We start from the raw sequence: 72,089 nt of genomic DNA, 5'->3' as shown, positions 1-72,089 counted from the left end.
CGCAGGCTTGCTTGCGCTGCTCAGCGTCTCTCTGTGACGACATCCAGATGAGCCGAGTTCATGTCCAATGAACTCGGCTCACCTCATGCACGTCACTGACAGCGTGGGAGAATTCTCACGCTGAAGCGCTGATTGCAGGAGAATTTTCCCACGCTGTCAGTGACGTGCAGGAGGTGAGCTGAGTTCATTGGACATGAGTTCACCTCCTGCACATCACTGACAGCGTGGGAGAATTCTCCTGCACTCAGCACTTCAGCGTGAGAATTTTCCCACGCTGTCAGTGACGTGCATGAGGTGAGCCGAGTTCATTGGACATGACCTCGGCTCATCTGGATGCCGTCACAGCGAGACAGTGAGGAGCGCAAGCATGCCTGCGCTTCTCAGTGTCTGCGGGATGAGAGGCTGAATGGCAGCGTTCTGCTGCGGTCCAGCCAGTCATCTCGATGTGGCAGAGCTGAAGCTGTCGTGGGAACCATGGAAAGGTAAGGATGAGGTTGGTTTATTATTTTTCTTTTATTGCAGGAGATCGTTGGCTTCAGCTGGAATGGGTGTGATGGTAAGTATGGTTTAATTTAGAACAATAAAGAATTGTGTCTTTATTTCAATTAAAGGACTTTATTCTGGGTGTTGTGTTTTTTTTAAATACTTTACTAGAAATTCATGGCGGTCATGTCTAATACTGGCGTGACCCCATGAATTTTGGGCTTGGGGCCAGCTGATAATACCAAGCTGGCCCTAACCCCTTTATTACCCAGTGAGCCACCGCACCAGGGCCCTGGATGAGTTGGGTACAGCGCCAGAAGATGGCGCTTCTATGAACGCGCCATTTTCTGGGGCGGCTGCGGACTGCAATTTGCAGCGGGGGTGGCCCAGAAAGCTTGGGCCTCCCTGCGCTGCAGATTCCAGCCCCCAGCTGCCTAGTTGTACCTGGCTGGACACAAAACTAGGGCGAAGCCCCACGTACTTTTTTTTTAATTATTTCATGAAATTCATGAAATAATTAAAAAAAAAAGGGCTTCCCTATATTGTTGTGTCCGGCCAGGTACAAATAGGCAGCTGGTGGTTGGGGGCAGCCCGTTCCTGCCTGCTGTACCTGGCTGGACACAAATATAGTGCGAAGCCCCACTTCAATTTTTTTTAATTATTTCATGAAATTCATGAAATAATTAAGAAAAAAAGGGCTTCCCTATATTGTTGTGTCCGGCCAGGTACAAATAGGCAGCTGGTGGATGGGGGCAGCCCGTTCCTGCCTGCTGTACCTGGCTGGACACAAATATAGTGCGAAGCCCCACTTCAATTTTTTTTAATTATTTCATGAATTTCATGAAATAATTAAGAAAAAAAGGGCTTCCCTATATTGTTGTGTCCGGCCAGGTACAAATAGGCAGCTGGTGGATGGGGGCAGCCCGTTCCTGCCTGCTGTACCTGGCTGGACACAAATATAGTGCGAAGCCCCACTTCAATTTTTTTAAATTATTTCAGGAAATTCATGAAATAATTTAAAAAAAATTGACGTGGGGCTTCGCACTATATTTGTGTCCAGCCAGGTACAGCAAGCAGGAACGGGCTGCCCCCAACCACCAGCTGCCTATTTGTACCTGGCCGGACACAACAATATAGGGAAGCCCTTTTTTTCTTAATTATTTCATGAAATAATTTAAAGAAAATTGACGTGGGGCTTCGCCCTGTTTTTGTGTCCAGCCAGGTACAACTAGGCAGCTGGGGGCTGGAATCCGCAGCGCAGGGAGGCCCAAGCTTTCTGGGCCACCCCCGCTGCAAATTGCAGTCCGCAGCCACCCCGGAAAATGGCGCGTTCATAGAAGCGCCATCTTCTGGCGCTGTACCCAACTCATCCAGGGCCCTGATGCGGTGGCTCACTGGGTAATAAAGGGGTTAGGGCCAGCTTGGCATTATCAGCTGGCCCTAAGCCCGAAATTCATGGGGTCACGCCAATATTAGACATGACCACCATGAATTTCTAGTAAAGTATTTAAAAAAAACACAACACCCAGAAAAAAGTCCTTTAATTGAAATAAACACACAATTCTTTATTGTTCTAAATTAAACCATACTTACCATCACGCCCATTCCAGCTGAAGCCAACGATTTCCTGAAATAAAAGAAAAATAATAAAGCAACATCATCCTTACCTTTCCATGGTTCCCATGACAGCTTCAGCTCTGCTACATCGAGATGACAGGCTGGACCGCAGCAGAACGCTGCCATCCAGCCTGTCATCCCGCAGACACTGAGAAGCGCAGGCTTGCTTGCGCTCCACAGTGTCTCTCTGTGAGGGCATCCAGATGAGCCGAGTTAATGTCCAATGAACTCGGCTCACCTCATGCACGTCACTGACAGCGTGGGAAAATTCTCCTGCACTCAGCGCTTCAGCGTGGGAGAATTATCACACTGAAGCGCTGAGTGCAGGAGAATTCTCCCACGCTGTCAGTGACGTGCAGGAGGTGAGCTGAGTTCATTGGACATGAGCTCACCTTATGCACGTCACTGACAGCGTGGGAAAATTCTCCTGCACTCAGCGCTTCAGCGTGGGAGAATTCTCACGCTGAAGCGCTGAGTGCAGGAGAATTCTCCCACGCTGTCAGTGACGTGCAGGAGGTGAGCTGAGTTCATTGGACATGAGCTCACCTTATGCACGTCACTGACAGCGTGGGAGAATTCTCCTGCACTCACCGCTTCAGCGTGAGAATTTTCCCACGCTGTCAGTGACGTGCATGAGGTGAGCCGAGTTCATTGGACATGAACTCGGCTCATCTGGATGTCGTCACAGAGAGACGCTGAGCAGCGCAAGCAAGCCTGCGCTTCTCAGTGTCTGCGGGATGAGAGGCTGGATGGCAGCGTTCTGCTGCGGTCCAGCCTGTCATCTCGATGTAGCAGAGCTGAAGCTGTCGTGGGAACCATGGAAAGGTAAGGATGAGGTTGCTTTATTATTTTTCTTTTATTGCAGGAGATCGTTGGCTTCAGCTGAAATGGGCGTGACGGTAAGTATGGTTTAATTTAGAACAATAAAGGATTGTGTCTTTATTTCAATTAAAGGACTTTATTCTGGGTGTTTGTGTTTTTTTTAACTTTGACTATGGGGTTAGTAATGGGGGTGTCTTATAGACGCCTCTCCATTACTAACCTGGGCTTGATGTCAGCTGGCATTATAAGCTGACATCAACCCCAACCCTATTACCCCCTGCCACCACACCAGGGCAGCGTGGAAGAGCGAGGCTAAGTGCCAGAATTGGCGCATCCTATGAATGCGCCATTTCTGGGGCGGCTGACGGCTGGTGTTTCTAGCCTGGGAGGGGGCCAATATTCATGGCTCCCTTCCTGGGCTATTAATATCAGCCCCCAGCTGTCTGCCTAGCCTTTGCTAGCTATTAAATTAGGGGGGACCCCACGTCATTTTTTTGGGGGGGTCCCCCATTTTAATAGCTAGTAAAGGCTATGTATTCAGCTGGGGGCTGATATTAGTAGCCTGGGAAGCTCCGTGGGTATTACCCCCTTCCCAGGCTTCAAACATCTGCCCCAGCCGTCTGCTTAACCTCCGCTAGAGCCTAAAATTAAGGGGAACCCCACGCCAATTTTTTTAATAATAAATCCTTTATTTTAATACTAAATGACAAGTACAGTAACCAACACTATCACTGTACTTATTATATATGTGACTGACATGTTTCTATCTATCTAATCTATGTGTGAAGCTCTATTCTGTCTGTTATAAATTGTCGGGTACCGCTGCTGAATTGCCGGCCGGCTTTTTTAAAGAGACGGTGCATGAAAACACTATTATTTTTTTTGATAAATCCTTTACGCTAAATGACAAGTACAGTAAGCAACACTGTCACTGTACTTCGTATATATGTGGCTGACATGTTTCTATCTATCTAATCTATGTGTGAAGCTCTCTTCTGTCTGTTATAAATTGTCGGGTACAGATGCTGAATTGCCGGCCGGCTTTTTTAAAGAGACGGTGCATGAAAACACTATTATTTTTTTTGATAAATCCTTTACGCTAAATGACAAGTACAGTAAGCAGCACTTTCACTGTACTTCGTATATATGTGGCTGACATGTTTATATCTATCTAATCTATGTGTGAAGCTCTATTCTTTCGGTTCTAAATTGTCGGGTACAGGTGTATGCCGCTGCTGAATTGCCGGCTTTTCATGTTTCACTGTTGGCACTGTTCCCATCGATTTGGGCAATCACTGTAATGCCACAACCACCATGGCTGTGGCATTACAGTGAGTGGCATACAATCCCTGCATGATTGGTGCTCTAAATAGCGCCAGACATGCAGGACACGCTTTTGGTGCACGAACAGTTATCGAACATAACCTCGAACAGCCGAATTTTTTGCAAATCGTTCGGGTTCGTCGAACAACTCGAACACCGCCCAAAACAGCTCGAATTTGAGATTGGCGAACAGTTCTAGTCGAACACCGCTCATCTCTAGTCACCAACAGCCATAGGGTGGAAATGAACATGTACTAGTTGCTATTTTTCCTACATCCTTTTTTGCATTTTTGTGATAAATATGATGGTGATGACACTGTTGATGCCACAGTTGTCCCTACTAATAAATTTTGTCAAAATCTTTCAAGGCCTTCAATAGGCGACACATGTCTATCATCAACTACGAGTAATGGATCTCAAAGTAACCCAAGCTGCAGCTTGACTGTTGCATGATATATGCTGCATGAAATTCCAGCCGGTTGCCATGTTGCAAATCAGGTGGCACTCTAGCAGATCGCTCTGCTTTTCTAAAGCAACTGTGTGTTTCACACATAAGAACATGTGAATTTACCAGACAGATTCCTGACTGTAGCATACACTTTCTTCAAATAGACATATTTTTTAACCCTTTCGCAACCTTGGGTTTTGTCGTTTTTGCTTTTTCGTTTTTTGCTCCCCTTGTTCCCAGAGCCATAGCGTTTTTATTTTTTGGACAATATGGCCGTGTGAGGGCTTATTTTTTGCGGGACAAGTTGTACTTTTGAACGCCATTACTAGTTTTACCATATCATGTACGGGAAAACGTGAAAAAAATTCCAAGTGCGTAAAATTGCAAAAAAAGTGCAATACCACAGTTGTTTTTTATTTATTTTTTTTACCACGTTCACTGAATGCTAAAACTGACCTGCCATTCTTATTATCCAGGTCATTACAAGTTCGTAGACACCAAACATGTATAGGTTATTTTATATTTAAGTGGTGAAAAAAAATTCCAAAATTTGGTAAAAAAAAATAGCGCCATTTTCTGAGACCTGTAGCGTCTCCATTTTTCATGATCTGGGGCTGGGTGAGGGCTTATTTTTTGCGCGACGGGCTGACGTTTTTATTGATACCATTTTGGGGTAGATCCGATGTTTTGATCGCCCGTTATTGCATTTTATTGCAATTTTGCGGCGACCAAAAGACGTAATTCTGGCGTTTAGAATTTTTTCTCGTTACACCGTTTACCGATCGGATTAATTCTTTTTTTATATTGATAGATGGGGCGATTCTGAACGCGGCGATACCAAATATGTCTATGTAGTTTTTTTTTTTTATATATATATATTTTATTTTGAATGGGGCGAAAGGTGGGTGATTTAAACTTTTATATATTTTTTTTTTTTTTTTAGATTTTTAAAAACTTTTTTTTTTCACTTACTGCATGCTTCAATAGTCTCCATAGGAGACTAGAAGCAGCAGTTGTCTGATCGGCTCTGCTACATAGAGGGGACCAGCAGATCCCCTGCATGCAGCAGAAATGGTCCTGTGCTATGAGCGCCGACCACTAGGTGGCGCTCATAGCGACCAGATCATGACAACCACAGGCGTCTGCTGCAGACCCTGGGTTGTCATGCCCACCCATCGGTGACCCGCGATCACGTGACGGGGTCGCCGATGGGCGGGGCTTATGACGCGCAACCCGGAAGCGTGCGTTAAATGCCGCTGTCGGAGATTGACAGTGGCATTTAACATGTTAACAGCCGCGGGTGGATCGCGATTCCACCCGCGGCTGTTGCGGGCACATGTCAGCTGTAAGAATCAGCTGACATGTGCTCGGTTTAGTGAGGGCTCAGCGCAGCAGCCCTCACTGAACGGGGGTACGCAAATGTTTGTACTAATACGGCATGGGCTGTAAAGGGGTAAAAGAAATGTTGCACAATTAAATTGGTACTCTCCTTAAGGGGAACCTTGAGTCTTTAGACACCCTGTCAGAGGCCTCTTACCCAGCTAAAACAGTTGTTTCCTGCATTGCACTGATGAGGGGGAAACACCTGGAAATATGTCTGCAAATTAAATTTCTGGTTTAGGCTTTTTATTCTAACTCAGGTGGCAAGGCCTAATAAGGAGTCAATATTGACTTTTAGGATTACTACTTCCAATAAGTGTTGCTAGAATTCCAGTCCTCTTTCTCTCAGTAAAGCATTGCATGGCCTAAAAGTCTTTCTAACCCGTCTTGGCACTTTCAACTCATAGAAACACAAATTAATTCAGAACATGTGGCATGTAGGGAGCGTGAGCTATTTTGAATAACTCAAAAGTATCCAGAATGTTCCATGCGCTGTAACTCACAATTCCCAACAGCAGTTAACGAGGAGCCATCATGCTGGATGCACAGCAGCAACTAATCCGCTGTATGGCTTTTTTTCCCAAATAATTTCAAGCGGTAAAATTATAGCAGTAATCAGAGATGTACCATCTTGCAGTTGAGGATGGGGCATGTCTGTTCAATAGGATGTGGAGGAGTAGTAGGAAAAGGAAAATATCAGCCTGGTAGTGGTAACAGACATAGTTCCCAGTCACCGAGTCTTCATCACTTGTCCTGGTTGAGATGGTGCAACACTGCTGCTTAAAACATTCACTTAGTGGGCCATGAAATTCATGTAAAGTACATCAGAAAAGTGAATACACCCCCCACATTTTTGTAAATATTTTACTATATCTTTTCATGGGACAACACTGAAGATATGACACTTTGATACAATGTAAAGTAGTTAGTGTACAGCTTGTGTAACAGTGTAAATTTTGTGTGACCTCTAAAATAACTCAACACACAGCCAATAATGTCTAAACCTCTGGCAACAAAAGTGAGTAGACCCCTAAGTGAAAATGGACAAATTGTGCTAAATTTGCCATTTTCCCTCACCGATGTCATGTGACTCGTTAGTTTTAGAAGGTCTCAAATGTGAATGGAGAGCAGGTGTGTTAAATTTGGTGTTATCGCACTCACACTCTCTCATGCTGGTCACTGGAAGTTCAACATGGCACCTCATGGCAAAGAATTCTTTGAGGATCTGAAAAAAAGAATTGCTGTTCTACATAAAGATGGCCTAGGCTATAAGAAGATTGCAACACCCTAAAACTGAGCTCCAGCATGGTGGCCAGAACCATACCATGGTTTAACAAAGCAGGTTCCACTCAGAACTGGCCTCGCCATGGTTGACCAAAAAAGCTGAGTGCACGTGCTCAGCGTCATATCCAGAGATTGTATTTTCAAAATAGATGGAAGAATGCTGCCAGCATTGCTGCAGAGGTTAAAGGAGTGGGGGGGGGGTCAGCCTGTTAGTGCTCAGACCATACGTCGCACATTGCATGGCTTTCATCCCAGAAGGAAGCCTCTTCTAAAGATAATGCACAAGAAAGCCCGCAAACACTTTGCAGAAGAAAAACAGACTAAGGGCATGGATTACTGGAACCATGTCTTGTGGTCTTATGAGACCAAGATAAATTAATTTGGTTCAGATCGTGTCAAGCGTGTGCAGCAGCAACTAGCTGAGGAGTACAAAGACAAGTGTGTCTTGCCTACAGTCAAGCATGGTGGTGGGAGCATCATGGTTTGAGGTTGCATGAGTGCTGCCGTGTGTGGGGTGCTACAGTTCATTGAAGGAACCATCAATGCCAATGTGCACTCTGACATACTGAAGCAGAGCATAATCCCCTCCCTTCAGAACTGGGCCACAAGGCGGTATTCCAACATGATAGCGACCCCAAACACACCTCCAAGACGACAACTGGCTTGCTAAAGAAACGAAAGGTAAAGGTGCTGGACTGGCCAAGCATGTCTACAGACCGAAAACCTATTGAGCACCTGTGGTGCATCCTCAAACGGAAGGTGGAGGGGTGCAAGGTCTCTAACATTCACCAGCTCTGTGATGTTATCATGGAGGAGTGTAAAAGGATTCCAGTGGCAATCTGTGATGCTCTAGTAAACTCCATGCCCGAGACAGTGAAGGCTGGGCTTGAAAATAATGGAGGCCACACAAAATATTGACACTTTGGCCATTTTCACTTAGGGGTCTTCTCACTTTTGTTGCCAGCGGTTTAGACATTAATGATTATGTGTTGTTATTTACAGGGCACACCAAAGTTACACTGTTACAGAAGCTGTACACTGACTACTTTACATTGTATCAAAGTGTCATATCTTCAGTGCTGTCCCATGAAAAAATATGGTCAAATATTTCTAAAAATGTGAGGGGTGTACTGACTTTTGTGATATTCTGTTTTGTTCCTGCCCATAGTTGGTGCTCCAGGTATCTATGGTGAACTTGAAAGTACAGAATGGTAACCTCTTTTTTCAAGAAATAATGGCAGCTAAGTAATGGCTGTAACCGTGCCCTCGGCCTTGACTGACACTAACTCTGTATGGGAGCCAGCTGTCAGTCAGGGCTGGGGGTGCGGTTACAGAACAGTGACTGAACTGGTGCCACCCCCTTTACCGAAACTCGAGCGCTGTCGGAGAGAATAAAGTTCATTTTCTCCTGCAGCGTTGGGCTACGTGCAGGCGCATAATAACGCTATTAACCTGTAGATTAACCCCATATCTGCAGGTTAATAGCGTTTTTTTCTGGTGACAGGTTCCCTTTAACCCATTCACCCCCAAGCCTGTTTTCACTTTCATGACCGGGCCAAATTTTACAATTCTGACCACTGTCACTTTATAAGGGAATAACTCTGGAATGCTTCAACAATTCCCACTGATTCTGAGAAGGTTTTTTCGTGACATATTGTAATTCATATTAGTGGTAATATTTCTTTGATATGACTTGCGTTTTTTTGTGAAAAAATGGAAATTTGGCAAAGATTTTTAATATGTTTTTAATTTTTATGCCCTTAAATCAGAGAGTTATGTCACACAAAATAGTTACATTTTACTTTAGACCCAAATTTTTAATTTTTCACATGGGTAACAGGAGAAAATAGACCACAAAATTTGTCGTGCAATTTCTGCTGAGCACGCCGATACCCCATTTGTGAAGGAAAACCACTGTTTGGTCGCACAGTAAGGCTTGGAAGGGAAGGAGTGCCATTTCACTTTTTGAACGCAAAATTTGCTGGAATAATTAGCGGACACCATGTCGTGTTTGGAGAACCTCTGATGTGTCTTAACAGTGGAAAACCCTCACAAGTGACATCATTTTGGAAACTAGACCCCTCAAGGAACTTATCTAGATGTGTGGTGAGCACCTTGAACCCCCAACTGCTTCACAAAAGTTTATAACGTAGAGCCATGAAAATAAAAAAAACATTTTTTTCCCGCAAAAATGTTTTTTAGCCCCAAATTTTGCATTTTCACAAGGGTAACAGGTGTGTGCCTTTCTCAATCAAGTACTATGAGTTTAATGAAAAACAGCTGGACTCCAATGAATGGTGTAGAACCTTCTCAAGGAGGATCACAAGGAAAATGGACAGCATGTGACTTAAATATAAGTGTCTGAGCAAAGGGTCTGAATACTTATGACCATGTGATATTTCAGTTTTTCTTTTTTAATAATTTTTTTTCAGTCAAGATGGGGTGCAGAGTGTACTTTAATGAGAAAAAAATTAACTTTTTAGAATTTACCAAATGGCAACAATGAAACAAAGATTGAAAAATTTAAAGGGGTCTGAATACTTTCCGTACCCACTGTATATACCCATATTAATGTGACTAAGTACCCACCGGCCACACACATGAGGTCCGGAAACCAGGAAGTAGGTGTGGTCATGTGATCCAGGTCACATGAGAATGGAAGCGGAACTAGGAAGCCACAACAAGGAGGGAGTAGGTGTGGTCATGTGATCCAGGTCACGTGAGAAAGGGGGCAGAGCTAGGGAGCCATAACAAGGAGGTAGTAGGTGTAGTCATGTGATCTGGGTCACGTGAGAATGGGGGCGGAACTTGAGAGCCATAACAAGGAGACAGCTTGGACAGAATAGAAAGCACAAGGCCGCAGGTGTGCATGCACAGTCCACAGGTATGTGGTGTTATTCTCATAGCGGACAGCGCATGCGTGGGGGCCAACATGAATGTAGGCTGAGAAAATAAAATAAAAAAAACACCATATGGGATTGCATACACGGTGTAAGGTGCAGAGGGAACCCCCCTCTAGTGGTCAGACCCTTCCATAAGAAAAAGTACATGATAAAATAAGATAAAATAAGATAAGATAAAAACCCACAGCAAGGGCGACAATGACCCAAGATCAAAATATAAGGGGAATAAATGACTAAAACCCCACACATATATAAATATATATATATATATATATATATATATATCATGATAGTGTGTGCTATGCAGATGATTAATAGCACTACGCATCAATAACATAAATAGCACACTATTGTGGTGAGAACAGAAGCACCAAAGGTGACATGGGGTAGGATAATTCTATACCTCAAGAATCAACTTTATTCCATTTCTCCAGTTCAAGGGTCTATTAATAAAAAAAAAAAAAAAAAGAAAAGAGAAGTCACATCGAATGCCCCTTGATATGGCGCAAATGCATAGTTTGTATTGTAATGCATTTCCTAATGCATCAAGGGGCTACAATGGGGAAGTGTCTATGACGCCGGTCTTTATGCAAAGTCGAGTACCACTAGACACATTGTAGGCATCAAGAGCAAAAGATGAATTGAAACAAGTTTTCTTGTGAGGACCACATGCATAATCCTCTAATGGTGCCATATAGGGCCCCATAGAGGAAGTAAAGTATATGTGTAATGTGGTTAGTGGACATACAAATATCCAGTCCCGTGCCAGTGATATCAGCGACCTACTGATAGCCCTAAGTGGAGCAAAGAAGGGCATGTAGATTATGAATTTAGTTTAGTCCATACAGTAATAGAACGTCCTCAATTATGCTGATGCCAAGATGTAAGCAGGTGCGTGAGAAGCCGTAGATGATCTATGGAATATGCCATACGACCGCTCGCATAGAGATGGTCCAGGAGTGTCCCTCTTCTTCATTGCAAAGAAATAATTCTGGAGGCAATATCTGAGGACATAGGACCCCTTTTTGTGGACAGTCCAGATCTTCAGTATTAAAGATGAAGCCAAATAGGAGATGTTATGTGTCCCAACCATCTATGCAGAATGAAGTAAAGGAAATGCATAAGTCGGGTAATAGGGACAATCGAGCAGATGTTACCCCAAGAATCCTATAAAAAGCAATTCCTTGTTTAAGCGAAAAGGTGCCACTGAGTTGAGTTCAAAGATCCACCAGGATTTGGTTTTGGAACGCAGACTTTGATGAAATGGTCTGTGGGTGTCATGTCGCATTTCGAGTGGCCTTGATGTGCCTAAACAGTGGAAAACCCCCACAAGTGACCCCATTTTGGAAACTATACCCCTCAAGGAATTTATTTAGATATGCGGTGAGCCCCTTGAATCTACAGGGGCTTCACAGAATTTTACAACGTGGATCTGTAAAAATGAAAAAAATATATTTTTCTCACAAAAATGTTGTTTTAGCCCCAAATTTTTTCATTTTCACAAGGACAGCAGGAGAAAATGGACACCAAAATTCGCAATTTCTCCTGTGTATGCCGATACTCCATATGTGGGCTAAAGCTGTAGCATCCAGTAGTCCAGTATGTCGCCAGGAGTCAGGTATGGTAACAAAGGCACATGATGTAAACAGCAAATTTCCATTCAATGTACTGGCTAGAAAGGATTGTTACACGCACGCCGCTAGGTTCAGATAGGGTGAGACGGGTTTCATGAATTCTTTGGAATCCTGGGGGAACTGGTTTAATCAAGTACGCCCAGTACCATTTAACTCTTTGAAGCAACAGGCTTCACCACAGTACAGTCTATTAAAGCAGGCACAGTAACGTCAGTCTCTTCAGTAGCATAATTCAGCACAGATTAGATCTCTTTGCAGCACACTTCTATGCATACACAACCACAGGTTATTCCTTCACAAAGACACAATAGTGCAGAGCATTCTTTACCCTGCTTGGAGATGGAGGAGGGGAGGGTTTGATGGGGGAGATGATTCCGGTGACACGATTCCTTCCAGTCCTTATTTTTCTGCCCGATAATACTCTGCATTGTTAGTTCAGGGAGTCTATCTGACCTGTGTTTAGCTTCCCTCCTGACCTGAATTCTGTTCACTTGCCTTCTGTGAGATACAGATCATACACCACCTTTCTCTTCAGCTCCAGCCAAACTAATAAATAAGTTCCCCACAATCCCCCTGGGGCTCTGCTAAACCCGCCCTCTTTCCTGTGACTGTGTTAACCCCTCTACTTGCTGGATGCTTCTGAAGTACAACACTTCCTGTCTCTTGTGACTGTGTTAACTCTTATAGCTGCTGGATGCTTTTGAAGCAACAGCACTACTTCTGCATGTAACAGGATGATTAGGAAGCATCCCCTGAAACCAATATTTCTGACCTGGAGGAGTCCCAGGACAACTTTGTGATTGCCCAGCTCAGAGACTTAACAGTAAAAGCTACTAAGGAAAATGTAAATGGGGTTCCCCAGGAGACGGAAGGGGCCAGGCATAATGATTTATTGGGGACAAAGTGAAGGGAGAGGTAAAAAATTGCCTCCTCGAGGCCCAAGATAAAAAATCCAAGGGGTATAATTGGTCAACTCGAGTGGGACAATTTAAGCCTGGGCATTGGGTATTTGTGTTAGTGCCCACAGGACAGAGCAAGTTCCTTACCCAGTATCAGGGACTTTATAGGGTGGTGGAAAAAGTGGGAGAGGTGAACTATAAAGTACACGGACAAGGGAAAAGGAAGGCCTTTCCCATATATTATGATAATCTACTAAAATTCTGGAAAGGTAGGGACCCACTTGATACCCCTTGCTGGTTGTCCCAGTCAGAAGCCAATCTTGTGGGTGTCAAAGTGGCAGGAACTTTGCCGCCGTCCAAAAATCAGCAAAGCCAAAAATCGGTACTCAAATATAGTGCCAGATTCTTGGAGTTAATAAATCACCCAAGTGACCCCATTTTGGAAATTACACCCCTCTGGGAATTTATCTACAGGTGTAGTGACGATTTTGACTCCATGGTTGCTTTCCAGAAACAAGCAGCAATGGATGTTTCTGGAAATTGCATATCTGCCATTGTAGTGCCCAGTACGTTGTTGTGCCTATACATTGTAGTGACCGTACATTATGCTGCGCTCATACATCTGGAGACATGCACCCCGTAAATTAAGCAGACTCTCTTTGCCACAGTACTGACAAAGATGTGGATGCTAAATATGGTTTAGGCACATTATGGAGCTCAGACAGAAGGCTGAAGGCGTGGGAAAACTGTCATCAGAGTGAAAAGAAAATACTTTGAGGAATCTATTATTTAACATATTGCTCCAGCAATATGCTCTTCATTCTGCCATGGCCATGCTGGATATGGCCAGTGCTCTAGATGATGATGGCCTGGCAACCTTTTTAGAGGACATTCAGAGGTATCCACTTCTCTTGTAGATGGAGATGTACACCTATTTCTGGCTTCTGAGCTTTTTCAACCTAATATTGTCTCTCGATAGAGTTTGATCTTGAGCTTGGCCTTGTTTCTGAATTTCACTTCTGTTTCAGCCTTTGGGTTTTTCACCTGGGTGGCCAAAACACCACAATGGGTGCCCTTTGTTCTATAAATGAGCATGTTATACACTGCTCAAAAAAATAAAGGGAACACTCAAATAACACATCCTAGATCTGAATGAATTAAATATTCTCATTGAATACTTTGTTCTGTACAAAGTTGAATGTGCTGACAACAAAATCACACAAAAATCTTCAATGGAAATAAAATTTATTAACCAATGGAGGCCTGGTTTTGGAGTAACCCCCAAACTTAAAGTGGAAAAACAGACTACATGCTGATCCAACTTTGATGTAATGTCCTTAAAACAAGTCAAAATGAGGCTCAGTAGTGTGTGTGGCCTCCACGTGCCTGTATGACCTCCCTACAATGCCTGGGCATGCTCCTGATGAGGTTGTGGATGGTCTCCTGTGGGATCTCCTCCCAGACCTGGACTAAACCATCCGCCAACTCCTGGACAGTCTGTGGTGCAACGTGACATTGGTGGATGGAGCGAGACATGATGTCCCAGATGTGCTCAATCGGATTCAGGTCTGGGGAACCGGTGGGCCAGTCCATAGCTTCAATGCCTTCATCTTGCAGGAACTGCTGACACACTCCAGCCACATGAGGTCTGGCATTGTCCTGCATTAGGTGGAACCCAGGGCCAACCGCACCAGCATATGGCCTCACAAGGGGTCTGAGGATCTCATCTCATTACCTAATGGCAGTCAGGCTACCTTTGGTGAGCACATTGAGGACTGAGCGGCCCTCCAAAGAAATGCCACCCCACATCATTACTGACCCACTGCCAAACCGGTCATGGTGAAGTATGTTGCAGGCAGCAGCTCGCTCTCCACGGCGTCTCCAGACTCTGTCACGTCTGTCACATGTGCTCAGTGTTAACCTGCTTTCATCTGTGAAGAGCACAGGGCGCCAGTGGCGACTTTGCCAATCCTGGTGTTCTCTGGCAAATGCCAAGCGTCCTGCACCGTGTTGGGCTGTGAGCACAACCCCCATCTGTGGACGTCGGGCCCTCATATCACCCTCATGGAGTCGGTTTCTAACCGTTTGTGCAGACACATGAACATTTGTGGCCTGCTGGAGGTCATTTTGTAGGGCTCTGGCAGTGCTCCTCCTGTTCCTTCTTGCACAAAGGCGGAGGTAGCGGTCCTGCTGCTGGGTTGTTGCCCTCCTACGGCCCCTTCCATGTCTCCTGGCGTACTGGCCTGTCTCCTGGTAGCACCTCCAGCCTCTGGACACTACGCTGACAGACACAGCAAACCTTCTTGCCACAGCTCGCATTGATGTGCCATCCTGGATGAGCTGCACTACCTGAGCAACTTCTGTGGGTTGTAGAGTCCGTCTCATGCTACCACGAGTGTGAAAGCACAACCAACATTCAAAAGTGACCAAAACATCAGCCAGAAAGAATTGGTACTGAGATGTGGTCTGTGGTCTCTATCTGCAGAACCACTCCTTTATTGAGGGTGTCTTGATAATTGCCAATAATTTCCATCTATTCTCTATTCCATTTGCACAACAGCATGTGAAATTGATTATCAATCCGTGTTGGTTCCTAAGTGGACAGTTTGATTTCACAGAAGTTTGATTTACTTGGAGTTATAGTCTGCTGTTTAAGTGTTCCCTTTATTGTTTTTTGAGCAGTGTATATAGTATAAGGTTTATTATGTTGTTTTTCACTTTATAACTTTATGCTTAACATTTTGTAGCATTCTCCAGGGTGAAGCTTGTCCTCCCAAAGGCTTTCGCCAAAGCTTAAATACAGATAAAAAGATGGGAGTCATTGTAATGATAGGTGGGGTAGGGGTCATTTCTTCCTTTTAGATTAGACAAATAGAGGACTTTTCCACTTTTTATGTATCGGGTGATAGATGAATAACAGATCATTGCTGCTTCCCCTGAGCGAGGTGAGAATCCAGATATCACATGAGATATACGTGTGTTTTATTGTTAGTAATATTTCAGGTTTATAATCAAAATTTGTATAAACAACATATTGTGACCTCAGACCCTAATTATTATACGAAGAGGAGCCACAATAATTAGCGACTGCTGATCTCTTCTCACTGTTGAAGTCTGTCGCTGATCAGTTTTGCAGTTTTCCTTCTAAAATGCCAACGACTGAATGATGGAATTGCAATGCCCCCTGTCTTTTTACAATTATAATGTTCAGCTACTGCATGTTATATCATACAGTATGGTGTCCAATAATAGACACTACAGCTGCTGCTGAACAATATAGTGTGTATAATGATATTCTGCAGCATCTAAGGTTCAGCAGCAGTTGAGATGTTCTTCATGAGGTTCTGCAGCATCTGAGGTGTGGATACTGATACTCTACAGCAACTCATATCTGAGGTGTTTGAAATAATGTTGTATGGCAGAGCAAAGTGTATATTATGAGGTTCTGCAGCAGCTGAAGTGTATAATGATGCTCTGCAACATCAGAAGTCTATTATTTTAATGTTCTCTAGCTGCTGAAATGAGTACAATAGTGCCATGTAGCATCTAAATTGTGCATTATGAGGTTCTCCAGCAGCTAAGGTGTGCAATAATGCTCAGAAGCAACTGATGTCTGTATTATCAGGTTCTGCAGCATTTGAGGTAAGAACAATAATGTCATCTGCCATTTAAAGTATGCATTATGAGGTTCTGCAGCAGCTAAAGTGCAGATAGGGCTGCTTTGCAGCATATGAATTCTATAATCAGGCTTTATAGTAGCTGAATTGTGCCCAGTCATGCTATCTACTATATAAACTGTGTATTATTATATTATGAGGTTCTGCAGCATCTGATCTGTAGATTATGGGGTCTGGGCAGCATTTAGTGCATGCATTGAGAATCTGCAGAAACTAGTCTCTGCATTAGATTCTGCATCTGTGTATTATGTGGTTTTGCAGCAGCTAAGGCATGTACAGTTGAAACCAGAAGTTTCCATACACTATATAAAAAGACACATCTGCACGTTTTTCTCAATATCTGACATGAAATCAGAATAAACCTTTCCTATTTTAGGTCAATTAGGATTACCATCATTTTTAATAATTGCCAAATGCCAGAATAATGAGAGAGAGAGAATGTTTTAAGGCATTTTTATTACTTACTGCCAAGTCGAAAGATTCCATACATTTCATTAGTTTTTTGTACCATTGCCCTTAAACTGAATGACTTGGGTCAAACGTTTGGGATATCCTTCCACAAGCTTCTCACAATAGTTGGTTGGAATTTGGGCCCATTCCTCCTGAAAAAACTGGTGTAACTGATCCAGGTTTGTAGCTCGTCTTGCTCGCAGCCTTTTCAGCTTTCCCCATAAATTTTCAATAGGATTGAGATCAGGGTTTTGTGATGTCCACTCCAAAACATTGACTTTGTTATCCTTAAGCCACTTTGTTACCATTTTGGCAGTATGCTTCAGGTCGTTGTCCATTTGGAAGACCCATTTCCACCCAAGCTTTAACTTTCTGGCTGATGTCTTGAGATGTTGCTTCAGTATTGCCACATAATCTTCTTTTCTCATGCTGCAATCTATTTTGTGAAGTGCACCAGTCCCTCCTGCAGCAAAACAACCCCACAACATGATGCTGCCCCCCGTGTTTCACAATTGGGATGGTGTTCTTAGGCTTCCAAGCTTCTCGCTTTTTCCTCCAAATGTAACGATGGTCATTATACCAAAAAGAGTTCAATTTTAGTTTCATCAGACCACAGGACATGTCTCCAAAAATTAAGGTCTTTCTTCCTGTGTGCATTTGCAAACATTAATCTGGCTTTTTAATGTTTATTTTGGAGTAATGGCTTCTTCCTGGCAGAGTGACCTTTCAGCTCATGTTGATACAGTAGTCGTTTCACTGTGGACATTGACACAATCTTACCAGCTTCCGCCATCATCTTCACAAGGTCTTTTGCTTTTGTCCTTGGGTTGATATGCACATGTCGGACCAAAGCACGTTCATCTTTGAGACACAGAACCCGTCTCCTTCCTGAGCGGTATGGTGGCTGGACATTTCCATCTTGTTTGTACTTGCATATAATTGTTTGTACAGATGAATGAGGCACCTTCAGGTATCTTGAAATTGTACCCAAGGATGAGTCAAACTTGTACAAGTCCACAATTCTCTTCCTGATATCTTGTCTGATTTCTTTACACTTTCCCATGATGCTACACAATGAAGCAGTGTGTTTCAGGTGTGCATTGAAATACATCCACAGGTGTGTCTGTAATTAACTCAGATGTTGCCAAAAAACGTATCAGAAGATTCAAAACACATGACATCATCATATGGGCAGTCCAGAATTGTTTAAAGGTATAGTAATCTTAGTTTATGTGAACTTTTGACTTTGCAGTAAGTAACAAAACTGCTTTAAAACATTCTCTTTCTCTCATTATTCTGGCATTTGGAAAATATTAAAAATGATGGTAATCCTAATTGACCTAAAATCAGAAGGTTTATTCTGATTTGATATGAGATATTGAGAAAAACATGCATATGTGTCTTTTTATATAGCGGATGGAAACTTCTGGTTCAACTGTATATGTATGTTCTATTTCTTTTGAGGAGTGTATAAAGAGATTTTACAGAGATGGAGATGTTGATTATGGGGTTCTGCATTAGAGATGAGCGAACTTGTTCGGAAAACGTTCACCAACCTCAAAGTCGGCACGAACATTACACATTCGGATTCGTGTTCGGATCCTTGAGCATTTTCCTCCAAATCAGCAAAATTCAGCCAAAGTGCAGTAAATGATTGAGTTTCCACTAATGCTTTTGTTAGGACTTTGGCTAGGATAGTGGTGCTGTATGATGAGCGTGGGGGGCACGTTTTTGATGAGGGGAGGGGTAGGGAGAGGTTTGCAGTAAGTAATAAAAATGCCTTAAAACATTCTCTCTCTCTCATTATTCTGGCATTTGGCAAATATTAAAAATGATGGTAATCCTAATTGACCTAAAACAGGAAAGGTTTATTCTGATTTCATGTCAGATATTGAGAAAAACATGCAGATGTGTCTTTTTATATAGTGTATGTAAACTTCTGGTTTCAACTGTGTCTTACATATAAAACATTTAAGGGGGAGGAGAGGAAGAAAAGGAAAGGGAAAGACAAGAAAAGAAAAGGGAAAGCAAGAACACCTGTTAAAACAGGTGGAGAGACAAGCATACAGAGAAATAGTAACTTCTAAATAATGTAAAATACTGTTTGTTGAATTCTAGTAGCGGGCGCAGTTCTCATGAAATCACATCCACTTTGCTTGGACAGTTAAACTCAGCAGAATTTTTGAGCAAAAAAAAGCAGCAGAAAATATGCAGCATTTACACTACATGTGAACACAGTCTAAATATCAAAGCAAAATGGACTTCATTCCATGAAATCTCCGCCCTCTGTGGTCTGAAGATGCTGCTGAACTCTGCAGTTTTAGTGCATTTTCTCTCTATAGGCTTCTTATGAAAAAAAGCATGAAAAAAAAACTCTTGAATTTTTAAGCACTGAATCAAAGCTTTTCTGCACTATTTTTTTAATAACTCTGCTTCATATCTGACCCAAAAATGCATCAAATAAGAGGGAAAATGCATAAAAGATACGCAGCAAACACACATTAATCAGAGAAGATTGTTACTGTGTCATCTGTTGCGGACACCTGCAGAAAAAAGCAGCAGAAAGAATGCATCATTTACGCTATGTGTGAACACGGCCTCAGCGTTACAGCTTTATTACATTTTTTATGGGTTTAATAGAGAAACAATATAAATCACGCCATTTTTTTTACGTAATTTACCGATCTCTGTAAATAATCTGATCGCTGTGTTGTGCAGGTCGTTACAATTACAGGCACACCAAATATGTCTGTGTTGTTTGCTGATATGTGATTATTATTTTTTAAAAAACGCATCAAAAATTACAATATTTTTTCATTATCAAGTGTTTTTCATTATTATATTTTAGTAATTTTATAGAATGAAAAAATCTCGTATTCTTCCTCTAGAATAAAAATACAGGGTGGGCCATTTATATGGACACACCTAAATTAAATGGGAATGGTTGGTGAATGGTGATATCAACTTCCTGTTTGTGGCATATTAGTATATGGGAGGGGGAAAACTTTTCCAGATGGGTGGTGACCATGGCGGCCATTTTGAAGTTGGCCATTTTGGATCCAACTTTATTTTTTTCAATGGGAATAGGATCATGTGACACATCAAACTTATTGATAATTTCATAAGAAAAACAACGGTGTGCTTGGTTTTAACGTAACTTCATTGTTTCATGCGTTTTTTACAAGTTTATGACCACTTATAAAATGTGTTCAAAGTGCTGCCCATTGTGTTGGATTGTCAATGCAACCCTCTTCTCCCACTCTTGACACACTGATAGCAACATCGCAGAAGAAATGCTAGCACAGGCTTCCAGTATCCATTGTTTCAGATGCTGCACATCTCGTATCTTGATGGTATGGTGTGGTATATGGGGTAAAAAGATAGTGGGGACATTCTTCATCAATGAAAACCTCAATGCCACTGGATATCTGAAATTGCTACATGATGATGTGTTGCCCTCTTTATGCTCTGAAGATGGCACGTTCCCTGAGTTTTTCCAACAAGATGGTGCACCACCACATTATGGATGTCAGGTCTGAGCATTCCTACATGAACAGTTTCCTGGAAAGTGGATTGGTCATCGTGGGCAAGTTGAATGTCCACCAAGGTCTCCTGATCTGACCCCCTTAGACTTTTAGCTTTGGGGTCATCTGAAGGGAATTGTCTATGCTGTGAAGATACGAGATGTGCAGCATCTGAAACAACGCATACTGGAAGCCTGTGCTAGCATTTCTTCTGCAGTGTTGCTATCAGTGTGTCAAGAGTGGGAGAAGAGGGTTGCATTGACAATCCAACACAATGGGCAGCACTTTGAACACATTTTATAAGTGGTCATAAACTTGTAAAAAACTCATGAAAGAGTAAAGTTACATTAAAACCAATCACATCATTGTTTTTCTTATGAAATTCTCAATAAGTTTGATGTGTCACATGACCCTCTTCCCATTGAAAAAAATTAAGTTGGATCCAAAATGGCCAACTTCAAAATGGCCGCCATGGTCACCACCCATCTGGAAAAGTTTCACCCCTCCCATATACTAATGTGCCACAAGCAGGAAGTTGATATCACCAACCATTCCCATTTAATTTAGGTGTATCCATATAAATGGCCCACCCTGTACATACATTTTACATAGCAGTGTTTCTATCAGTATAATCTGCCTGCTGAACAGATCAAGTACATAAAATGCTCCTCATTACATCATCAATGTTTGTGGCTCAGCAGCTTAAGAGCCTTATCTGAAATATAAAGGTTGTGGGTTCAAGACCAGAAGACTCAAAAAGGCATGTAATTGATTCTTTTTAATACTTTTATAGAAACAAAAATATATTTTTCTTCACCTCAGTATACAGGCACCATAAAAATACATTGTTATACACAATGTATCTCTATGAACATATATAACCTGCTTCTGGGTTCATTGCCTGCAAGGTCAAGATTACTAAATTCTCCTTTCTCCAGCATGGGGGCAGTAGCTCAATGGTAGAGCAACAGCCAGCAAACACTGAGATGTGAGTTTGATTCCTGACCTGATCACAGGAGGGAGAAGCATAATTTAATTTATGCACTCAGCAGAGAAAAACGCCCCCCCCCCCAAGAAGGAGGCACTACTGGAGTAATGAAAATGTCTGAGAGGTGAGTAAAGAAGCCGGGAGAACAGCTGAGACGTGATGGGACGGTTGGGAGCTATGAGTTCAGACAGATAGGATCCTGAGTGAAATCGACCTTCCAGCATATGAATCCTTTGTACTAATTGTGTGGTCGAGCCAGGAGTCCACATTTCAGCATATATATCTTTTGTGCTAATAGTGTGGTCCTCCAGACACCAGGCCACATTTCAGCATATAAATCTTTTGTGCTAATAGTGTGGTCCTCCAGACACCAGGCCACATTTCAGTATATAAATCTTTTGTACTAATAGTGTGGTCCTTCAGACACCAGGCCACATTTCAGCATATAAATCTTTTGTACTAATAGTGTGATCCACCAGACACCAGGCCACATTTCAGCATATAAATCTTTTGTGCTAATAATGTTGTCCTCCAGACACCAGGTCACATTTCAGCATATAAATCTTTTAAACTTATAGTGTGGTCCTCCAGACACCAGGCCACATTTCAGCATATAAATATTTAGTGCTAATATTGTGGTCCTCCAGACACCAGACAACATTTCAGTATATAAATCTTTTGTGCTAATAGTGTGGTCCTCCAGACACCAGGCCACATTTCAGTATATAAAACTTTTGTACTGATAGTGTGGTCCTACAGACACCAGACAACATTTCAGCATATAAATCTTTTGCACTAATAGTGTGGTCCTCCAGACATCAGGCCACATTTCAGTATATAAAACTTTTGTACTGATAGTGTGGTCCTCCAGACACCAGGCCACATTTCAGCATTTAAATCTCTTGTGCTAATATTGTGGTCCAGACACCAGGCCACTTTTCGGCATATAAATCTTTTGCACTAATAGTGCGGTCCTCCAGACATCAAGCCACATTTCAGCATATAAATCTTTTTTGCTAAAAGTGTGGTCCAGACACCAGGCCATATTTCAGCATATAAATCTTTTAAACTAATAGTGTGGTTCTCCAGACACCAGGCCACATTTCAGCATATAAATCTTTAGTGCTAATATTGTGGTCCTCCAGACACCAGACAACATTTCTGTATATAAATCTTTTGTGCTAATAGTGTGGTCCTCCAGACACCAGGCCACATTTCAGTATATAAAACTTTTGTACTGATAGTGTGGTCCTCCAGACACCAGACAACATTTCAGCATATAAATCTTTTGCACTAATAGTGTGGTCCTCCAGAAACCAGGCCACATTTCAGTATATAAAACTTTTGTACTGATAGTGTCGTCCTCCAGACATCAGGCCACATTTCAGCACATAAATCTTTTTTGCTAATAGTGTGGTCCAGACACCAGGCCATATTTCACCATATAAATCTTTTGTGCTAATAGTGTGGTCCTCCAGACACCAGGCCACATTTCAGCATATAAATCCTTTGTGCTAATAGGGTGGCCTAGCCACACTATCTCAGCAAATAAATACTGATTGTTAATTTAGTGACAGGTGACTGACCATGCCTGACTGCTGCTGTGCCATTATAACATTTCTACTGTGCGTCAATTGATCAGTCAACTACCTGTGTTATTATCCTTACATTTTTCTAGCAATAGCAGTCTACAAAACTGATATTTGTGCCACCTGAGCGTAGCTGAGCAGAAAAGCAGTTTGTGCTGTTGCATGAGGTATCAGGGCTCCCAGCACAGCAGACGTACACCGATCCCTCACCCACCTTGTCTTAATTTGAAGATAAATTCAAAGCTGTAAATGCTGGCCCAGTCCCTGATACCTCATGCATGGCCCATGGCTGATTGCTGCTGTGCCATTATAAAATTTCTACTATGGGTGAATTGATGCCACTTTTCCTGTTGTCTGCCTCTAATTTTTGGAAATGTTTGGACTCCAAGTTGGGTCTCCTTCATGTGTGTTGCCTGAATTTGGAAGGGCTCTCAGAGCACCAGGCTTACACCAGTCACTCATCCACCTGTTACTGATCAATCTTTAAGTTAGAAATTCTGGTCCAAGCCCTGTCCCAACCCTGTCCCATGCATCCATGCTGAACAATTATACTATTTGTACTCTGGGTCAATTCATGCCAATTTTCCTGGTGTCTGTCCCTAATTTGAGCTGTTTGGGCAGCTTTTGGGTTCCCCTAAAGGTGTTGTCTATGTGTTTGGTTTTGCCTCCCATTGAATTCAATGGAGTTCGAATATGCTGCGCGAACTGTTCGGCGAACATCGGGATGTTCGCCAAATCAAACCTTGAAAGGTTCGCTCATCTCTATTCTGCATCAGCTGAGATTTGTATCATGTGATTCTGCAGAAGTGTGTATGATAAGGTTCTGGAGCATCAAGGACATAGAATTGAGTCACAAGGAATTGTGATGGGATGCACATCGCACTCTATCACAATTCGTCAGTCTGCAGTCACATAGAGTGACTGCAGACTTTTCATTTCCGACCAGACAACCCCTTTAAATAGATGTTGTGGACCTGATGAGGCTAGTGTACTTATTTTGAACATTTATAGAAGCTCTGGCTGGACTCAAATGTTGGTCATATATTAGAATTATACAGCTATTCTGACATGGATTTTCAAACTAAGTACAGTGATTCTTAACTCAATCCTGTTTTATTTCACAGGAGAAAAAAAATCTATGAATTTTCTTGGGGTGATCCCAGAATGCTGTTGGGTTGGCAACTAGAGGCCTTACAATAGCCCCCAAATCTGCTATGTTCAAAGGTCAAAAAATATTGCTGCTGGCGGGATCTATTAAGCCTCCTCTCAATTTAACCCTGACAGGCTTGTATAATACACTGCACTACATGGGTAGTACAAAGTATTATCTATGCAATCAAAGGATCACATGTTCAAGTTCCTATCTGGAAAAATAGATGCCACCCCTCCCCCCCCAAAAGAAAAGACAAATAATTGGTATGCATAGCAAACCATAATAATAGCAATGTAAAAAAAAGCATATAATTGCTGTTTTCTTTTTGTTTATTCCACTAGTAAAATTGTGGTTTGTTACCCTCAAACTGCTCTATAGAAGAAAAAATCTAAAAACTTGTGGCTTTCAGTATGTTGTGACACAAACATAGATGAAAATGTAATAATAAGTAATAATGTATAAATAAAACAATATTAATTTGGTATAGCCTTAATCATATGAAACCACAAAATAAAGTCAACACTTTTATTTTGCGGGATGATAGGCATAAAATTTAAAATGTAAAAAAAAATGGCAGATTTGTTGCTGTCTTCTTCTATTTCTTCCTATGAAGAGTTATTAAAAGTTAAGTAATAAGTTATACTTTACTGCAAAATGATACCACTGAAAAATACAACTCACTCTGCAAAAAATAAGCACCATACAGCTATGTGGAAGGAAACATTTAAAAAAATGTGGCCTACAGGGAATAATACTTTCAACCTTTCAAGTAACTTTTTAGAATATGAATTGATGATACATTTAGAAAAACACAATTTCAGGCCTTTATATGACGTGTACTTTGCATTTTATCCATTTTACCTTTCTTCAAGCATGATCACTTAATTTGCTATTGAATCTGATGTAAGATTAGCTCCTATGATGTGTCCCATTTAGAGTACAACACATAGAGAGGGAGTTATACTCTTCATTCCTTAGATAACACACAGGCAAACATAGCAGCAACATGGAACATTACTGAGAAGGGTAGATGTGAATCCAGATTTGAGATGAGCTAATCAAAAAACTTGATAGAAAGCTCAGCATGATCTGCCTGTTTCAGCCTCTGCCTGATTTCTCACTTTGCTTCTCATACCTCGTTCCCTCTCCATAGGGTATTATAGGCTGTGTAAACTGACATCTCAATGTGCTGGTAATCTGTCTTGTCTTGAGCAAGACGAAGTTGAATTTTTTTTCGGAGTAGATGATGAGTTCAGGAATCAGGGGGCAGGGGAAGAAGTTTGTACTTTTGATTTATGCAAAGCTTGCAAAAATACAGTTGCCATTTGTTTTGTGAACTGTGGTGATAGATCTGATATAAAACGTTAGGTAAAATTACAGTAGCAATATCAGAATAGTCACAAAACGACTCTATTCTGGAATCCAATCACTGCTACAAATTATTATTATTCTATTGATATGTAGCTTCAACCTCAGATGGCAGATTTGCAGAATAATGAAATATAACTTCAGTTTTATGTGTTTTTTTTTTACTAACGTCACTAACGTCAGTCAAATATTAATCAAATCAAATAATTTTTACATTTGTGCTAATAATCGTTTTTTTTTCTCTAGAATCTGATTCAGTTTTGGATGCCTCTCATAAACCAGACTTATTTTTGTGATTTTGTCCTGCTAGGATTTTCAGATGGACAGGTGTTGCTGTCATTTCTTATACTCACTATCTATTCAATGATTCTGCTGGGAAACCTGATAATATTTAGTGTTATAAGGATTGACAACCATCTCCAGACGCCCATGTACTTCTTCTTGAGTTATTTATCCATTTTAGACATCTGTTACTCTACCGTCACCCTACCGTCTATGCTGGTCAATGCCATCACTGGTAATAGAAGGATATCCTTTAACAGATGCTTCACCCAGCTCTACTTCTTTGTCTCTCTTGGAGGGTCAGAATGTCTTCTTCTGGCCGCAATGGCTTATGACCGATATGTAGCCATATGTAACCCCCTCTATTACCCGGTCGTTATGAATAAGAGGTTCTGCTCATATTTGGTAGGAGCATCCTGGTTTAGTGGTTTCTTAAACTCAGTCCTTCATACCTTGATGACCTCTAAACTGACCTTTTGTGGAACCAGGCATGTCAATCATTTCTTCTGTGACGTGCCCCCCATGTTAAATGCGGCCTGCACCGACACACACACTAGTCAGTTGCTACTGTATATAGTCAGTGTCTTTCTAGGGATGACGCCATTTGTATTCGTTACCACTTCCTATGTACAAATCATCTCTACTATCTTGAAGATACGGTCATCTATTGGAAGGAAGAAGGCCTTCTCCACCTGCTCGTCCCACCTCATTGTCGTTACCGTGTTTTATGTGACTGCTAACTTCAACTATATTGGACCGGCACCGGGAGATTCATTTGACATTGTAAAGCTCTCCTCCATTCTGTACAGTGTTTTAACCCCTTTGTTTAATCCAATTATTTACTGTCTAAGAAACCAAGAGGTCAGGAAGGCACTGGTAAAGACCTTTTGCTGGAAAGATTATTTGAAATAAAATTGAGGCAATAATCAACAAAATTATGTAATTGTTTATATTTTTGGTATAGAAAAGAAAAGTACTAAGGTGGGTTTTGTCACGATGCACAGAACATTACTTCCATGACCATTTGGTAATGTCTCTATTTGCAAAAATGTAAATTCTCTTGAGATGGGGGCCCAACACCCAACAAACAGTAACAAAGGTAATGGGACCAGTTGAGGTTCTCCACTTTATGGGCCTGAATGTTTTTGTGCTCTTATAACATGTAATTGTATTTGCTACACAATGTCTCTCTGTAATGCACACGCCCGGACTGAATGGCGTGTGCGTGATTAGTGATTCCACTGTGCCATGAACCGGAGAGTGCCTCGAGGGGCGTAACTAAGTATCTGCCCTATCCGACCAAGGTCGCACGATGGTATACGACGCCAGTGCACCAGGGAGGAACCGAGCAGAGGGACAAGGTGCCACTAGAGGTCAGACCCCGGACACGGCTGTTGACCCACACCGGGGAATACAGGAACAGGCAGGCTAGAGTGCTGGCTGGGTAAGGTCCAGTACAGACTGGGAGACGGGTTCAGAGCCGCAGATGCGGTAATCAAGCAGAGCAAAGCGAAACAGCAGGTGCGGTAGACAAGGCCGAGCAGAGCAAAACCGCAGATGCGGTGGACAAGGCCGAGCAGAGCAAAACCGCAGATGCGGTGGACAAGGCCGAGCCGAGCAAAACCGCAGACGCAGTGGACAGGGCTGAGCAGAGCGAAACCGCAGACGCGGTAGACAAGGCTGAGCAGAGAGAAACCGCAGACGCGGTAGACAAGGCTGAGCAGAGCGAAACCGCAGATGCGGTAAACAAGGCTGAGCAGAGCGAAACCGCAGACGCGGTACACAAGGCTGAGCAGAGCGAAACCGCAGACGAGGTAGACAAAGCTGAGCAGAGCGAAACCGCAGACGCGGTAGACAAGGCTGAGCAGAGCGAAACCGCAGATGCGGTAGACAAGGCTGAGCAGAGCAAAACCGCAGACGCGGTGGACAAGGCTGAGCGGGCAGGAACCGCCGAAGCGGTAAGTAAGACAGGACAGAGATAAATCGCCGAAGCGGTAAATAAAGACAAAGCAAAGGGGACAGGGCTCTGTTCACACAGAACAGACTGGAAAAGAAAGGCAGAACCAGATACACACAAGGTACTTGCAAAGAAGAAGTGAAAGAACTCCAACTCACAAACGGAAGTACAATGACAACGAGTAGAAGTTAGGTGCAGGTTCAGATTCTACAGAAAAAGGGAGCAAACGGATATAAAGACAAAACAGGTAAGAAGCTAGGAGACAGTTCAGACAAGAACAGTTACTGCAACAAAATGCAGGAGCGAGTCTGGGTATGCGGCCCCCAAAGGGCGAGACGAACAGGCAAAGAGCGTGTTCACACGGGCCTGGAAATACAGCCTCCAGGAAAGGCAGAAAGACAGCTGTCTAGAGTACACAGACAGGACACAGTTCAGACATGGGAACTGATACCGCAAGGCAGGAAACATAGGCAGGGCCTGGCACATCAGTGACAAGAAGCCAACTGGCACAACAAGATGCTCAGGCATGGATTCCAAGGAGGAGCTGGTTTAAATACCAGGTGACAGACAGCAATAGGCTGAGGACGCATTAGGGGTGTGTCTGCAGCAGCCACAAGAAGCAGGAAGTTCGGCGGGCGTCGCCCTAAGCAGCCAGAGCAGAGCAAAGCAGACAGTATGGAAAGAAGCCAGAGTGGCAGTCTGGACTGGAAATCAAGTGCGCACTCTTGCACAGTAGGAGATGGACCACTATGCAAGGACGCCGCCAGGTATGTTACAGTACCCCCCCCCCTTACGCCCCCTCTTCTTCAGGCCTGCCAGAATCTTCCACAGGGAATTTGAGGGCCAATCCTTCTCTTCAAGGAGATTACTTCTACTGTCCACAGGAAGAGACAAAACTGGTCTCATCTGGGTAGCTAGGATGCTACCTCCTATCCAGCCATCCTCAGCACCAGACGAAACGGGTGGAGTACCAGGAACAGCACACAAGGAAGTCTCTCTCCACCTATTATCAGGTAGCACCCCAGAGGGTTCAGGAGACAACTGGAAGTCCTCCGCCGGGTTGGAGGGGTGCAAAGACTCGGGGGTAACATCTGCTTCGGGGTACATCTTGTCAAGCTCACAGGATGAAATGGGCGAGGTATCAGGTACAAGGTGTAGAAAAGTTACTGTCCCTTTGTTTTCTGCTGGTACCCCGGAGAATTCAGGAAACAACTGGAGGTCCTCGGCCATGTCAGAGGAGTGCAGAGACTCGGGGGTAACCTCTGCTTCGGAGTACACTAGGTCGGACTCACTGGACGAAGCGGGCGAGGTATCAGGTGCAGAGTATAGGAAAGTCTCTGTCCATTCGCTACCAGGTAGCACCCCGAAGGGTTCAGGAGACAACTGGAGGTCCTCCGCCTGGTCGGAGGGGTGTAGAGACTCGGGGGTAACCTCTGCTTCGGAGTACACTAGGTCGGACTCACTGGACGAAGCGGGCGAGGTATCAGGTGCAGAGTATAGGAAAGTCTCTGTCCATTTGCTACCAGGTAGCACCCCGAAGGGTTCAGGAGACAACTGGAGGTCCTCCGCCTGGTCAGAGGGGTGTAGAGACTCGGGGGTAACCTCTGCTTTGGAGTACACTAGGTCGGACTCACTGGACGAAGCGGGCGAGGTATCAGGTGCAGAGTATAGGAAAGTCTCTGTCCATTCGCTACCAGGTAGCACCCCGAAGGGTTCAGGAGACAACTGGAGGTCCTCCGCCTGGTCAGAGGGGTGTAGAGACTCGGGGGTAACCTCTGCTTCGGAGTACACTAGGTCGGACTCACTGGACGAAGCGGGCGAGGTATCAGGTACCGGGTGTAGGGAAGTCTCTCTCCATTTGTCATCAGGTGGTATCCCGGAGGATTCAGGAGGCAACAGGGGGTCCTCCGCCAGGTTGTAGAGGTGCAGACGCGGTAGACAAGGCTGAGCAGAGCGAAACCGCAGATGCGGTAGACAAGGCTGAGCAGAGCGAAACCGCAGACATGGTAGACAAGGCTGAGCAGAGCAAAACCGCAGACGCGGTAGACAAGGCTGAGCAGAGCGAAACCGCAGACGCGGTAGACAAGGCTGAGCAGAGCGAAACCGCAGTCGCGGTGGACAAGGCTTAGCAGGCAGGAACCGCTGAAGCGGTAAGTAAGACAGGACAGAGATAAATCGCCGAAGCGGTAAATAAAGACAAAGCAAAGGGGACAGGGCTCTGTTTACACAGAACAGACTGGAAATGAAAGGCAGAACCAGATACACACAAGGTACTTGCAAAGAAGTAGCGAAAGGACTCCAACTCACAAACGGAAGTACAATGACAACGAGTAGAAGTTAGGTGCAGGTTCAGATTCTACAGAAAAAGGGAGCAAACAGACATAAAGACAAAACAGGTAAGAAGCTAGGAGACAGTTCAGACAAGAACAGTTACTGCAACAAAATGCAGGAGCGAGTCTGGGTATGCGGCCCCCAAAGGGCGAGACGAACAGGCAAAGAGGGTGTTCACACGGGCCTGGAAATACAACCTCCAGGAAAGGCAGAAAGACAGCTGGCTAGAGTACACAGACTGGACACAGTTCAGACACGGGAACTGATTCCGCAAGGCAGAAAACATAGACAGGACCTGGCACATCACTGACAAGAAGCCAACTGACAGAACAAGATGCTCAGGCATGGATTCCAAGGAGGAGCTGGTTTAAATACCAGGTGACAGACAGCAATAGGCTGAAGACGCATTAGGGGTGTGTCTGCAGCAGCTACAAGAAACAGGAAGTTTGGCGGGCGTCGCCCTAAGCAGCCAGAGCAGAGCAAAGCAGACAGTATGGAAAGAAGCCAGAGTGGCAGTCTGGACTGGAAATCAAGTACGCGCTCTAGCACAGTGGGAGATGAACTACTATGCAAGGATGCCGCCAGGTATTTTACACTCTCCCAGTAAACACATGCTCTTTCTTTCTTTTTTCTCTCTTTACCTCACAAACTGTATGACTTCTTATGCAGTCTTCTAATGTGGTAGGACCTTAAACCAATCTAATGTAGGGATTTCATTGCACTACCTGATGTTCCCTGCATAGACGCCGCCTGCGGCCTGCCTGAGTAGGTTTTGAGTAAATTAATGATGGCTCTCTGCTCTACTACAGCTGTTCACAGTAATGTGCTGAGGACATGGATACTGGAAAAAGTGTAGCAGGCCATGTGAACCAATACAAGACCGGCCCGTCTGGCACCTGTTAAAGTTACCAGATGGACAGTACGGCCTCGCCCAACAACAAGTTAGAGACTATCTGCCAAAAGATGTTTGGTAGGCTAGCAAATGTGCACCACAGGGACTTGAGAGCATAGGCTAAGGTCCTTTCATCAACTTCCCATCCCCTTCGATCTGTGATCTGTTAGGCTGCTCCCAGTAGCACAAGCAACATGTGGTATAGCATTATCCTGTTGAAAACCAGCTCTTGGGATACATTGGGGAAATGGCCCAATTGGTTCCATGACCAAATCAATGTAAGCTGTTAGTGTACCTGAAATGAAGACTAGTTTACCGTACATTATGCCACTCTACACCATAATCCCGGACGTAGGATCAGTGTAGAATTATATATTTGTTAGTTATTGGTAGGTGGTGTGAGGCAGTGACCGGGATAATATACGAGGGACATTATATCTCCCCCAGAATGTGTACAGAGACCTATTAAATCCATTGGAGTGCATTGCAGTCACAGACACAGCTGCGGCTGCAATGCAGGAATGAAGGTGAGCATTGACCTGGTCAGGCTATCTGGCTAAGGCAGATTAGTAAAACCCGGCAGGGCCTTCATTTCTTGGAGGAGGTCACAGGAGGCAGTGGGGCGGCCTCCTCCCTCCAACCCGGGTTTTCCAGTGGCTCTTACCACAGGTCCTTTAAAAATCCTGCACTAAGGATTAGTGGTGTTCTATGTTGCAACCTGCACGGAGCACAGCAGGGAAGCTCAGCAGGATTGAGGGTGGCTGAACCTATGCCTGGGAAGCCTCTGCACCTGCCAGGTTCTGAGCGGCCCGGCGCGGCCAATGCCCACGGCAACCTTTGTTTAAAGACTCATGTTAACCCGGCTGCGAACCGGAGGACTGTCCTGTTTACCCGTGAGTTGTTGAATAAAGCTGTTTATGTTGGACTTGCTTGGGTCACTGCCTCAGTTACTGCACAGTGTGAACACCACCGCCTTACAGTGGGCTCACACTCAAAATATGGGTAAAGCGCACCATGCTTGTGCTTGTGTGGCAATAGTGGATTTCATGTAGATAATGTTGGCAGAGTGCTGTTGCATAGTGCTTGTGTACACGGTATATGTTTTCATTTGAGGTACAGTGTACTTGCTCCAGTGGAATAATTTGATACTATCAGCAGTGATAGCCAATTTCTATATTTTTTGCATTGTGAATTATAGAAGAGAGAAGCTACCTCCAATGCCATGCATCCCCCCCAATCATTTTTGTGTAACAATAGTGGCATTGTTGTATATAATGCTTGCAGAAGGCTTTTGTGTAGTGTTTGTATATATATATATATATATATATATATATATATAAGCTAACAAAGCCTAGCGCTGGAGTGGCAGGGAATTTATAGCTAGAGCCCCACCTGCCCAGATCTTCATGGTCTCTTCCTCCCAGCTATATACTCACTTATAGGGCTTCCCCTTCTGCTCAAAAGTTACCATATTGATCTCTGCTGCACCTCCAACAACAGGTATATGGACATCTAGCGCTGTTTTTTGGCAGTGGGTCTTCCACCAGACGTATGTCTCATGCCCACACATCTGATAAAAGATAGAATGGGTTTTTTTTGTAAGGGGCAGCAGGGTGGCGGAGCTAGTCACAAATAACGGTGATGTTGGTCAAAAAAGGCAAATGTGAGAGCCGAATTAACAATCTATGTGTCTTTATATGCCTTGTGGGCATTTACAATAGTTTATTGATCTCCAGGCATGTGGAAATGACCTTTGGCATTTGGCATTGCATTGAAAATAACCAGTTTGTCTACAGTACCTCATATTTTAGTCAGATTGTATGTCAGGATTATTTCCCAATTTATACCTCCAACAGAATGCTCCGAGTGCTACTATATAGGCACAGCAGAAAAGATTGTGCTCCCCAGACCTGAGAGAGTCCTCAGTATAGAGCAAAAAATACCCATATACCAAATCCTGGATGGTTATGTCCCAGGGCCCTGCAAGGTCCATCACATCTTACAATGTTTCTGAATATTTTATAATATAGTAGATTACTAATGACCACGGAAAAACAAGTTATACCCTAAAATATATAGTAGATTAATCTGGTGTATTTTTGAAAAACTATGTAAACTTAAACCACATAAAGTTTTAGTTTTTGTTGTTCAATGTTTTTAGACATCAAAAAGACCACCATCATTTTATTTATTTTATTCACACTATATAGCTCACATGGTTCTTCCTTATATATAACGCTTATCAGGCCGAGGATGCCCAATTTTTTGGGATAAAGTATCACATTTTATAACAAACTGGTAATTGAGTAATGGGCTCATAAACATCTCTACAGCAAAAACTGTTCACTATAATTTGCTAAGCGCTTGTAGTCCATTGTAGTGCTCAAAATTTAGCACTTCAGTAAAGACTAATATATTATATACAGTCATGGCCAAAAGTGTTGGCATCTTTGAAATTGTTCCAGAAAATGAAGTATTTCTCCCAGGAAATTATTGCAGTTACACATGTTTTGTTATACACATTTCTTTTCTTTGTGTGTATTATAACAACACAAAAAAAACAGAGGAAATAAAAGACAATTGGATATAATTTAACACAAAACCCCAAAAATGGGCTGGACAAAATTGTTCACACCCTCAACTTAATACTTGGCTGCACTCTCATTTGGAAAAACACAACAATCAATCGTTTCCCATAATCATAAACAAGCTTCTTACACCTCTCAAATGGAATTTTGGACCACTCTTCTTTCACAAACTGCTCCAGGTCTCTCATATTTGAAGGCACCTTTTCCTCCCAGCAATTTTAAGATCTCTCCACAAGTGTTCAACTGAATTTAGATCCAGACTTATTGCTGGCCATATTAGAATGCTCCAGCACTTTGTTTCCATCCATTTGTGCTTCTTGAAGTAAGTTTGGGGCCATTGTCCTGCTGGAAGACCCATGACCTAGGTCACAAACCCAGCCTTCTGACACTGGGCACTATATTGCGACCCAAAATCCTTTGGTAATCTTCAGTGCCAGAGGCAGCAAAGCAACCCCAAAACATCTTTCAACCTCCACCATATTTGAATGTAGGTACTGTGTTCTTTTCTTCATAGGTCTCATTTTGTTTGCGGTAAACAGTAGAATGATGTGCGTTACCAAAAAGCTCTATCTTGGTCTCATCTCTCCACAAAACACTTTCCCACAAGGATTTTGGCTTACTCACGTACATTTTGGCATACTGCAGTCTAGCCTTTTTTTTCACTCTGTGTCAGCTGCGAGTTCCTACTCGTTCTCCTGCCATAGCGTTTCATTCAAATGTCGATGGATAGTTTGCACTGAAACTGATGTACACTAAGCCTGCAAAACAGTTTGAGTTTCTTTGGAACTTGATTGTGGCTGTTTATCCACCATCTTGACTATCCTGCGTTGCAACGTTTCATCAATTTTTCTCTGCCTTCCACGTACAGGGAGATTAGTTACAGTGCCATGGGTTGTAAACGTCTTGATTATGTTGTGCACCATGTACAAAGGAACATCTAAATCTCTGGATATGGACTTATAACCTTGAGATTGTTGATATTTTTCAACAATTTTGGTTCTCAAGTCCTCAAAATCTGATTTCAGGTGTGATTTTCATATTGCCCACACCTGTTACTTGCCACAGGTGAGTTTGAACGAGCATCACATGCTTGAAACAAAAATTTTTACCCAGCATTTTGGAAAATTGCCAACAATTTTGTCTGGCCCATTTTTGGGGATTTGTGTGAACTTATGTCCAATTTGCCTTTTCTTCTTAGTTTTATTTTGTGTTCTAATACACACAAAGGAAATAAACACGTGTATAACAAAACATGCGTAATTGCAATAATTTTCTAGGAGAAATACTTTGTTTTCTGGAACAATTTCAAGGGTACCAACACTTTCGGCCATGAGTGAAGCTTATACCCATTTATATTTTGGAGCATATTAATCTAAACAATGTCACTTGGAAATAAAATATGTGCCAACTTTTCAAAACTAAGCAACCCATGAGTATACATAGAAACTATGGGACCTCATAGTAAAAGTCCCAATAGGCCCCACCCATTCCTACAACTAAAATTAAAAATACTCAGCAGAGTAGGAGGGGTACAGTGCATAGGTGTAGGAGAGGGACATGTATTGCTACACTTACACTGTGATTTGGCACCTCTTGAAGCCTCTTAGTGTTCTCGTCTATGATACCCCTTTCATGGCCCCTATACAGTGCTTACAAGTAGTATTCAACCCCCTGCAGATTTAGCTGGTTTGATAAGATGCAAATAAGTTAGAGCCTTCAAAATGCAAACGAGAGTAGGTTTTATGAACAGAAGCATAAATCTTACAAACCAAAAAGTTATGTTGCTCAGTTGAATTTTATTAAATTTTAAACATAAAAGTGTGGGTCAATTATTATACAACCCCTATGTTTAATATTTTGTGGAATAACCCTTGTTTGCAATTACAGCTAATAATCGTCTTTTATAAGACCTGATCAGGCCGGCACAGGTCTGTGGAGTTATCTTGGCCCACTCCTCCATGCAGATCTGCTCCAAGTTATCTAGGTTCTTTGGGTGTCTCATGTGGACATTATTCTTGAGCTCCTTCCACAAATTTTCAATTGGGTTAAGGTCAGGAGACTGACTAGGCCACTTCAACACCTTGACTTTTTCCCTCTTGAACCAGGCCTTGGTTTTCTTGGCTGTGTGCTTTGGGTCGTTGTCTTGTTGGAAGATGAAATTACGACCCATCTTAAGATCCTTGATGGAGGAGCGGAGGTTCTTGGCCAAAATCTCCAGGTAGGCCGTGCTATCCATCTTCCCATGGATGCGGACCAGATGGCCAGGCCCCTTGGCAGAGAAACAGCCCCACAGCATGATGCTGCCACCACCATGCTTGACTGTAGGGATGGTATTCTTGGGGTCGTATGCAGTGCCATCCAGTCTCCAAACGTCACGTGTGTGGTTGGCACCAAAGATCTCGATCTTGGTCTCATCAGACCATAGAACCTTGAACCAGTCTGTCTCAGAGTCCTCCAAGTGATCATGAGCAAACTGTAGATGAGCCTTGACATGACGCTTTGAAAGTAAAGGTACCTTACGGGCTCGTCTGGAACGGAGACCATTGCGGTGGAGTACGTTACTTATGGTATTGACTGAAACCAATGTCCCCACTGCCATGAGATCTTCCCGGAGCTCCTTCCTTGTTGTCCTTGGGTTAGCCTTGACTCTTCGGACAAGCCTGGCCTCGGCACGGGAGGACACTTTCAAAGGCTGTCCTGGCCGTGGAAGGCTAACAGTAGTTCCATAAGCCTTCCACTTACGGATGATGCTCCCAACAGTGGAGACAGGTAGGCCCAACTCCTTGGAAAGGGTTTTGTACCCCTTGCCAGCCTTGTGACCCTCCACGATCTTGTCTCTGATGGCCTTGGAATGCTCCTTTGTCTTTCCCATGTTGACCATGTCTGAGTGCTGTTCATAAGTTTGGGGAGGGTCTTAAATAGTCAGAAAAGGCTGGCAAAAGAGATCTTTAATCCACACATGTGAAGCTCATTATTCTTGGTGCCTGAACTACTTCTTAATACTTTTGGGGGACCAAACAGAATTCTTGTGGTTTGAGGGGTTGAATAATAAATGACACTCTGAATTAACTTTTAACGTTTTTAAAAAAAAAAAAAAAATTTGCTGCAGTGCATTTCCCACTTCCAGGCTGATCTACAGTACAAATGTCACAATGCCAAGTTAATTCCGCATGTGTCAATAAGCTAAATCTGCAGGGGGTTGAATACTACTTGTAGGCACTGTAAATCTCCACAAAAAAGAGAGAAAGGTAGACAGAGAGCGCACCAATCTAAGTGTAGTATATAGCGGTAATATGAATATTTATAATGGTCTTTTGCACTCACCTTTATTTGGTCTTTCAATTCAGCTTTCCGATCTCTAAGGATCACAAAGAAAGGGATTTTCTCCTTTCAGTTGGTTTGCCGCATACACCTGGTGGCTGTGGGTATATATTCTCCAAACGATCTTTATTCCTCAAGTGAATACAACGCGTTTCGACAAGATTATGTCTTCCTGAGGATGAACATTATTGTCAAAATGGCCCCTATTAAGTATGATGCTCCCAAAAATGCACCCTACAGTATAATCCCCCCACTGTAAATTCCCCCACCGTACCCACTAAATGCATAATTTTATGACCCCACAGAGGCTGCAGCAAAATATAATGCTCCATCAGTACCCCCAATATAGTATGATGTCCGTACAGTTCCCTCACACACATTATGAGGCCCACCATGAACTTCAACATTGTATGAGGCCCCCACAGTGAACTTTTCTGCAGTGTGGTGTCCCTACAGTCCCTCCACACACTGTATGATGTCCTCACAGTACTTTGCCTTCACAATATGATGCCCTAAAGTTGCCAACACATTATAATGGCCCCCACAGCAACTTACAAGTACTGACTAATAAAGAACAAAATAAATATAACTACTGACTTCTCTCCATTCCCCATGATGCACTACTCTGATCAGTGTGCTGTGTGAACTGAGGCTCCATGCAGCAGGCGCAATGTAGTGATGTAATTGAGCCTTCATCACTGAGTCTCAGGCATGGAGGATGAATGGTGGAGCAGCGAGCTCCACACCATTGAGTTCTTACACCATTGAATTTTACAGTTTCTGCATCCTAATGATACAAATAACATTGAAATTGTGACACCAAATGGGGGTAGATGGGACGGTGCCAAACAGGAAAAGGCCCCCCTGACTCGTGAGCCCCATAGTCTCTGTGTGGTCTGCCACTATGGGCAGTATGCCCCTAGAGCTAACGATTAGAGATGTAATACCACATTTTAGATGATAAAATGAAATGCATAAACCTAACCTATTGTACACTTACAATTTTTATTCACAAGACAATCCCTTTAAGATTGGAAGTGTTGTCAACTAAACAATACATGTCAAGGTTTTAACATTACTTGTATCTCAGATTGTCAATAGCAACGCCCTGAACCCAAGCCATACAACAGTTACTACAATTTCAACCCCATTATTTTTCTAAATGCTTTTTTAAATTCCTTATTCCTTAATGTATATATTATGGGATTGAGTGTGGGAGTAATAACAGCATAAAACACAGGAACCAACTTCCCTTCTTCCGAAGAATATTTGGATGTAGGCTTCAGATATGCAGAAAAAGATGTCCCGAAGAATAAGGTTACAACAGTAAGATGGGATGTACATGTGGAGAAGGCCTTCTTACGACCTTCTGTAGATTTGATTTTTAAAATTGTGGAGATAATATGGATATAAGATATTGCGGTTGATAGGAATGAACCAAAACCATAAGCTCCTCCAACCGTAAAGAGAACAACCTCACTGGGCAACGTGTTGCCACAAGCCACCTTCAGTAATGGTGGGATGTCACAGAAGAACTGGTTTATCCTGTTGGAGGAGCAGAAGGGTAAGTGAAAAGTAGAGATGGTGTGGACCATGGAATTGAGGAAACCACTGATCCAGGAGCCACAGACTAATGCTATACATGTTGTAGAGTTCATGACCAGGATATATTGAAATGGATTACATATGGCCACATATCGGTCGTAAGCCATTACAGCCAGTAGTGTGCACTCAATACTGCCGAGTGCAATGAAAAAATACACTTGTGCCACACAAGCACTGAATGTAATGGAGGTGGTCTTCAGTATGAAGTTAAGAAGCATTTTTGGAATGGTGACGGATGTGTAGAAGATCTCGAGAAGAGACAAATTCCAGATGAAAAAATACATTGGGGTGTGAAGAGCCTTACTGGCCGAAGTTATGAGGATGATGAGGAAATTTCCACTAAGAGTTAACATATAAAACACAAGAAATACATTAAATAATAGAATTTGCACAGAGATGAGAGCCAGAAACCCAAGAAGAATGAATTCTGTTACTGTACTGTTACCAACCATCATTCACTTCTCCTAATAAGGAGACAATGATAATTTAAAATTACTAAAATACTATTATTAATATCAATGAATAACAAGAATAGAAATAAATAAGTAAAGATGATAATGAAAAATTATGTGTTAAGACTGTTACAATTTACCTTACAATTCCTGCACACAGACGCAGCAGATTTTTCAACTGGATTTTTCAGACAGAAAATGAAAATCCATTGCATATTACAATTCAATGTGGCGGATAAAATTTTAAGAAATACCTATGTTGTAGATTTTCACCACAGATTTCAGCCTTTACAATGCAAGGAGAGTGCGGGAGTGGGTGAAATATTTGGCAGAACTGCATCATTTTGCCATTTCTGGATTTTGATGTTATGAATTCTCTGAATTGTGGACCAGCCCTTCAAGAACATGTTATGGCTCAGCTATTATTATATCGACTCATTGCAACTCAAAGTGCCGCTGATTTTACACAGTTTTTTTTATTTCACAGATTTTATTAGAATCCCATCCCGAGAGAAAATATATCATTATTGTTACATCAATAAAATAGACTCATGCTGGTTTCACATAGATTTTAAGACATCACTTAAAACTAGAGATGAGCGTTGTTCTACTCGAACTGTTCGCCAATCTCAAATTCGAGCTGTTTTGGGCGGTGTTCGAGCTGTTCGGCGAACACGAACAATTTGAGAAAAATTCGGCTGTTCGAGGTTATGTTCGATAACTGTTCGTGCACCAAAATCATAACTGGATTTTTTCTCAGTAATGATGAAAATTAATGTTAATACGCAGTTTGAGTGTACAGCGGGGTGGGGGGAGGGGCAGGGGATGGATCTCTGCAGGAACAATGAAGATCTCCATTTTTTTTTCTCTTTCCCGCATTTACAGTGGGGAGGTGCAATCTGTCAGCCTATCAGCAGCGCACACACGGAGCGAAGTGCTTTTTTTCACACAAGCAAGGGCATGTGTCATTGGCAGTGTATGTCACATGTCCTTGCCCTATAAGACCAAGCCATTTTCCCCGTCGCCACCATTTTCTCACTGCTGCAGCTGCGTGTTAGACGGCACCGCTGTTGCTGTGTGCGCTATACCTTGTTAATTTCAAGCCAATTTTCGCACAAATCTACAGATAGCTTGGGAGTAGGGAATAGTTGTGATTGCAGTCCTTTTAAGGACTAGGTTACAGCATTTCCTACGACTTTTATCAGGCAGGTCTGTGCTCTTAAATAGATAGGTTGTGGGAGTAAAGACTAATTGTAATTGCAGTCCTTTTCAGGACTAGGTTACATCAGTTCCTATCAGTTTTTGCCAGGCAGGTCTGTGCCAGTGCTGTGCAAGTTTTTTTTCACAGCATTTGGCTGAATCTAGCAAAGCTAATCCTTTTTGGCCTATTGCAGAGTGTGTTAGTCAGTGGAGTAGCCTATCTGTGTTGCAAGATATACCACCTGTGTATAGAATACCAATTTTTTTACTGCACCTAGTGAAGTAAAATCTTTTGGGCATAGCATCATTCTATTAGTCCATCTATACTGACCTCCATCAGGTTGCAAACTGAATATAATTTTTTTCTGCATCTAGCTCTGAAAAAATATTGGGCTTCTAGCTGTGTGTGGGACTTGTTCTATTAATCCATCTATACAGACCTCCATCAGGTTGCAAACTGAATATATTTTTTTCTGCATCTACCTCTGAAAAAATATTGGGCTTCTAGCTGTGTGTGGGACTTGTTCTATTAATCCATCTATACAGACCTCCATCAGGTTGCAAACTGAATATATTTTTTTCTGCATCTACCTCTGAAAAAATATTGGGCTTCTAGCTGTGTGTGGGACTTGTTCTATTAATCCATCTATACAGACCTCCATCAGGTTGCAAACTGAATATATTTTTTTCTGCATCTACCTCTGAAAAAATATTGGGCTTCTAGCTGTGTGTGGGACTTGTTCTATTAATCCATCTATACAGACCTCCATCAGGTTGCAAACTGAATATATTTTTTTCTGCATCTACCTCTGAAAAAATATTGGGCTTCTAGCTGTGTGTGGGACTTGTTGTATTAGTCCATCTATACTGACCTCCATCAGGTTGCAAACTGAATATATTTTTTTCTGCATCTACCTCTGAAAAAATATTGGGCTTCTAGCTGTGTGTGGGACTTGTTGTATTAGTCCATCTATACTGACCTCCATCAGGTTGCAAACTGAATATATTTTTTTCTGCATCTACCTCTGAAAAAATATTGGGCATCTAGCTGTGTGTGGGACTTGTTCTATTAATCCATCTATACAGACCTCCATCAGGTTGCAAACTGAATATATTTTTTTCTGCATCTAGCTCTGAAAAAATATTGGGCTTCTAGCTGTGTGTGGGACTTGTTCTATTAATCCATCTATACAGACCTCCATCAGGTTGCAAACTGAATATATTTTTTTCTGCATCTGCCTCTGAAAAAACATTGGGCTTCTAGCTGTGTGTGGGACTTGTTCTATTAATCCATCTATACAGACCTCCATCAGGTTGCAAACTGAATATATTTTTTTCTGCATCTAGCTCTGAAAAAATATTGGGCTTCTAGCTGTGTGTGGGACTTGTTCTATTAATCCATCTATACAGACCTCCATCAGGTTGCAAACTGAATATATTTTTTTTCTGCATCTACCTCTGAAAAAATATTGGGATTCTAGCTGTGTGTGGGACTTGTTGTATTAGTCCATCTATACTGACCTCCATCAGGTTCCAAACTGAATATATTTTTTTCTGCATCTACCTCTGAAAAAATATTGGGCTTCTAGCTGTGTGTGGGACTTGTTCTATTAATCCATCTATACAGACCTCCATCAGGTTGCAAACTGAATATATTTTTTTCTGCATCTACCTCTGAAAAAATATTGGGCTTCTAGCTGTGTGTGGGACTTGTTTTATTAATCCATCTATACAGACCTCCAGCAGGTTGCAAACTGAATATATTTTTTTCTGCATCTACCTCTGAAAAAATATTGGGCTTCTAGCTGTGTGTGGGACTTGTTCTATTAATCCATCTATACAGACCTCCATCAGGTTGCAAACTGAATATATTTTTTTCTGCATCTACCTCTGAAAAAATATTGGGCTTCTAGCTGTGTGTGGGACTTGTTCTATTAATCCATCTATACAGACCTCCATCAGGTTGCAAACTGAATATATTTTTTTCTGCATCTACCTCTGAAAAAATATTGGGCTTCTAGCTGTGTGTGGGACTTGTTCTATTAATCCATCTATACAGACCTCCATCAGGTTGCAAACTGAATATATTTTTTTCTGCATCTACCTCTGAAAAAATATTGGGCTTCTAGCTGTGTGTGGGACTTGTTCTATTAATCCATCTATACAGACCTCCATCAGGTTGCAAACTGAATATATTTTTTTCTGCATCTACCTCTGAAAAAATATTGGGCTTTTAGCTGTGTGTGGGACTTGTTCTATTAATCCATCTATACAGACCTCCATCAGGTTGCAAACTGAATATATTTTTTTCTGCATCTAGCTCTGAAAAAATATTGGGCTTCTAGCTGTGTGTGGGACTTGTTCTATTAATCCATCTATACAGACCTCCATCAGGTTGCAAACTGAATATATATTTTTTCTGCATCTACCTCTGAAAAAATATTGGGCTTCTAGCTGTGTGTGGGACTTGTTGTATTAGTCCATCTATACTGACCTCCATCAGGTTGCAAACTGAATATATTTTTTTCTGCATCTACCTCTGAAAAAATATTGGGCTTCTAGCTGTGTGTGGGACTTGTTCTATTAATCCATCTATACAGACCTCCATCAGGTTGCAAACTGAATATATTTTTTTCTGCATCTACCTCTGAAATAATATTGGGCTTCTAGCTGTGTGTGGGACTTGTTCTATTAATCCATCTATACAGACCTCCATCAGGTTGCAAACTGAATATATTTTTTTCTGCATATACCTCTGAAAAAATATTGGGCTTCTAGCTGTGTGTGGGACTTGTTCTATTAATCCATCTATACAGACCTCCATCAGGTTGCAAACTGAATATATTTTTTTCTGCATCTACCTCTGAAAAAATATTGGGCTTCTAGCTGTGTGTGGGACTTGTTCTATTAATCCATCTATACAGACCTCCATCAGGTTGCAAACTGAATATATTTTTTTCTGCATCTACCTCTGAAAAAATATTGGGCTTCTAGCTGTGTGTGGGACTTGTTCTATTAATCCATCTATACAGACCTCCATCAGGTTGCAAACTGAATATATTTTTTTCTGCATCTACCTCTGAAAAAATATTGGGCTTCTAGCTGTGTGTGGAACTTGTTCTATTAATCCATCTATACAGACCTCCATCAGGTTGCAAACTGAATATATTTTTTTCTGCATCTAGCTCTGAAAAAATATTGGGCTTCTAGCTGTGTGTGGGACTTGTTCTATTAATCCATCTATACAGACCTCCATCAGGTTGCAAACTGAATATATTTTTTTTCTGCATCTACCTCTGAAAAAATATTGGGCTTCTAGCTGTGTGTGGGACTTGTTGTATTAGTCCATCTATACTGACCTCCATCAGGTTGCAAACTGAATATATTTTTTTCTGCATCTACCTCTGAAAAAATATTGGGCTTCTAGCTGTGTGTGGGACTTGTTCTATCAATCCATCTATACAGACCTCCATCAGGTTGCAAACTGAATATATTTTTTTCTGCATCTACCTCTGAAAAAATATTGGGCTTCTAGGTGTGTGTGGGACTTGTTCTATTAATCCATCTATACAGACCTCCATCAGGTTGCAAACTGAATATATTTTTTTCTGCATCTACCTCTGAAAAAATATTGGGCTTCTAGCTGTGTGTGGGACTTGTTCTATTAATCCATCTATACAGACCTCCATCAGGTTGCAAACTGAATATATTTTTTTCTGCATCTACCTCTGAAAAAATATTGGGCTTCTAGCTGTGTGTGGGACTTGTTCTATTAATCCATCTATACAGACCTCCATCAGGTTGCAAACTGAATATATTTTTTTCTGCATCTACCTCTGAAAAAATATTGGGCTTCTAGCTGTGTGTGGGACTTGTTCTATTAATCCATCTATACAGACCTCCATCAGGTTGCAAACTGAATATATTTTTTTCTGCATCTACCTCTGAAAAAATATTGGGCTTCTAGCTGTGTGTGGGACTTGTTCTATTAATCCATCTATACAGACCTCCATCAGGTTGCAAACTGAATATATTTTTTTCTGCATCTACCTCTGAAAAAATATTGGGCTTCTAGCTGTGTGTGGGACTTGTTGTATTAGTCCATCTATACTGACCTCCATCAGGTTGCAAACTGAATATATTTTTTTCTGCATCTACCTCTGAAAAAATATTGGGCTTCTAGCTGTGTGTGGGACTTGTTCTATTAATCCATCTATACAGACCTCCATCAGGTTGCAAATTGAATATAATTTTTTTCTGCATCTAACCCAGCCAATAGTTTTGGCCTAATACCACAGTTTGGCCACTCAGCTCTGCTCGGTTCCCATCCATTGTTTTTTGTGCAAACAACTCCAGAATTGTGAATTAGTTAACCACCAAAATGAGTGGAAAAAGGCCTGCTGCTGGTGGAAAGGGGAATAGGCGTGTTGGGAAGGGGAAAAAAGGTTGTGTCCGTGGGGTAGGTGTTAAAGCAACACTAACATCTGCAGAAGAAAGACCATCTTCCAGCCAAACTAAAATGTCTACTTCTTTTAGCGGACAATGTGATAGGATCCCTTTCTTACGGCCACGCCAATCGCTACAAATTCCAGATGAGGCACAAAAACAGCAGGTGCTTCAACGGATATCAAGTGCTCCTTTAAGTGGGCTCTCCTCCACATCAACTTCAACATCACAAATACTCCAGTCCTCAAAGGTGTCACCCCAATCGCACTTGCTTCCTCACAGCTCCCAAATCTCCAGCTGCCCGTCTGAGTATGAGGTAGAACAGATGGTTGAGTCTGCAGAGCTGTTTACTCATGCTATAGCCTGGGAATCAGAGGTCGACTCCAGCGCTTCTGTGAATCCAGACGAGGAAATGATCTGCACTGATGCCCAGAATCTTTATGAGTCGGATCCAGGACCAGACGCGGAAAGTTCTGACCATAATGTAGACCCTCATTCCCAAACTGTAACTCCTGTTGGTGGAGACAATGAGGAAGACGATGATAAGACTCAAATACCTGATTGGAGCGACAACTTTAGTTTTTTGTCAGGGCAGGAACAGGTTGGCTCTGAGGACGATGGGTGTGATAACGCACAGGGTGATGATGATGAGGTTGGAGATCCCACTTACTGTCAACCCACAGTCAGCCAAGAGATGAGGTCAGCAGAGGAGGTGGAGGAGGATGCTAGTGACGACGAGGTCAGGTTGCGCCTTCCTGGACAGAGACGTAGTACTGGAAGCACGTCAACAACTGCATCCTCAAACACAACTCTGCCTCTCACCACAAGTCGTGGTGGCTCTTCAGGTCGCATGGGTGCTAAGCCTTGCATAGCCTGGGCATTTTTTCAGATCGATAAAGATGACCCAACTCGTGTTATCTGTAACATTTGTCAGCAAAAGCTAAGTAGAGGCCAAAAAATACATAGTTTGAGTACTTCATGCATGAACCGACACATGGACATGAAGCATAAGTTGCAGTGGGAAGCTCACTGTGCTACAATGCGGCCTAGCCGGCCGGGCCAACCACCGTCTGCCATATCTTGTGCATCCGCGGCCTCTTCATCCTCTGTGACTGGGGGGACAGCAGTCACACCTGTTTTGGGGCGCAGACCTGCCACCTCTTTACCCGCAACAGCCAGCGTGATTGGCAGGTCATCATTTTCTTTGGAGGTGGTAACACCAGCTGGTGTTGAGCGCTGTCCGACATCGATAGCACCACCTTTGGATCAAGGCAACCTAACATGTCCGCCTGCATCTTCCTCACAGACCGGCAGTTTGCCGGGGACACCCTTATCAACCCCGTCTAAGCACAATAGCCAGCCCTCGGTCCCTCAGATGTGGACAAGTAAAAGACCATTTCCTCCTAGCCATGAGAAAGCTAAGAGGTTGAATTTCACCATCTGCAAGCTCTTGGCTACAGAAATGCTGCCTTTCCGCCTGGTGGACACAGAGGATTTTCGAGACCTTATGTCCGTCGCAGTGCCCCAGTACCAGATGCCCAGTCGGCACTACTTCTCAAAGAAAGGTGTGCCTGCGCTCCACCAGCATGTCGCACACAACATCACCGCTTCTTTGAGAAACTCTGTGTGTGACAGGGTGCATTTCACCACAGACACTTGGACGAGTAGGCATGGACAGGGGCGTTACATGTCGCTGACTGGGCACTGGGTAACTATGGTGACAGCAGGACAAGGGGCTGCTGTCCAAGTCTTGCCGTCCCCACGAGTTGTGCGTCAATCCTCTTTATGTCAAAGTTCCTCCACTGCTTCTGCCTCCTCAACCTCCTCTTGGTCTTCCACCTGCACCCAAAGCCTGTCTGGTCATGCCACAAGCTTTCTAACTGCGCAGAAGGGATCCTGCACACCTCCTTACTATGCTGGCAGTAGGGCTCAACGTCATCAGGCGGTTTTTACATTGAAATGTCTGGGAAATGTGAGTCACACAGCTGAGGAGTTGTGGTCAGCTCTGGAGAACCAATTTCATGAATGGCTGTCTCCACTGGACCTGAAACCAGGGAAGGCCGTGTGCGACAATGCTGCAAACCTGGGTGCGGCCCTTCGCCGGGGCAATGTCACACACGTGCCTTGTATGGCTCACGTGTTGAACCTGGTTGTCCAGCAATTTTTAGCCCACTATCCCAGACTAGATGGCCTTCTGCAGAGGGCACGGTCGCTGTGTGCTCACTTCCGCCGTTCGCATCCCGCAGCTCAGCGACTTACATCTCTACAGAAGTCGTTGGGCCTGCCACTTCACCGGCTAAAATGCGATGTGCCTACCCGGTGGAATTCAACTCTGCACATGTTGCAGCGACTGTGGCAGCACCGACAAGCCCTGGTGCAATACGTTCTGACGTATAGCCTGGGCCAACGAGATTCAGAGGTGGGGCAAATCACGCTGGAGGAGTGGTCTCAGATCAGGGACCTATGCACCCTTCTGCACAGTTTTGAAATGGCGACGAAGATGTTTAGTGCTGACGATGCCATTATCAGCATGACTATTCCGGTGATTTACATGCTGGAGCACATGTTAAACAGAATTCGGAGTCAAGTGGTGGCACAAGAGGAGGTGGAGGAAGTAGAGGAGGAGGAGTTGTATGCGGAAGGGCTAACATCTGCAAGGTCCAGACGGTCGGCAGCACCAAGGCGGCAGGCATGTGAGGGTGGGGAGATGGTTTTACCAGGGCGCATGGTAGCAGCCAAACTAGTGAGGAAGGTGCAGGAGCCCAGGAAGAAGTGGAGGACGAACTGATGGAAGACTCATCAGATGAGGGAGACCTTGATCACATTTCTGTTGTGCGAGGTTGGGGGGAGAGGACAGAGGAAGGAAGCATGATTGTTACCTCGCCACCAACACAACAGGGACTTGGTGCTCCTGGATGCGCAACACACATGAGTGCCTACCTGCAACATGATCCTCGAATTGTGAGAATTAGAAATAATCCTGACTACTGGGTTGCCACACTGTTAGATCCCCGGTACAAAAGTAAATTTGCAGATATTATTCCTGCCATAGAAAGGGATGCACGCATGCAGGAGTATCAGCAGAGACTGTTGCAGAATCTTACATGTGCTTTTCCACAAAATACCAGTGGTGCACGTAGTGAATCTCACAGTTCCAACTTGCCAATCGTGGGACCGTCAAGTGTTCAGCACTCAAACCGTAACAGAACCACAGTATCTGCTGGTAACATCAATTTTGCGGAATCATTTCACCACTTTTTTAGCCCATCCTTTGCAAGGCCACCGGAGACAAGAAGTCTGACACATAGTCAACGCCTAGAGACGATGGTACAGGAGTATCTCCAAGTAAACATTGAAGCCACGACTGTGTCACTGGACACTTGCTCTTTTTGGGCTTCCAATCTGGATAAATGGCCGGAGCTAGCCACTTACGCCTTGGAGATCTTGTCATGCCCCGCAGCCAGCGTTCTGTCTGAACGTGTGTTCAGCGCTGCTGGTGGTGTGCTGACAGATAAGCGCACGCGGCTCTCCACTGATAATGTAGACAGACTCACGTTCATAAAGATGAACAAATCATGGATCCGAAACGACTTTTCTACCCCTGTGTCATCCTGGGGAGAGTAAAAGCTTGATGATTGGTTAAAATCACCCTACCAACCGTTTTAAGCTTTCAAATTACTAATCATGTTTATCTGTATCTTGGCTGGAAAATAATTTGGGCTTTGTAGCAGTGTGCAGCACTGATTCTATTAGGCCATCTATAATAAGCTCCACCAGATTTAAAATTACTAATCATGTTTATCTGTATCTTGACTGGAAAATAATTTGGGCTTTGTAGCAGTGTGCAGCACTGATCCTATTAGGCCATCTATACTAAAGCTTCACCAGATTTAAAATTAATAATAATTTTTAGCTGCATCTAGCCCGGAAAATAATTTTGGGGCTCCGAGATGCGCAAGACACATAGGTGCCTTCTTGCTGCACTACCTGCAGCATGACCCTCATATTGTCAGAATTCGAAGTAATCATGACTACTGGGTTGCCACACTCTTAGATCCCCCAAACTTTTCGATCAACCTTTTCATTTTAATAAAGACCAAAAAAATGGTCATTATTGAAATTATAAGCATTAGCAGGTTGTTAGAAACTGAAATCAAACAGTTTTCAACTCAAAACTTTATTCTAGGTGATGTTACATTTTCACATAGGACCCCTTGTTCGAAAGGAGCTTCTGAACTCTCTCGTCCATTGAATTTGTCAGGTTTTGGATGGTTTCTGCTTCAATTGTTTTGCATGAGGACAGAATACCCTCCCAGAGCTGTTGCTTAGATGTGAACTGCCTCCCGCCATCATAGACACTCCTTTTAATGATGCTCCAAAGGTTCTGAATGGGGTACAGGTCAGGGGAGCATGGGGGTCACACCATAAGTTTGTCCCCTTTTATGCCCATATCAGCCAGAGATGCAGATGTTTTATGTGCAGCATGAGATGGTGCATTATCATGCAGAAAAATGATCTTGCTGTGAAATACACGGTTCTTCTTCTTGAACCATGGCAGGAAGTGCTGTTTGAGAAAATCCACATACATTATGGAGTTCATCTTTAGCGCCTTCAGGGATCCTAAAGGGGCCGACAATCTCTCTCCCCATGATTCCAGCCCAAAACATTACTCCACCTCCTCCTTGTTGGCGCTGTAGCCGTGTTTGCGTGGGGTGTCCATCAACCAGCCATCCTCCACTCCATCCATCTGGACCATCGAGCGCTGCACGGCACTCATCCGTGAACAAAACAGTTTTGAAATCAGTCTTCATGTAATGTTTGGCCCACTGGAGCCGTTTCTGCTTGTGTGAAGTGGATAGAGGAGGTCGACAGGATGGCGTATGCACAGCTGCAAACCTCTGAAGGACCCTGCATCTTGTTGTTCGGGGGACGTTGGAGGCACAAGCAGCTTCAAAAACTTGTCTGCTGCTATGACAAGGCTTTTTTGCCGCTGCTCTTTCAACCTGACGTAATTGCCTGTAGGAAAGAGTCCTCAATTTGCCCTTATCAGCACGCACACGTGTGTACTGTGAATCAGCTACATACTTCTTGATTGCCAAGACACTTCATCCTGATCATCGCACAATGTTGATTGTAGTCATGCCTTGACCTAAACACTCCACAATTTGTTGCTTCTCAGCAGCCGACACATCCTTTTTCTTTCCCATTTTGGCAGAAAATGTAGGCTGCTTAATAATGTGAGACAACCTTCTTAAGTAGTCTTGCCTTTCATTGGACACACCTGCCAAACTAATTAGCACAGGTGTCTGCAATTGCTTACAGTGATATAAAGAGCCCTGACACACATCACCATCAATGAGTTTAACTGACAAACAAACAAATTCTTCCCTTATCACTCCTAAACACTTTTTGCATAATAATTTGGAACGCAGTGTACATGTGCTTTTCCACAAAACACCAGTGGTTCACGTAGTGAATCTTACAGTTCTAACTTGCCAACCGTGGTCTGTATGGAGTTGTTCAATAAAGGGCCCAAAATTAAGATAACATAGATGGGAGAGGTCTCTATGAATAGGAATTCCTAAGTATTTGATACCCTGTGAGGGCCAGGCAAAGGGAAAGTTGGACTGGATGGAATCCTATATGGATTTGGGGAGGGAGACATCAAGGGCCTCAGACTTCGCTGCATTGATTTTAAAATTTGACCATGTAACAAAGTGATCTATTTCAGCCATAACAGCATGGATGGATATATGTGATTGAGTGATATATACTAGGACATCATCAGCAAATAGAGAGCACTTGTACTCGGTGCCTCCCACCTCAATCCACCTAATATTGGGGCTATGGCGAATTGATGAGAGCAGGTGCTCCGTCACTAGGATGTATAAGAGAGGGGACAGCGGACATCCCTGCCACCGGAGACAAGAAGTCTGACACATAGTCAACGCCTAGAGACGATGGTACAGGAGTATCTCCAAGTAAACATTGAAGCCACGACTGTGTCACTGGACACTTGCTCTTTTTGGGCTTCCAATCTGGATAAATGGCCGGAGCTAGCCACTTACGCCTTGGAGATCTTGTCATGCCCCGCAGCCAGCGTTCTGTCTGAACGTGTGTTCAGCGCTGCTGGTGGTGTGCTGACAGATAAGCGCACGCGGCTCTCCACTGATAATGTAGACAGACTCACGTTCATAAAGATGAACAAATCATGGATCCGAAACGACTTTTCTACCCCTGTGTCATCCTGGGGAGAGTAAAAGCTTGATGATTGGTTAAAATCACCCTACCAACCGTTTTAAGCTTTCAAATTACTAATCATGTTTATCTGTATCTTGGCTGGAAAATAATTTGGGCTTTGTAGCAGTGTGCAGCACTGATTCTATTAGGCCATCTATAATAAGCTCCACCAGATTTAAAATTACTAATCATGTTTATCTGTATCTTGACTGGAAAATAATTTGGGCTTTGTAGCAGTGTGCAGCACTGATCCTATTAGGCCATCTATACTAAAGCTTCACCAGATTTAAAATTAATAATAATTTTTAGCTGCATCTAGCCCGGAAAATAATTTTGGGGCTCCGAGATGCGCAAGACACATAGGTGCCTTCTTGCTGCACTACCTGCAGCATGACCCTCATATTGTCAGAATTCGAAGTAATCATGACTACTGGGTTGCCACACTCTTAGATCCCCCAAACTTTTCGATCAACCTTTTCATTTTAATAAAGACCAAAAAAATGGTCATTATTGAAATTATAAGCATTAGCAGGTTGTTAGAAACTGAAATCAAACAGTTTTCAACTCAAAACTTTATTCTAGGTGATGTTACATTTTCACATAGGACCCCTTGTTCGAAAGGAGCTTCTGAACTCTCTCGTCCATTGAATTTGTCAGGTTTTGGATGGTTTCTGCTTCAATTGTTTTGCATGAGGACAGAATACCCTCCCAGAGCTGTTGCTTAGATGTGAACTGCCTCCCGCCATCATAGACACTCCTTTTAATGATGCTCCAAAGGTTCTGAATGGGGTACAGGTCAGGGGAGCATGGGGGTCACACCATAAGTTTGTCCCCTTTTATGCCCATATCAGCCAGAGATGCAGATGTTTTATGTGCAGCATGAGATGGTGCATTATCATGCAGAAAAATGATCTTGCTGTGAAATACACGGTTCTTCTTCTTGAACCATGGCAGGAAGTGCTGTTTGAGAAAATCCACATACATTATGGAGTTCATCTTTAGCGCCTTCAGGGATCCTAAAGGGGCCGACAATCTCTCTCCCCATGATTCCAGCCCAAAACATTACTCCACCTCCTCCTTGTTGGCGCTGTAGCCGTGTTTGCGTGGGGTGTCCATCAACCAGCCATCCTCCACTCCATCCATCTGGACCATCGAGCGCTGCACGGCACTCATCCGTGAACAAAACAGTTTTGAAATCAGTCTTCATGTAATGTTTGGCCCACTGGAGCCGTTTCTGCTTGTGTGAAGTGGATAGAGGAGGTCGACAGGATGGCGTATGCACAGCTGCAAACCTCTGAAGGACCCTGCATCTTGTTGTTCGGGGGACGTTGGAGGCACAAGCAGCTTCAAAAACTTGTCTGCTGCTATGACAAGGCTTTTTTGCCGCTGCTCTTTCAACCTGACGTAATTGCCTGTAGGAAAGAGTCCTCAATTTGCCCTTATCAGCACGCACACGTGTGTACTGTGAATCAGCTACATACTTCTTGATTGCCAAGACACTTCATCCTGATCATCGCACAATGTTGATTGTAGTCATGCCTTGACCTAAACACTCCACAATTTGTTGCTTCTCAGCAGCCGACACATCCTTTTTCTTTCCCATTTTGGCAGAAAATGTAGGCTGCTTAATAATGTGAGACAACCTTCTTAAGTAGTCTTGCCTTTCATTGGACACACCTGCCAAACTAATTAGCACAGGTGTCTGCAATTGCTTACAGTGATATAAAGAGCCCTGACACACATCACCATCAATGAGTTTAACTGACAAACAAACAAATTCTTCCCTTATCACTCCTAAACACTTTTTGCATAATAATTTGGAACGCAGTGTACATGTGCTTTTCCACAAAACACCAGTGGTTCACGTAGTGAATCTTACAGTTCTAACTTGCCAACCGTGGTCTGTATGGAGTTGTTCAATAAAGGGCCCAAAATTAAGATAACATAGATGGGAGAGGTCTCTATGAATAGGAATTCCTAAGTATTTGATACCCTGTGAGGGCCAGGCAAAGGGAAAGTTGGACTGGATGGAATCCTATATGGATTTGGGGAGGGAGACATCAAGGGCCTCAGACTTCGCTGCATTGATTTTAAAATTTGACCATGTAACAAAGTGATCTATTTCAGCCATAACAGCATGGATGGATATATGTGATTGAGTGATATATACTAGGACATCATCAGCAAATAGAGAGCACTTGTACTCGGTGCCTCCCACCTCAATCCACCTAATATTGGGGCTATGGCGAATTGATGAGAGCAGGTGCTCCGTCACTAGGATGTATAAGAGAGGGGACAGCGGACATCCCTGCCTTGTCCCATTGGTGATTGTGAAAGGTGATGAAAATGTTCTGATGCACCCCCTGGGCCTTGGGACACCCGGAGCCGGACCCTTTTTGGTGGATGCTGGTGGTTGTAGTCTTCGTGGCGGCGACCCGGTTCCGTGGCTCAGGGTGGTCAAACCAGTGGCGGAACTATTTATGTGGTTTTGATGTTTAAATGTCTGACTACGCCACCCGTGGATTGCGGTCAGAGTGAACCGCCGCTGCAGGGCAGACCGCTGAGGCTGGTGTTGTGGGTGCAGCAGAGCGTAGCATAACTCCCCACGGGAGGAGTATAGCCTCAGGGCAGTGTATGCGGAGGATGGGGGTGATGGTGCAGGGCAGCAGCAGTAACGACACGGAGTCAGTGATGCAGTCCAGGGTCTTTACTCACAGTTCTTATTATCCAGACCACGTCTGCAGGTAACGGCTGCCCACGTCGTACTGTGCTCACCAGGTGAGGGGCTCAGACAACTCCCAGATAACTTTGGAGCGCTTCACAGGACCCCCTTTGTGTGTCCTTTGTCTGGCCTTTCTTACCAACCCTTCTGTCCGGCTGCCTCGGGCCTCCTCTTGGTAAACTTGGCGCCAGTTTCCCTGACCCTATGTGGTGCCTTCCTAGCGGGTGTAGCGAGGGGCTGCGCCACATAAAATGTCACAGCCTCCGGTTTCTAGCTGAGGGTCGTTTCCTGCCTCCACTAGTTTCGGGGACCGGTCTCCCCCTTTGGCCTGACCCCTCCACGCAGGTGGATTCGGGCGTGCGGTGGCGACTCGCCCGTCCGCACCCCTGGCATCCCTTCATTCCTCGTTCCTGGAGCCTTCTCCGCTCCTCTTCCTTCCTTCTCCCTCTTCCAGGCCTGGGCCTCTGTTACTAGGCCCGCCTCCGGAGCAGAGCTCATGCAGAGCCCCTGCTCCCTGCCACTTCTGCTCAGACTTCTCTGCACTGAACTAAGATGGTGCCCACCTTTTATACTCCCTTCTCAATGCACCCAGGAACTGCTTCCTCCCTGCTCCTGCACTACAGGGTTCCCCTTCCTCAGTGTTCCCTCCCCCCACTCCAGCCAGGGACAGGGACTGTCGTGCCCATCTCAGAGGCATATTGGTCGCCCTGCCCCACGGCAATGTGGTGTAATGCATGCAGGTGTCGGGTCCTGATCCACACTCCATCCTTACCTGAGAGTGAGATATCACACCTCTGGGTGAGGTGCAATACCTCTGTAGCAACCGAGCCCTCAGGGTGCTACAGTTCCATTTATCTTCAGCCTAGGTGACGTATTGTGATACAGGGCCGTGATTTTGGCTATAAAAGGGTCCCCTAGACCCCTACCCCAAGCTTTTTAAGAGAATCATATATGGCGTGCCAGGAGACTCTATGGAATGCTTTCTCAGCATCCAACGAGAGTATCTAATTACAAATTTTTAACTGCATCTAGCCCAGGAAATACTTTGTGCCTAGTAGCAGTGTCTGCTAGTCAGCGGATTATCCCGGCTGTTAAGCAAGCTACACCACCTGTAGTTTAGACACTTAATTTTTTCAAAGGAAATGCTTCGGGACCATGGGATACTCAGTGAAGAGCATCAGGAGGCACCCCAAGGCATAGGGGCTGGGACTGGCAGTAGGATGCCTTGCGGTGGACAGCCGAGCTCGATCCTTATAAAAGCTTTTTAACTGCAGCAGCTTTAGTGGACGCTACTGGAGCTGGAATTACGTGGCTGCTGGCATGAGACTTGCCCTCCAATAGATCCTTGTAAATGGATTTAAAGTGTATTCATTCAAATTAGAGAGACAATTTAAATTAAAAAGCTTAGAGCTGCCTCCACCACAGGGGGGCTCGCTCGACCCACCAGCGGACAGGCACCAGTATTGGGAGAGGGGGGCTGGCCATCAGGGTTCACCGCGGCTCTGGCACAAACCCGGCGACACGGAGGTGGCACGGGCAGGAGCGGACTGGCCGTGTCGGCTTCTCACTTTTTGGATTTTAGAAGGGCATGACATGCCTATATCTGTGTCTCCCCCTCCTTTTACTCCTCCACCTCTTTTATTTTCGCATGACTATATGTACTTGTCACTTTTCCATGTGTTAGTTATGTCTTCTGAGCAGTTTGTCAGCTTTTGGACACCTTTGAAGGTGTTTTCTATGTGTTTCTATGTGTTTTTGTTTGCCTGCCATTGGTTTTAACGGTGTTCGAAGGTGTTCGACGAACAGTTCGACGAACAGTTCGGCGAACACACGGGTGTTCGACGAACCGAACCGAACTCGAACACTACGGGGGTGGCTCAACACTACTTAAAACCCCAGCAAGTTTGACATGACTTCTGCAAATGACATAAAAAAGCACTGTGGCTGCAACTTGTGAACCCACCATAATCTTTGAATAAATCTTCTTATGAACTTGTCTACCCACCTCTGTAAGTAACATTCATTTAGTGTTTTTGCACAACTGTAGCATTTCTTTGAGAAGAAATTATTTCAAACAAATAAAGGACATAGGTGAAAGCCATTCACAAAAAAAGGTAAAAAAAAAATAAGTTGTAAGCAAAAATGTAGCACATCATCTAGTATCTGCTCTTAAACACTCTCTTCTCTGCGACCCAGAATTGTTACGATTATAAAGGTTTTATAGTCTTTCTAACAGGCCACCAAGAGACCATTAATAACACAAATAACATCATGTTTTCTTAAGGGAAATTAATGCAATTTATGGAGCTCAACGTCCTTTAAAAATAACAATGACAAAAAAAATTATAGAAAGTTCTAGAGAAGTTTTTGTAGGTTACTTTATTGTGCGAGTTTCTGCAGCCAGAAGAGACCTGAATAGCAATATACAGTGCCTTGAAAAAGTATTCATATCCCATGAACTTTTCAACATTTTTTCATGTTTCAGCCACAAACTTAAATGTATTTTATTGGGATTATATGTGCTAGTATTTGCGAAGTGTAAAGGAAATGATACATGGTTTTCTAATTATTTTAAGAATATAAATCTGAAAATGGTGATGTGCATTTGTAATCAGCCCCCCTGAGTCAAAATTTTGAAAGACCACCTTTAGCTGCAATTACTGCTGCAAGTCTTTTGAGGTATGTCTCTACCAGCTTTGCACATATAAAATTTGAAATTTTTGCCCATTCTTCATTGCAAATTAGCTCAATCTCAGTGAGAGCCACATGCCAGCTGTGTCCATTACATGGTATTTTTCAAACTGCAAACAGAACTACTTAAGGCTTGCTTTCAAAAATGGCTTTTTTCCTGCGCCTATCCATGAAGTCCAGATTTGTGGAGTATATGACTAATAGTTGTCCTGTGGACAGATTCTCCCACCTGAGCTGTGGATCTCTGCAGCTCCTCCAGAGTGGCCTCTTAGCTGCTTCTCTGGTTGGTGTTCTCCTTGCTTGGGATATCAGTTTAGGTAGATGGCCATGTTTTTGTAGGTTTGCAGTTGTGCCATACACCTTCCATTTTTGGATGATGGATTGAACAGTGTTCTGTTAGATGTTCAGAGCTTGGGCTATTTTTGTGCAACCTAACCTTGCTTTACTATTGTCCACAACTTTATCCCTGACCTGTCTGGTGTGTTTCTTGGTTTTCATGATGCTGTTTGATCCCTAATATTCTCAAACAAACCTCTGAGTCCTTCACAGAACAGCTGTAGTTACACTGAGAAGAAATTACACATAGGTGAACTTAATTTACTAATTATGTGACTTCTGGAGCCAATTGGTCAGAAAGATTTGATTTAGGGGTATCAGGCTACAGGGGGCTGAATGCAAATGCACATCCCAATTTTCAAATTTATATTTTTTAAATAATTAGAAAACTATGTATTATTTCTTTAACAATTCACAAATACTGGCTACTTTGTGTTGGTATATCACATACAATCCCAATAAAATACATTTAAGTTTGTGGGTGTAATGTGAAAAAATGTGAAAAAAACTCACACCTATGAATAGTTTTTCAAGGCACTGTAACTGAACCATGGTTCCGAATTTTATTAAAGGTGATCACAATCTCTCCCCAGCTTGTTATACTGGTCAATGTGCACCTATTGGCTCCAGAGAAGGGACAAAAACATGACCCAGCCTCTCTTATTTACTCCAATAAATAGTAAATTGCATCATGGTGAGAAAAAATAAAGGTTTGCAGAGAATGATCATTTGGAGAATCAACTCCGCTGCTAGGATTAGAAAAACATTCCAGCTTCCATCGTGGATAAAAAAAAGTTTTTTATTTAAGTAATGGCAATTCCATATAAAAATATTTAGCCATTACTTAAATAAAAAACTTTTTTTTATCCACGATGGAAGCTGGAATGTTTTTCTAATCCTTGTTTGCAAGCAGTCCCTTGAGATTCCGTGCTCCAGAAACGCCGAGAAGTAGAGGTGAGCTGGCTTCTTTTTTCAACTCTGCTGCTAGTCTACAAAAATCTGACTATTGAGGTAGCTAAGCCAATTGTATTTGACATCCATAGGGAGAGAATTGTCCATCAAGTACAGCGGTGCGGGGAGAAGACAGCTCTTCAAATTATGTCTTCTCTGCAATGCTTGAGCATTTCAGAGAAAGACATACCAGGCTGCAATTTTACAGCCATGCTCTGTTACATGCTGAAGCATGAATCATGTGATAGGTTCCCTTTAGAAAGTCAAACAGCAAAATACTTTATCGTAGCCATGTAGCACATCAGTAGTGCTGAAGTATATAGTATAAGCCAAGTCTGCACAACATACGGCCTGCGGAGAATCGGGAAATTCCTGTTTTCATGTCCCTATATTCAATTGTATTTGCGTCTTTTAGACGCAAATAAAGTTAAATACTTTGGCACCGGGACAAGAGCAGAGCCTCAGCACTAGTCAGCCCCACTCCCAACCTGCAGTGGTGCAATGTGATCATCACGCTGCTAACCTTATCACACTGTTACTGGCGCAGGCGCCACAATGCAGTGGTGGCAAGGATGCGGATGGAGACAATAAGCACTCCAGGAGGAGGCAAAGATTAAATATACTATTAAAGGAGGGAGGATTGAGGTTAATGTTGCTATGAAGGCACCTTATGGGCAGTGCGTGGGTGACATTACGGAGAGAGGCAGTGTGTGGGGGACATTATGGAGAGAGGCAGTGTGTGGGGAACATAATGGAGAGAGGCAGTGTGAGGGGGACATTATGGAGAGAGGCAGTGTGAGGGTGACATTATGGAGAGTGGCAGTGTGTGGGGGATATTATGGAGAGACACAGCGTGTGGAGGACATTACGGAGAGAGGCAGTGTGCAGGGGACATTATGGAGAGTGGACATTAATCAGAAGGGCAGTGTGAGGGAGACATTACAGAGAGGAATAATGCATGGGGGACATTACAGAAAGGGGCAGTGTTGGGAGGACATTACAGAGAAGTGCAGAGTGAGAGGGACATTACGGAGAGGAGCAGTGTGGGGAGGACATTAAGGAGACTGGCCATGTGTGGGGGACATTAAGAAGAGGGGCAGTGTCTGGGTGGTATTACGGAGAGGAGCAGTTTGAGGGGGACATTACGGAGAGGGGCAGTGTGTGGGGAATATTATGGAAAAGGGCAGTGTGGGAGAGACATTATGGAGAAGATCAGGGTGGGGGGATATTTTATGCAGGAAGTACAGCTAGTGGCAATTATTTATTCAGGGGTGTTGCATGGGATATATTTTTATTCATGGGGCAGTATTATGATACTTTTATTTTTAAGGGCACGATGGTCGGAAGTGCTGCTAAAGATAGAGACAATGGAAGTCTCGAGAGTTGACCTCTGGGCATGATATCTCATCATGGCGTCTGTACTATGACAAAATGATTGGAGACAAAAGAGGTGGAAACGACTTCAATTAGAGAAAATGTCACCTGTAAGGTACCTGGATGTAAAAGTTCATTTGTGATACTGACTAGGTCTCATGAGTACTGTGGTTCATTTATGGTTTGCAGTTGGATGATGGCTGGTAAGAACAACTCCCAGTATCCCCTTACCATTGTTAATGACATACTGGGAGTTGCAGGTTCATGTGATACAAATGGTTATGGGGCTGACCAGAAACTGCAATTGATCACTGTACTAAGCTTGGTGAGTATTCCTGTACTGACAGTGTTTCATGTAGCAATCCATAGCGTGCTTCACGTTAAAACTGAAAAATCGTCAAAACTTAATTTTGAGATTATGAAGAAGATTTGGTTGCGTGTCTGCTCCAAAAACTTAGTGTGAGTTTGGGTGTGTTCACACCATTTTTTTTCGGAGCAGAAACTGAGAAGAAACTCTCCAAATCCTTCTTAAATGCTCAAACCTTGGTTCTGATGATTTATTAATGTACTGATTGTGGTTTTGCTGATGTGGTTAAGGAAGTACCCTTTTAATTTTTTTGCATCCTTTCGGAATTGTCAGTATGACAATATGACCAAAAACTGTTGTGCATTCCTGATATAAATGATCAGACGATCATAAGTTCAAATATACTAAGGGGACTAAAAAAAAAAAAAAAATTTAAAAATGTTAACCCCTTTCTGACATTGTGCGTAATAATACGTTACTGTGCCTTATGGACCAGGTACTTATTACATTTCGGTGACTGCGCCTGCACACAGGCTGTGTGGGCGTGAATGCCGCCGGGTGTCAGCTGATTCTGACAGCTGACACCCAGCACTCAGTGCCAGGAGTGGTGCCCGCACCCCTCCAGGGCACTTTAACCCCTTAAATGCTGCAATCGCAGCATTTAGCGAGCGAGCAGGGGGAAATAGAGAGTGGCAGAGATGCAGATGTGTTATGTGCAGCATGAGATGGGGCATTATCATGCATGAAATGATCTCGATGGTCCAGATGGATGGAGTGGAGGATGGCTGGTTGATGGACACCCCATGCAAACACGGCTCCGGCGGAGTAATGTTTTGGGCTGGAATCATGGGGAGAGAGATTGTCGGCCCTTTTAGGATCCCTGAAGGGGTAAAGATGAACTCCATAATGTATGTTGAGTTTCTCAAACAGCACTTCCTTCCATGGTTCAAGAAGAAGAACCGTGCATTCCGCAGCAAGATCATTTTCATGCATGATAATGCCCCGTCTCATGCTGCACATAACACATCTGCATCTCTGGCTGCTATGGGCATCAAAACTATGAATTAACACATGTGGAATTATATACTTAACAAAAAAGTGTGAAACAACTGAAAATATGTCTTATATTCTAGGTTCTTCAAAGTAGCCACCTTTTGCTTTGATGACTGCTTTGCACACTCTTGGCATTCTCTTGATGAGCTTCAAGAGGTAGTCACCGGAAATGGTCTTCCAACAATCTTGAAGGAGTTCCCAGAGATGCTTAGCACTTGTTGGCCCTTTTGCCTTCACTCTGCGGTCCAGCTCATCCCAAACCATCTCGATTGGGTTCAGGTCTGGTGACTGTGGAGGCCAGGACATCTGGCGTAGCACCCCATCACTCTCCGTCTTGGTCAAATAGCCCTTACACAGCCTGGAGGTGTGTTTGGGGTCATTGTCCTGTTGAAAAATAAATGATGGTCCAACTAAACGCAAACCGGATTGAATAGCATGCCGCTGCAAGATGCTGTGGTAGCCATGCTGGTTCAGTATGCCTTCAATTTTGAATAAATCCCCAACAGTGTCACCAGCAAAGCACCCCCACACCATCACACCTCCTCCTACATGCTTCACGGTGGGAACCAGGCATGTAGAGTCCATCCGTTCACCTTTTCTGTGTCGCACAAAGACACGGTGGTTGGAACCAAAGATCTCAAATTTGGACTCATCAGACCAAAGCACAGATTTCCACTGGTCTAATGTCCATTCCTTGTGTTATTTAGCCCAAACAAGTCTCTTCTGCTTGTTGACTGTCTTTAGCAGTGGTTTCCTAGCAGCTATTTTACCATGAAGGCCTGCTGCACAAAGTCTCCTCTTAACAGTTGTTGTAGAGATGTGTCTGCTGCTAGAACTCTGTGTGGCATTGACCTGGTCTCTAATCTGAGCTGCTGTTAACCTGCGATTTCTGAGGCTGATGACTCGGATAAACTTATCCTCAGAAGCAGAGGTGACTCTTGGTCTTCCTTTCCTGGGGCAGTCCTCATGTGAGCCAGTTTCTTTGTAGCGCTTGATGGTTTTTGCAACTGCACTTGGGGACACTTTCAAAGTTTGCCCAATTTTTCGGACTGACTGACCTTCATTTCTTAAAGTAATGATGGCCACTCGTATTTCTTTACTTAGCTGTTTTTTTCTTGCCATAATACAAATTCTAATAGTCTATTCAGTAGGACTATCAGCTGTGTATCCACCTGACTTCTGCACAACACAACTGATGGTCCCAACCCCATTTATAAGGCAAGAAATCCCACTTATTAAACCTGACAGGGCACACCTGTGAAGTGAAAACCATTTCCGGTGACTACCTCTTGAAGATCATCAAGAGAATGCCAAGAGTGTGCAAAGCAGTCATCAAAGCAAAAGGTGGCTACTTTGAAGAACCTAGAATATAAGACATATTTTCAGTTGTTTCACGCTTTTTTGCTAACTATATAATTCCACATGTGTTAATTCATAGTGTTGATGCCTTCAGTGTGAATGTACAATTTTCAAAGTCATGAAAATACAGAAAAATCTTTAAATGAGAAGGTGTGTCCAAACTTTTGGTCTGTAGTATATATGCATGTATATATATAAGTATACATATGCATGTATATAAATATGGAAAGAAAAACTATCTTTGTACATTATAATCTCACACTATAAACCCACAGACAGCTTACTTGATAATAGCGCAGGGTTGCATATGGAATTTCTATAGAGAGGAGTATCAAGTTTTTGTAATGATTATATACTGCAAAGAGACAAGTATAACGTTAGATACATATGTGATGATGTCCAGACCTGGGGAGACCCTGTGAGGGAAGTACCTTTAGTCACTGGTACCTGGCATATTATGTGCTGTGAAAAAAGAAGATAATTAGGTAGACTGATATGGGCAGTATAGAGTATATGGTAAGGATACAGTCTAAACGGTGAGAGTAAATGAGTATTCAGGCATATAGATAAGCTCAATCATTTTGACCCTGAGTCATGCAAAGGTACTGATTATCAATGGTGGTTATAATAGAATTGTATGAATAAAGTCATAGTAGTCAGTTATGAGCTCCCAGCTGATATATTATATAATGGATGTCCTGTGATGTGGAGCTGGGGGGGAGGGGAAAAGAGGGGGAGAAGAGGTAGACAAGAAGGTGTTGTTTTAAAGGTATTCTTTAATCATTTCTGGCTATGTGTGTCTAAAGGCTGTATTGCTGGGTAAAGAGACGGAATCTATTAAGAAAATGATTTGTTCTCTAGGTTATGTATAGGGAAGGGATACTAAGGTCAATAGGGTGATCGTAAAGATGCCAATGACTGAGCTGTGATTTGAGGAGGAAGTAGAAAAGGGAAGGGGAAGGGGAGGGGAGGGAGGGATATGTGAAATAATGGGGTTGGTGACTCAACCAATGGGTTCAAATAAATCAACGTGTCTGTTAGGAAGAAAAAAATAATCAGGTTAGCCAATCAATCTCTCTATTAAGTCCCTCTGGGCTCAGGGTTTGGAGGGTGTGTATCCAATAGGACTCTTTTTGTTTAAGGACTTGAGTTTGGTTTCCCCCTTTCCTTGGTCTAGGGACTTGCTCAATGATTTGAAACTCAATTGGGAGATGTAGTGTTTTGCTTTGGAAAAGTGGTCTGGTATTGGTAACCATGCCTTATTGCATCAAATGGTAGATTTGTGGCTTGCGATCCTATTTCTGACATTTTGGATTGTTTCGCCCACGTATAGAAGGCCACAGGGACATTTGATGAGGTAAATGACAAAGTTGGAGTCACATGTAAAGAAACCTCGGATGGGGTATGATTTCCCTGTTCTTGGGTGCGTTACATTGTCAGCTTTTATGACATTAGAATATGGTGAACAGTTGAGGGACAGAAATGTTCATAGTTTCCGGTACTTAGAAAACTTTGAGTGGGTACTCTGGAGGTGCTACCTATATCGGCTCTAACCATTCTATTCCTAATGTTTTGAGGCCTTCTGGTGCACATCAGGGCCAGTGATTTGAAGGCTTCTATCTCAGGGTATGCTTTGGTGAGGAGGGGCCAGTGTCTCCTTATGATAGTATGGATTTTATGCCTCAGAGGGTGGTATGTATGTACAAATGGTACTCTTTCACCCTGAGCTGTAGATGGAGAGGGGGAGGTGCTGGTATCTGAGCCCTCTTTTCCTCTTTCCGTTCCAGTGATACTGGGTAGCACCTTTCCCTGAATTTGTATGACATGTCTCTCAGTCGGATGTGTAGGTGGTTTTCGTCCGTAACTATACAGTATACCTTCTTGAATTATTATATGCATTATCTTGTACACAAAAGAATCCATGTATGTGTTGGCATAGGTCAATGCCACGTTCAAACCCATTGGGGTTCCACATGATTGTATGTAAACACCCAATCACGTCAAAGAAGTATAGATGCACAAGTTTGATAAAAAGGTTTGGAACTTTTATTGAATTATTTAAAAGAAATTTATAAAAACATACATAAAGGGGAAGTGAACCAATGAAGGTGCCTGCAGTGCAAGTAACAAGGATAATCAATCATTTATTCTGTTTAACAAGACTAACAAAAGGAGATCATATCAATGAACCCAGTAATACATATATGAAGAATTAAATAAATAAGTAAAAGGATCAGTATCCAAAATTCATTCATCTAGTAAGCATTAGTGGATAACAAGTACACACCTTAAAGTATTCAGCATAGAAAAATATAGTCAAATTGCCATGAAAGTATATATCTATAAATATGTCAATAGATCATATAGAGAAAAGCCATAAAGCACACAAGTGGTAGACAAGTGTCAATATAGGGCAAAGTCAATTATAGCCCACAAAATACAGATGGTATCACCAAGCATGGAAATAAACAGAAGGTATCATCAGGCATAGAGAAAAACAGAATGTAAATAAAGACAATACAACCTTTCAGCTGTAGGTAAGGACAGCCCCATTGGGGTTCCACATGATTGTATGTAGTAGGTGTCCCCACAGAGAAAGAAGTTCTCATGAAGAATCAGTGTCAGAAAATCAAGGTACAATTGGACGGAGTCATGCTCCATACTATATTGTGTGATAGCAGATTGGAGACAGCTTCCAGCCATTTCTCATACGAAATAGATGTGTAGAGCCTATTGACATCAAATGTTACAAGGAGACTGTTAGAAGGGAAGGTGTGTAGGTCCCTGATGATGTTGAGAAAATGACCTGTGTCTAGAAGGAAAGATTGGGCTCTCTTGGCCAGTGGGGTCAGAATTTTCTCTAGATACATAGATAGCGGAGACAAAATTGAGTCGGTGGAGGCCACTATGGGGCGTCCGGGTGAATTAGTCAGAGATTTATGTATTTTGAGCAGAATGTAAAATACCAGGGTTACAGGGTGCAAATTAGTCAGGAACGAAGCCCTTTTTTGATCAATGATTTTTTTGTTTAGGTAGGTTGTGATGATTTGTTGGATTTGGGTTTAATTGTACTTGTTGTGTCTCTGGGGATCATCCAGTTCATTGGTGTCTGCTAATTGGCGGTTAATTTCACCACAGTACTGTGCATGGTCCATTACCACTATGGCTCCTCCTTTGTCTGCAGGTTTGCTAATATTTTTTTGTTATTGTGCAAAGATGTAATTGCTTGTTTTCCCTCTGTGGTTAAGTTCTGATGTGAGAGGAAGAAACCTAGACATTGTTGATGTACCTGTTCTTTGATGTCTCAGTCTATCAAACTGATGAAAGTTTCTGTAGCATGATTGGTATCTGGTGGATTAAACGTGCTAGGGTTGCATAGACCTAGTGTGGAAATGGAGAGTTCCAGAACAGGTGGGCCCGCTTGTGGAGGCCCTCTGTTTGCGAAGCTCTCACTGAGCTCTCAAAAATCTCATAAACCGGTAAAACTTCTGTAAGTCCTTCTCCAGCTGGAACAAATCCCAGTTGGGTGTTGGACAGAAGGAAAGACCCTTCTGTAGTACAGATAGTTCCACAGGAGAGAGCGCAGGAGAGAGCGTTCAGCTGGAGATGTTGACTACCAGGTTGTCTAGCTTACCTGGGAACGCGTGGTCATGCGATCTCCTGGGTCTGCAGGGAGGTCTGTGTGTTGATATCCTCCCCTGGGAATTTGACTAAAAAACGTGGTAGATGTTGTCCTGTAGATGTGTCGCTCCCCGAGCTGAATGACTCATTACGGCGTGAGTTGTTCTGGTAATCCTTGGTATCCCTCAGGAATCTTGTGTACACATATTGTTCCTCAAAATAATCCATGTATGTGTTGGCATAGGCCAGTGCCACATTCGAACCCAATGCAGTTCCACATGTTTGTATGTAGTAGGTGTACACTTCTAATGTATCAACTCTTTTCTTGCAGTGACATTATGATTAAGACCCAGGCTAGGTCGAAGCGTTATTCTATTTTGTCGCATATCTCCCAGCACCTGTATATTTACTTGCCTTCACAGATATAATAAACTTAATAAAATAAGCAACTTGTGCTGGAGATGTAGGGGGAAAAGGGGTGATATCAACGGGGTAGTTAAAGGGGTGATATCAATGGGGTAGTTAAAGGGGTGATATCAATGGGGTAGTTAAAGGGGTGATATCAACGGGGTAGTTAAAAAAACAGGGTAATGGTAATAATAATTAGAATGGTACAGTAGTGAGTAAAAACAAACAATTTTATTGGTTCAGTTAAAACAATTATTAGAGATAAAAAATGGCATGCGGATAAGATCGGGGGATTTAAAATATGAAATCCGTTGTTGGCGGGGAGTAAAAGATTTCCTTGAAGCTTTTGGTTTAGTATATAGAATAGTCCTTAGTTTTCCAATGGGTATAGCATGACTTAGAATGCGGTCATCCCCTGGAGGAGAAAAGAGAAGAGAAAAAAAAAAGATAAGAACCTCTGGTGCACTAGTAATTGCTTGTGGAACTGTGGATTGAAAAACAGTTACCTTCCTAGGGGTGGAGGAGGGGTGCTACGGAGGGAGGATCCAGGTAGGAAACCTTCTCTGTGGACCGAAGGAAAAATAGACCGGTAAAATAAAAAATGGTTAAGACAATAGAGAAAATGTTAGGATATGGATATATACCTGTAAGCATAGGCAGATTATAATGAGGGCATACCGTCCGGGGCTCCAGGGGGCACTTGGCCAGATTGCCCTCATTATAATATGCGCGGCGTGGCGGCGCCAATGTGGCAGACACCGGCAGGCAGAGGCGGGGGGCCCCCGGACCGCTCCCCCAGCAGCGGCGCAGGGCTGCTGCTTCTTCTTCAGCTAGGAGACACGGGCCGGTGCACGGCCGTGTCTGCTAGTGTGACGTCACACAGTGTGCGCCCTGCACTGCTTCACCGGAGAGGAGCTGGACGACCTCTGGAGCCGAGCCGGTGGATGGTGAGTGACGTGTGTGTGTATGTCACAGTGTGTTTGTGCAGGCAGATATCATTGTGTGATGTCTGTTTATATGTATTTTTGTGTTTCAAATGTGTTTATGCGTGTATGTATATGTCTGTATATGTTTGTGTGTGTGTGGGGGGCGCCGTGCGGCCTCCTCCCACTGTATCTGGGGGTGGCCATGTGGCCTCCTCCCGCTGTATCTGGGGGGCGCCGTGCGGCCTCCTCCCTCTGTATCTGGAGGGCGCCGTGCGGCCTCCTCCCGCTGTATCTGGGGGGGGGGCGTGCGGCCTCCTCCCGCTGTATCTGGGGGGCGCCGTGCGGCCTCCCGCTGTGTATAGATGGCTACGTCCGGCCTCCCGCTGTGTATAGATGGCTACGTGCGGCCTCCCGCTGTGTATAAATGGCTATGTGCGGCCTCCCGCTGTATATAGATGGCGCCGTGCGGCCTCCCGCTGTGTATAGATGGCTACGTGGGGTCTTCCGCTGTGTATAGATGGTGCCGTGCAGCCTCCCGCTGTGTATAGATGGCTACGTGCGGCCTTCTGCTGTGTAGATGGCGCCGTGCGGCCTCCCGCTGTGTATAGATGGCGCCGTGCGGCCTCCCGCTGTGTATAGATGGCACCGTGCGGCCTCCTCCCGCTGTATAGATGGCGCCGTGCGGCCTCCTGCTGTGTATAGATGGCTATGTGCGGCCTCCCCCCCTGTGTATAGATGGCTACGTGCGGTCTCCCGCTGTGTATAGATGGCGCCGTGCAGCCTCCCGCTGTGTATAGATGGCGCCGTGCGGCCTCGCGCTGTGTATAGATGGCTACGTGCAGCCTCCCGTTTTGTATAGATGGCTACGTGCGGCCTCCCGTTGTGTATAGATGGCTACGTGTGGCCTCCTGCTGTGTATAGGAGGATGATGTGGCAGCTCATATTGTGTGTAGGGTCTAATACTGTATATAGGGGATGTCAGCATACTTAATTGTGCTCAATATTAAGTCATACAATTAATGTAAAAAAATGATTATAATATATTAATATTGTGCAAAATTAATTTCACATGAACTATCACATGATCTATCACAGGAGATCATGTGACATGTGATACATCAGGTGTGTGTGTGTGTGTGGGGGGGGCCCACGCCTTCTAAACTGCCCGGGGCCCTTGCTACTCTTAATCCACCCCTGCCTGTAAGTTACTTCTGAGTGGGAGTCAACGCAGCCCTTGTGGGGGGGTAAGTAGATGGGCTCTCAGAGACTGAGAATAAGATGGCACAGTGTGACAGAGGTAATTAAGACTAAATAAATTGCCACTATGATGAAGCGGCAGGTAGGACAATACCTGTTACCTGTTGAATCAATGGACGTGGTGTAACCTGAAGTGACTAGAGTCTTTTTGTAATAAGTGGCTGGCTTTTCTGGCAGATATCCTTGGCAGTGACGGTTTACTGGACATAAACACAAACTGCTGAAGATGGACGCAATAGAAGAATGCCAGCCCACGTTCTCTGTCAAAGTTGGTTAGTGGAGGAGACTTCAATGCTGATTCAGCGATCGAGTATCCCCTTTGCTCTGTGAGGGGGAGTACAGCAAAGCAGTGCGGAGTCTCTATCTGCAACTGATAGCCCCTGTGGTAGAGGAAGATAGGTACTGCAGAGTAGGGTGGATTATGTGCTTGAGATTCCTCTCAGGTAGCTGCTTCCATATGCACACTTGCAGTTTTCTGCAGAAGCGTTGGTGTTGTGGTGAGCGGCTGCGTGTAAAAGAAGAGGTGATGAGACCGCAGGTAAGGTCTTCACTTACAGTACCGACGTCCAGGTCCTCGGGGATCCAGAGTGAAGGCGGTCGGTGATGCTTGGAAGGCCGGCGAGGCCGCGCAGTAAGGCAGGTGGATGAAAATAGCAAGTGGATGGGGGAGGAGTAGAGTCCCGACCGGTGACCCAATGCTTCCCGCGTTCTCCCGGCATCAGCGTGGTTGTGAAGGTCTGAAGGACCTGCGTGACGCTATGTCACCTGGTACGTACCAAGTACGGGAGCCTGTAGGGATCAAAAAGACCTACGCATTTCAGAAACAACGGTTTCCGTCCTCAGGGTTTTACTACCCCGTTGATATCACCCCTTTTTCCCCTACATCTCCAGCGCAAGTGGCTTATTTTATTAATTTTATATTTACTTGACAACCCGTGGTAGGTGTCCTTACTTGCAGCAGGGAGACCCATTAATGCCACTATATACCATTTTGACAAGGATATAAGAAACTTTCAGCATTTACAAAAAAAATCTAGAGTGTGCGGTGAATTCTCTTATTCTGGATTACACGGATATACCCCGTTCCACTAGCACCTCGCTAATAGACAGAGTGCATGCCAATCTACCTAATTATCTATTCTCAGGATCCTCTACAACTTCTTACTTCTCCTTCAGATACTTGGTAACTGGCACCTCGGTGGTGGTGGCCGTGGTGGTATCGACATCGGTATCGGCCATGTTCTTGGAAGTTCGGTGAGCGAATTAAATAATAAAAAAATAATAATAAGGAGAGGAGAGAAGGCTTAACCAGAGACAGGATATGAGGAGGGAGAAGAGATGATGGAAGACATCTGCAACCAAGGCGGTGTGGAGACGGGAATCGCTTCCCTTTAACTTCAGATAATGCATTAAGAAGGGTGACATAAACCTCAGCAGCTACTATGCACATTTTTTAAATGTTTTCACAACTTGCTTGAAAAATTGGCCTAGTTTTTAAATGTCATATATAAAAGATATCTATATAAGAAAAAAATTGGTAGGGGAACACGCATGCTGTATATAACACAGTCCAGTAGCGTAAATTAAAGCTCCTGGAGTGATGGAAAAATTAAGGGTCAGGATCTTACAAAAAGCATGTCTTTATTAGAAATTGCAAAAAAAATCACAACTTCCATCACCACAAACAAATGGGTTGCAGAATATTTTTGTTTTTCTTTAATCTTTATTTATGATTGGAGGACACTGATCATGTGCCCTGACAGGACATGGCTTAACACGCCATATCAGTTCACATTTTTATATTCAATTACTAAAGACTTTTTCTGAAGCACATTTGTTGGTGATGAAAATTGTGATTTTTTTTTACTAATACAGGCATGTATTTATAAGATGACCCTGATGCTGGATTTTTCTATTTGTACATTATTCTACCTTTTGGCGCTACAAGTCTTTGTACCTCGGGTCTCCTGGTGAGTGAGCTGACCATTTACGTATATTTTGCTGTGTTAAAGCTCCTAAATCTTTAAGTTATATCTTAAAGGGGGCATCCCAAGTATCACAGGTATTTAGTAGTATTGGTCTTCTTGTATGAGTTAAAGGGACCTTTTGGGCACCCTTAGGCTCTAGCGTCAAAGAATGACTGTAACCCCTCCATCCCCTGTATACCCATGTCCTAACCTTGTTTACTGACAAACAGGGAAAAAAAAGCTAAATAATCTTGTACAGAGCAAAAAAAGTTGTAAAGCCATTTTGGAAGATAACAATATTCATTTTTGAAACAGATTTTATTTTTTACAAATTTTTACAAGTCACTGAAAGCTATCATTTCAATCATACCCAAAGTGGAAAAAGACCCTTTTCTTTGCAGCAGTTACCGACCCATTTCTCTCTTAAACACTGACATTAAATTATGGGCCAAACTCTAGCCTGAAGATTGTGTAATCTCCTCCCCTTTATAATCCACCCCGGTTAGTCTGGTTTCAGCAAGGGTAGGGATAACTGCCAGGTTCATTCACTCAATCTACTACGCCCTGGAAGAAAGGACACCCCTGACTCTTCTCTCAATGGACGTAGAAAAAACATTCTACAGAATTAGCTGGTGTTTTATGGCAGATACCTTGCAAAGGTTTGCCTTCTCCCCCCCCCCCCAGGAATTCATTGATCCTCTCTCTCTGTATTCTTGGCCTTCAGCAAGAATAAGAGTAGATGCCACTCTATCTCAGAGATTTCGTATTCAAAATGGAACATGTCAGGGATGTCCACTCTCCCCCTCCCTCTTTATTCTCATCATGGAAACACGAATACAAAGAATTAGACAAAACCCCCGATATTTGAGGACATAAAATTGAACGAACTGAACAAATAGCTGCAGCTTTCGCAAATGATCTCCTTCTTATGCCATCCAACCTTAAAGTAGAGCTCCCAAACTTTTGGAAACTTTTAAGCAATTTGGTAACCATTAATTTTAAGTTTAACTTAGATAAATCTGCAGCTCTTAACATCTCAGCAGACATCAGTTTCCTAAGAAGTACAGTTTGTTTCATATATATTTGGACAGAGACAAATTTTTTCTAATTTTGGTCCTAGACATTACCACAATGAATTTTAAAAAAAACAATTCAGATGCAGTTGAAGTTCAGACTTTCAGCTTTCATTTGAGGGTATCCACATTAAAATTGGATGAAGGGTTTAGGAGTTTCAGCTCCTTAACATGTGCCACCCTGTTTTTAAAGGGACCAAAAGTAATTGGACAATTGACTCCAAGGCTATTTCATGGACAGGTGTGGGCAATCCCTTGGTTATGTCATTCTCAATTAAGCAGATAAAAGGCCTGGAGTTGATTTGAGGTGTGGTGCTTGCATTTGGAAGGTTTTGGTGTGAAGTAAACATGCGGTCAAAGGAGCTCTCCATGCAGGTGAAACAAGCCATCCTTAACCTGCAAAACAGAAAAAACCCATCCAAGAAATTGCTACAATATTAGGAGTGGCAAAATCTACAGTTTGGTACATCCTGAGAAAGAAAGAAAGCACTGGTGAACTCATCAATGCAAAAAGACCTGGGCGCCCACGGAAGACAACAGTGGTGGATGATCGCAGAATAATCTCCATGGTGAAGAGAAACCCCTTCACAACAACCAACCAAGTGAACAACACTCTCCAGGAGGTAGGCGTATCAATATCCAAATCTACTATAAAGGGAAGACTGCATGAAAGTAAATACAGAGGGTTCACTGCACGGTGCAAGCCACTCATAAGCATCAAGAAGAAAAAGGCTAGACTGGACTTTGCTAAAAAAAACATCTAAAAAAGCCAGCACAGTTCTGGAAGAACATTCTTTGGACAGATGAAACCAAGATCAACCTCTACCAGAATGATAGAAAGAGATAAGTATGACGAAGGCGTGGTACAGCTCATGATCCAAAGCATACCACATCATCTGTGAAACACGGCAGAGGCAGTGTGATGGCTTGGGCATGCATGGCTGCCAGTGGCACTGGGTCACTAGTGTTTATTGATGATGTGACACAGGACAGAAGCAGCCGAATGAATTCTGATGTATTCAGAGCCATGCTGTGTGCTCAGATCCAGCCAAATGCAGCCAAACTGATTGGTCGTCATTTCATACTACAGATGGACAATGACCCAAAACATAAAGCCAAAGCAACCCAGGAGTTTATTAAAGCAAAGAAGTGGAATATTCTTGAATGGCCAAGTCAGTCACCTGACCT

At 43.4% G+C, this 72,089-nt stretch overlaps 3 protein-coding genes across 3 annotated transcripts in view; 1 reads left to right on the top strand and 2 right to left on the bottom strand.

Moving 5' to 3' along the window:
- Nucleotides 1–25,806: 25,806 nt before the first annotated feature.
- On the top strand, nucleotides 25,807–26,736 carry LOC141193170 (olfactory receptor 5V1-like). Its single transcript, XM_073662101.1, has one exon. The coding sequence runs from the start codon at nucleotides 25,807–25,809 to the stop codon at nucleotides 26,734–26,736; it is 930 nt and encodes a 309-aa protein (XP_073518202.1).
- An 11,310-nt stretch (nucleotides 26,737–38,046) lies between these two features.
- On the bottom strand, nucleotides 38,047–38,973 carry LOC141193169 (olfactory receptor 5V1-like). The gene has a single exon (XM_073662100.1). The coding sequence runs from the start codon at nucleotides 38,971–38,973 to the stop codon at nucleotides 38,047–38,049; it is 927 nt and encodes a 308-aa protein (XP_073518201.1).
- Nucleotides 38,974–65,917: 26,944 nt separating this feature from the next.
- The window catches only part of LOC141193168 (olfactory receptor 5AP2-like), a 13,851-nt gene continuing 7,679 nt past the window's right edge, over nucleotides 65,918–72,089 (bottom strand). The window contains exon 2 of the mRNA XM_073662099.1: nucleotides 65,918–66,093. Coding sequence (XP_073518200.1) covers nucleotides 65,918–66,093 — 176 coding nt within the window. The remainder of the gene's footprint in view (nucleotides 66,094–72,089) is intronic.

This window comes from Phyllobates terribilis, unplaced genomic scaffold (assembly GCF_046119375.1).
Source record: "Phyllobates terribilis strain yellow unplaced genomic scaffold, ASM4611937v1 Scaffold_65__1_contigs__length_7625178, whole genome shotgun sequence".
Taxonomy (NCBI): Eukaryota; Metazoa; Chordata; class Amphibia; order Anura; family Dendrobatidae; genus Phyllobates; species Phyllobates terribilis.
The sequence above is the reverse complement of the archived record's forward strand: the minus strand, read 5'-3'. Positions and strand labels throughout refer to the sequence as shown.

What these genes read in the sequence shown, in the direction of transcription:
- LOC141193170 (XM_073662101.1), top strand. Translation starts at nt 25,807, where the DNA reads ATGCCTCTCATAAACCAGACTTATTTTTGTGATTTTGTCCTGCTAGGA.
- LOC141193169 (XM_073662100.1), bottom strand. Translation starts at nt 38,973, where the DNA reads ATGATGGTTGGTAACAGTACAGTAACAGAATTCATTCTTCTTGGGTTT.